At 41.8% G+C, this 71,348-nt stretch overlaps 5 protein-coding genes across 7 annotated transcripts in view; 4 read left to right on the forward strand and 1 right to left on the reverse strand.

The window, feature by feature from the left end:
- The window catches only part of LOC137047017 (zona pellucida sperm-binding protein 3-like), a 1,915-nt gene extending 1,413 nt beyond the window's left edge, over positions 1–502 (forward strand). The window contains exons 6-8 of the mRNA XM_067424548.1: positions 91–173; positions 246–337; positions 408–502. Of these exons, the coding sequence (XP_067280649.1) occupies positions 91–173; positions 246–337; positions 408–478 (246 nt within the window). The 3' untranslated portion in view covers positions 479–502. The remainder of the gene's footprint in view (positions 1–90; positions 174–245; positions 338–407) is intronic.
- Positions 503–13,044: 12,542 nt separating this feature from the next.
- Positions 13,045–13,896, forward strand: LOC137047018 (uncharacterized). Its single transcript, XM_067424549.1, has 2 exons — positions 13,045–13,600; positions 13,774–13,896. Exons 1-2 carry the CDS (start codon positions 13,052–13,054, stop codon positions 13,894–13,896), a joined length of 672 nt encoding a protein of 223 aa, XP_067280650.1. The 5' UTR covers positions 13,045–13,051.
- A 59-nt stretch (positions 13,897–13,955) lies between these two features.
- LOC137047019 (zona pellucida sperm-binding protein 3-like) lies at positions 13,956–15,047 on the forward strand. Its single transcript, XM_067424550.1, has 6 exons — positions 13,956–14,070; positions 14,148–14,325; positions 14,437–14,554; positions 14,638–14,720; positions 14,791–14,882; positions 14,953–15,047. The coding sequence occupies exons 1-6, from the start codon at positions 13,956–13,958 to the stop codon at positions 15,021–15,023; spliced, it is 657 nt and encodes a 218-aa protein (XP_067280651.1). The 3' UTR covers positions 15,024–15,047.
- An 11,407-nt stretch (positions 15,048–26,454) lies between these two features.
- On the reverse strand, positions 26,455–53,897 carry LOC137046759 (stonustoxin subunit beta-like). Of its 3 annotated transcripts, none has more exons than XM_067424152.1 (7): positions 53,769–53,897; positions 42,319–42,428; positions 42,151–42,223; positions 34,637–34,729; positions 32,773–34,467; positions 27,261–27,296; positions 26,455–27,044 (listed from the first exon to the last, which is right to left on the reverse strand). In XM_067424152.1, the coding sequence occupies exons 2-7, from the start codon at positions 42,406–42,408 to the stop codon at positions 26,521–26,523; spliced, it is 2,511 nt and encodes an 836-aa protein (XP_067280253.1). In that variant the 5' UTR covers positions 42,409–42,428; positions 53,769–53,897; the 3' UTR covers positions 26,455–26,520. The 3 variants fall into 3 exon arrangements, with proteins under 3 accessions (XP_067280253.1, XP_067280254.1, XP_067280255.1); XM_067424153.1 differs by having other exon boundaries at positions 42,319–42,408; positions 53,769–53,829; XM_067424154.1 differs by lacking the exons at positions 42,151–42,223; positions 42,319–42,428; positions 53,769–53,897 and adding an exon at positions 35,248–35,401.
- Positions 53,898–67,498: 13,601 nt separating this feature from the next.
- Positions 67,499–71,348, forward strand: part of LOC137046761 (von Willebrand factor A domain-containing protein 5A-like) — a 36,924-nt gene continuing 33,074 nt past the window's right edge. Inside the window, exons 1-2 of the mRNA XM_067424155.1 lie at positions 67,499–67,581; positions 67,810–67,861. Coding sequence (XP_067280256.1) covers positions 67,819–67,861 — 43 coding nt within the window. The 5' untranslated portion in view covers positions 67,499–67,581; positions 67,810–67,818. The remainder of the gene's footprint in view (positions 67,582–67,809; positions 67,862–71,348) is intronic.

A 71,348-nucleotide genomic window follows, 5' to 3' on the forward strand; every position in this document is an offset into this window, starting at 1 on the left:
GTACTACGCATATCATGAGTTTATTCGACTTCTCTTCCCATCTTCTTTTTTTTTTTTTTTTTTTTTTGACATGTCTGTCATCCCTTGCAGATCTACATAACATGTGTTGTGAAGGCAACTATTGCTTCTGCACCCAGTGACGCTCAGCACAAATCCTGTTCATTCGCCAATGGGTACGTTGCACTTTATCTTATTTTAAAGCTGCCTTTGCTCATGTTGAAGGTGGGGTCTTTGTCTTGGTTCAGGTGGTTTGCTGCTGATGGAAATGACCAAGTTTGTGGTTGCTGTGATTCGACATGTGGTCCTGATGGTGGAATTGCTGCTTCTCCCTATGAAGGTCAGTAACTTTTGCTCTTAAGGTTGCGTTTTACGTTTTAACTGCTCTAACCTGGCTCTCCTCTCTCTAGGTGTTCAGTGGGAAGGCAAGGCTACACTTGGTCCTGTGCTGGTTCAAGGGCAAAAGAAAGTTCCTCAATAAAGCTGACATCAATTCTTGCTTGTATCTGACTTGTTATATTTCTTTGTTCTCCCTATCATATTTCTGTGCTCTCAAAAGGCTTGTTCAACTTCATGCAGCAACGCACAGACTGATCAGTGGCTTACTTTAGCAGTGCATTCTGGGTAGAAATTGTCTGACGTGAGATCATGCCAATTCCAAAGTGCTGTAAGTGGCTCGAGCAGCTGACTGGTGCTTTCTGTGCAGCTTCTCCAGAGCGGCTGCTTGACACTGTTTCATGATTGGCTGGCTTTACGGCATGACAAGCACTCATTTGGTCCCTTTAGTTCCACTACTGTTCACAAATCTCTTCCTCTAAACTATTATCATTTAGTTGCAACATTATATTGTCCTTTATCAACTGACTACTCATTAGACTTCAGTGATAGTGTAGTTTTATGTTGAGCTTCATAGACCCTTTTCACATTTTTGTGTTTCATAGAGTGGTAGTCATCGTAGTTCAGTTAACTTTTATAGTGGTGACTGGAGGAGTACCTTAAATATTGTCACCATTTGCTCAAATGGCAAAATAGAAATGCAGTAACAGTTTCACAACTTTCAAAAAGAGGGGGAAAATAGTGAGCTTGATCACTGCTGTGAAAAGAGAGTGACTTTTACAATCAATCCCATAGGTGTTGTCTTCAAAACTCCCTCACAGCAGTATTACAAATATGCAGCATTAAGCAGTACATCAAGTATTACATAACTATTAGGGGTGGGAATCACAGGATAACTCGTATGATACCATCATGATATTTTACCAACGATCACAACACTAGTGATTCTTTGACACACGATATATTTCAAGAAAATCATGATATATCACTATCATTCTGTAAATAAAATGTGCCAAAGATGATTAGTTTTTCATTTAAGTTCATCTATTTTTTTTTAAAATATCAACAATGTACAATAAGTATTATACAGCTACCAAACAGCCATATGCTTGAAAATGCTTACTTCTAGAGAGAACAGATTTGTGACAATGATTTATAGTAAAAAAGGAAAAATCTCTATTACTACTACTACTATGAATGATCATACCAGCAACATCTCCAGTTTATATTACTAGTGGTAGTAATTTAATACTAGTAGTAATTAGGGATGTCACAAAATTCCAGTAGTTAGTACCAATACCATACTTAAAAAAAAAAAGTTATTTATAATTGCATTCAATGAGTTTATTCTTTATGATGATAATTATAATTAAATAATACAATGTAGTAAATGTGACAAACATAACTCACCTTTGTTGTTAAATGTATTTTTATACACTGTTGATTATAAAGGCAGCACTTTATTCTTAGCATGTTTCTTCAGAACTGTTCAGGGATCGCGGTCCCTTTTAATGTTCTGAATGCGTGTTGATCACGGTGTTGACGTGGGACTTGTCAGCACCATTTTGGTTTAGATTTTTCTTCTTCATAAAATAAATGACACATACATGTGTGGTCAACGCGAGAACTTGTCTCTTGTAATTTACTGCAATTTCCACAACATAAACATTTAAATTTAATACTGTATGCTGTTTAAAAGTAGACATTGTTTATAAAAAACAAGTAAAAGGAACAATCTAGGCATAGTTATTATTAGTAGTACATATTATTATTACATAGAGACATGGCTAAATCTACTGTACAACAATAGCCTAATATATTTCTAATTTCTTCATGTTAAACCACACTTTAAATTTGACAGGTTGCCGTGAAGACCTTCAAGTGTCTGTATTCATGATATGATAGTTTTCTCAAATGAAAGGGTAAAATCTAATTAAGTGACTATGATAGAGTGGGACACTCTGAAGGGGATAATACTGGTCTGGCAGTTTCCTTTGACAGGGCTCCGGTCAGAGAGAAGGGCACAGAGAAGTTATTTCAGCAAACTTTAATATTGTAGTTTGGGTACAATCATTGGTGTACAAATAGGTATATAGGTGGTGTGTGTGTGTGTGTGGTTTTCGATTAGGTTACGCACACGCGAGCCACCATCCCACAGAATGCAGAGTCGGCAATGATGATGTGATGTGATGCGCTCGGAAAGGATATGACATCATTACAGTTTCAAAATAAAATGTCAGGAAAAAAAGACTCCCTGACATAACGCCCCCAAATTGAGCGATGAATTTGAATCCCAAAGGAAAGTCTACTTAGTTGGTGTCATCTTCATCCTCCCAGGCTGGCAGCAGCACAAGGCGCACGACTGGCCGTAGGTAGGTCTGTCCCTTGATCTTAACTTCAGCTGCCCTGACTCGTCCATCTGAACCGGAACAGGTGTTCACCACTCTCCCGATGGGCCACTGAGCTCTGGGTAGCTGTGACCAAAACAATCGTCTCCAGTCGATGAGAAAGGTGGCTTGTATAATCGGAGTCTGGCAGGTGGTAAGTCTGCCATCCGAGGGGCCACTGGAGTAGCGAGCCATTTGTGACATTCAACACAGCCGTGCTGATGATGCTTGATGGACTCTCTTCCCCTTAGGATCCAATATCTTCTCCACATCTCGGCGAAAACCCGCTCAGGACTGAGGAGGATAGGATGCATCGCATCTGGGTCAAGATCTTCTGCTCTGCGAAGTCTCCCTCCCACTCTCACCAGGCCCACAGCTTCATCATACTCTGGAGCAAGCATGAGCAGGCAACTCAGTCTCCATATAGACTTGCCAGCAGCAAGAGCTTTCACTTCTTCAGGGCAGGACTCACTCTGGGCTTGTCTGAAGACATGTAGCTCTGCTGTATGGACATCAGCCGCTGTCATGGTGAGGCTGCTCTGGTCATCAGCCGCCCCGTAAGGCTCTCATGGGTAGCCTTGAGAAGACTGTCCCAGTTGTCTATATCAGACCTGAGTGTCGTGGTCGGAGAGCAGGTGGTGGCTCCACAGAACATTGTCTTCCGAAGCTCTTCCGAAGCTCTTCCGAAGCTCTTCCTCGTCAGCTTCTTGGGCTTCTATTAACTGAAGCACTGGCCAGGAGTCTGGATGCTGTAGGAGGAATGGTGGACCTTGGCTCCACCGGTTCAGCTGGCTGAGCTCGAGCAGGGGTTTGCCGTGAGTAAGGTCATCGGCTGGATTGTCAGTGGTGCGGACATACCGCCAGGTTGAGTTTTCAGTGAGCTCTTGAATTTCTGCGACTCTAGTTCCTACAAAGACCTTGTAGTGACACGAGTCGGAATTGAGCCACGTTAAAACTGTCATTGCGTCAGTCCAGAGAGTGACTTGCTTGGAAGGGAGTGACAGTTCTGTCATAATGACTTTCCGGCTAAAGCAGCACACAGTTCGAGGCGTGGCATGGATAGTTGTTTGCGAGGGCTCACTCGTGACCGAGCCATCACAAATGCAATGTGGACTTCACCTTGATTGTCTTGGGTGCAGAGGTAAGCGACAGCCCCGTAGGCTCTTTCAGAGGCATCATAGAAGATGTGTGCCTCTCGTCTGGGGGCCCCAGTGTCTGCTACTGATGGGACATAGCAATCGGGGGATTTCCACTTGAGGAAGATGGCTTAGTTCACTCTCCCATTGTGTCCAGATATCCAGCAGAGCCTCTGGTCTGATCAGTTCATCCCAGCCAACTGCCACTCTCCACAAGTCTTGAATTAGGATCTTCGCTCGTGTGGTGAATGGAATTAGGTATCCGAGGGGATCATATTGTGTTGCCATCACCTTGTAGACGTTCCACAGAGTTGGCTGTGAATATTCAACTGGTCTGTGGCAGTACCCAAGGCGATCGATTAGGCAGTTCCAGCGAAGGCCTCTTCGGGATCTTGTCAAGACTGAGAGAGCCACAACTCAGTGCTTGCTGCTTTCGCTTACAATGGAAGATGCTCAACAACGGTGGGGGTATTACTGGCCCACTGCCTGATGTCAAAGCCTCCAGCTGGTAGCAGCTGATTGCATACCTTGTTACTCCATCCACTTCTGCCTTGACTGTGCGCTGTTCCAGCAGTTCTAGGGCCTGCTGATCTTCTTTGGAGCGGATCACAGTCTTGGCCTTAGCATACAGGGTTACGTCAACTTCCCACTGTCGTTCAACGTGCCGTTGCAGCTCTGAGTTAGTAGACATGGTGAAGTAGCAGTGAGAGTGCTCACCAGTGAGGTTAAGGTTGGCGGGGCCTTGCAATGTCCAACCAAGAGCAGTACGCACAAGTACAGGACTCCCAGGAGGACCTGCTCGGACCGGTTGTTTGGGAAGCAGAAGATGTGGAAAGTCAGAGCCTATCAACAGAAGCGGTTGGACCTTGTCAACCTTCGGCAGGGGAAGATCTTGCTGGTGGGTGTATCTGCGCATAAGTGACTTGACAGGATAGCCATGCTCAGACAGGCTCAGCTCACTAGCGGTGAAGGCATGAAAGATGTGGTACCTTTGTTTGGGAGAATGAGCTGGGGAGATGTCGAACGAGACAGCGGCTCCTTGTAGACGGATCACCTCATGGCGGACAGTACGTAAAGGCAAGCTTTCAGGGTCTTTAGCTAAATGGAGATGCTGGACTGCTGAGGGAAGGATGGGGGTTCTCCCAATCCGTCGTCCAGAATAGCGAAACCTTCCAGAGTGTACTCGGCATTTTACAGGTGCACCTTAACTAGCTTCAACATGACTCTCTGCGGACGACTAGGACGATCAACGTATATGGTGTCGGGAGCAGCACTGACCATTAAAACTTTCTTAGCTTCTTGGGAACACACTTCGTGGAGCACGGTCAGGTGTTGCTGTTTGCAGACTTGACAAGGCATTTTGAAAGTACATGCCTCAGGTTTATGGTTCCTGCCACATCTCCAACAGCCTCTGTCTTTAATCCAGACGAAAATCTCTGATGGAGTGAGCGTTTTGAATTTGGGGCATAAGCTCAGGTAATGCTCACGGGCGTCGCAGTACGGGCAGTAAGGCTTCACACTGGGTTTACCTTTGGGTGACTTTGTGCTGCGAGCAGGATCTGGAGGGGCTACCTTCGCTTGACTCTCAGTGCTGTAAAACACGTTGGATGAAGGACCCAGGGATTTCTTTTTGCCCTTAACTGGCGTAGGCTGGTCTTGGAACATCAGAGCTGCTCGAGATGAAATGCGCTTTGCTTGTGACTTTAACTGAAGCCAAACAGAGAAGTCTTCAAGTGTGTAGGTCTTATCAGTGCTGGTCCTCGGATGCCTCGGTTTATGCTGTACTCCACAAACGCATCTCAATAGTTAGTAGATAGTTTGCTGAGCAGCCTGTCGACGTGGGAGCTGCATCGCAGTTCGTAGCCATTCTCACCCTCGAGGGAGCGGAGCATGCCAACTAGACCTTGTACTGAGAGGACAAAGTTGCCAAATGCCTCTAGATCTCCAGATCTTACGTGAGGTGAGTTTAATATGGCACCCAGCTCACTCTGCATGAGCTGACATGGTTGCCCATATTTATCTTTGAGAGCCTGTAGGGCTGAGGTGTACGGCTTTGGATGGTACATGTAAGCTTGGGCTAGCTTGTAGGCGCTTGGTAGTTTCAAGTGATCGAGGAGGACTTGATATTTAAACTGTTCTGTGAAGTGAGCATGTGTGTTGAGCAGATTATTCAAAGCCATCTAGAGCAGGGCAAAGTCTGACTCTTTACCTGAGGTGAAGTGAGGTAGAGTAGGTCTAGGAAGGCCATAAGATGTGGCAACTAGTAGCTCCATGAGGTCTGTACCCGGCGTTGCCCTGTAATCTAGAGGCGCTGTGCCCTGTCATGGAGAAGGTGGCATAGCAGGGTAAGGATAGGACAGCGTGCTAGCAGCTGATAGCACTGTCTGTAGAGGTGTAACAGGTGGAGGCACATATTGGACCTGGGCTTGGCTATAGACAATCTGTGGCTGGCAAAGTGGGGCCATATACTGTTCTACTGACAGTGGCAGAGCACATGAGGTAACGGCACTCACGGCTGATCTGGGAGCCGACTGCGAAGCTGGGTTGATGATTGCTGAAGGAGGAAGCATGGTCAGATACGTAGGCTGCGGCTGAGCGAGTACAGTTGTAGCAGTATAAGCACTCAGTTGTGGAGTGGGCTGGATTGATGTAAGACTAGTCAAGACAGGTGGACTTATGACTGTACTGGAGACTGGTGGCATAACATGAATAGATGGAGTTGAATGGAACAGTCCATGTCCATCTTGTGAGTGGAGTAGGAGAGGCTGAGCTTCTGATGAGGACCTTAGGTTGTACCCACATTCACTGAGGGGCTTGGAGGAACGGGAACTCTCAATTCCTTCTTCCTTCAGGAAAGACGTGATAAGAGCCGCTTGCGCCAATTCCATCTCTTTCTCTTTTTGTCGCCGTCGCAACATCTGATGCCTGGTGATAGCCTCTCTACTCTCTACTCTACTCTCTACTCTTGCCATCTCTGCTTTCTCCTCCAGTCGACGTCTCTGACATTCTTGTTCTCTGAGAAGTACAATGCAATACAATACAATATTTATTTATAAAGCACATTTAAAAACAACCAAGGCTGACCAAAGTGCTGTACATAGCAAAGAATAAAATGCAGAGCAGTACAGGACAAAAGAAACAACTGAAAAAATAAAACAAAAATAAAAATAAAAAGCAGTAATCATATTAGAGGCAATGAGCATCAAAAGCAAGAGAAAACAAAAAAGTCTTTAAAAAAGATTTAAAGATGGAAACTGAAGGAGCCAGTCTGATATAGAGAGGCAGACTGTTCCAAAGTTTTGGGCCTGCAGTCGCAAAAGCACGGTCACCTCGTTTTTTAAGCCTAGCTCTAGGTACGATGAGAAGACAGTGATCGCTGGATCTCAAAGTACGAGAAGGAGTGTATGGACAGAGCAGATCAGTCAGGTATTGAGGGGCCAAATTGTTTAGAGCTTTATACACAAAAAGTAACATTTTAAAATCAATTCTGAATTTAACAGGTAGCCGATGAAGTTTGAATAAAATAGGGGTGATTGACTCATACTTGCGTGTCCCAGTGAGGAGTCTAGCTGCTGCATTTTGCACTAATTGTAGGCGAGAGAGAGAAGACTGAGATAGACCAAGGTAAAGTGAATTACAGTAGTCTAGTCGTGATGTTACGAATGCGTGAGTCACTATTTGAAGATTGCTCTTAGTTAAAAACGGTTTCACTCTAGAGATTTGGTGGAGCTGAAAAAAGCATGACTTTACAACAGCACTGATCTGCTTCTCAAATTTTAAGTTGTGGACAAACAGAAAGCCCAGATTTCCTGCGCATTTGGTTTCATACGGTGCGAGAGAACCACGCTCAGCATCAAACACACAGTTATCCTTAGGCCCAAAGATAATTATTTCGGTTTTATTTTCATTTAGGTTTAGAAAGTTACTTGAAAGCCAAAGTTTAAGCTCACTTAAACAGGCAAACAAGGGTTGTAGACCATTTTTATCATTATGTTTTAAAGAAAAATAAATCTGAGTATCGTCAGCATACAAATGGAAGGATACATCATATTTATTAAAGACAGAAGCCAGCGGTAACAGATACAGAATAAACAATATGGGGCCGAGGATTGATCCCTGTGGGACTCCGCAGTTCAGAGGTACACTAATGGAGGATTGATGACCAATACGGACACTAAAACATCTTTTGTTTAGATAAGAGCGGAACCACTGCAAGACAACGCCTCGAAAACCCAAAGATGTCTCCAGACGTCGCAACAGGACCTCATGGTCAACTAAGTCAAATGCAGAACTCAAATCTAGTAAGACTAAGGCCATTGATTTCCCAGAGTCAGTTTCAGTGAAAATATCACTTGACACTCTTAAAAGAGCAGATTCATGGAGAGATTTTGCGGATAAGTATGATTGTAGTTGAATCAGTACAACTCTCTCCAGGATCTTTGAAATAAAAGGTAGATTAGAAATAGGACGATAGTTAGAAAGAGTGGAAGGATCGAGATGAGTTTTTTTAAGATATGGCGTCACCACAGCAACTTTCAGACTGTTAGGGAAGGAACCCGTTGACAGGCATTTGTTAATTAAAAGTAACAGACCCGGTCCAACTGTGTCCATAATTTGCCTAAGGAAAGAAGGTGGAATAACATCCTGTGGCCAGATAGTGGGTTTTAAGTGACCAAAAATGTCATTACATGTGTTCAGATCAATCAACTCAAACTCAGACCAGATGGATGAACATAATGGAACATCATGTGTATACACTGAGTTGGACAATTGAGATCGTAAAATTGTGATCTTATCAACAATTAACTTTGCAAAATTGTCGCAGAGAGCAGTAGAGGGCTCTAAGATGGGATGCACAGAGGGATTTAAAACAGAGTTGATAGTAGCAAAGAGAACTTGAGGTTTATGGCAATTATTAGAAATAAGTTCAGAGAAATGTTTGCATTTTGCAGACTTTGCAGCTTTCTGAAACACCTTATAGGCATTTTGCATGATTTCATACGAAACCTGCAGACGGTCCTTTTTCCATTGGCGCTCCCCCTGTCTACATGCCCGTCTAAGGGTACGTGTAGTGTCAGTGTGCCAGGGCACTGGTGCAGGCTTGTGATTTTTGTACCTCAAAGGTGCAATAGAATTCATGATATCTGCGCAGGTGGAATTAAAAAGATTAAGATGTGCATCAGCATCCAGGTTATGGAGGGAAGAGACAGATTCCAGGCAGTTACGTACATCGTGATAGGCTGTGGAAAAAACTTCACTAGAGCGTTGGGTAAGACAACGAGTTAAACGTGCCAGCGATGGATTTTTAAGTGTGCGTCCAGTGAGAGGAACAGTAAAAAGTACAGGCATGTGGTCAGAGAAAGATGCACTGTTTATTTCTATATTTGAAATAGAGAAACCATGGGTTAAAATCAAATCAAGAGTGTGGCCATGGATATGTGTTGGACCAGAAACCCACTGAATAAAGTCGAAAGACTCAGTCATATTTAGAAATTCAGCTGAAAATGGTTTGAAGCACAGCAAACATGAATGTTGAAATCACCCAGCAGTAAAATTTTGTCATATTTGATAACTAGATCCCCCATTAGAGCAGCAAGCTCACTTAGAAAGTCCTTATTTTGCTGAGGAGGACGATAAATTAGAGCTATGACAATGGGGTTAACTAAGACTAATTGTAACAACTCCACCTCAAAACTGTGGTAGGAGCCGGTAGGTACAGATCGACAGTGAAGAGTGTTTTTATAAACAGTAGCAAGACCTCCACCGCGGCCAGACAAACGCGGGTAGTTTAAGAAGTGACAGCCACGGGGCACCAGTTCCGAAAACGGAGATAACTCGCCGGGCTTTGTCCAAGTCTCAGTAACACACAAGAAATCCAGGTTTTGAGAGGCAAAAAAGTCATTTAAAATGAAAATTTTGTTTACCAGAGACCGGGCGTTAATGAGAGCGAACTTCAGCCACGATGAAACAGATGCTGGCTGTGTTTCTCGGCACAGCGAACGAAGGTTGTGATGATTAGCTCCACCACGGCCAGGGTGGCTATAAATCCAAGCAGTTGCAGAGAGGAATCCGGGTATAATAGGGAGCAGCCATCGGAGAGGGCCATCCAGGGAAGAGTGGCCAGCAGTAGAACTGCGCGCAAACTCAGATCCCCGCCGAAGCAAGGCGAGCCGCGGATGGCGAACCGGCAAGCGGGCCGATCTGAGTCGTAAAGCGATGCCTCAGCGTTTGCCGCGCCTTCTCCGGTGTCTCTGCCGTGGTAGATCGACCTGGAGCTGGCACAGGTATGCCAGGTATGCAGGGGGAGAGATGGACGGTGTTGATCAACAAACATCGCACCTAACGTTAGGCTAGGCAGCGACCGTGCTACGAATGTTTAAAAGTGATGAACGGTCATAGACCAATATAGCATTACAATATAAAACTAGATGAGACATATATAAAAACATAGCAGGTACAAGATATAGCAATAAGGCAGTCTGCAGACGGCATGCCAAAGACATCGGCGCCATCTTCCCCAACCTTACCAGAAGTTCCTTACTAGAAGATCCTCTTTCTCATAGAGGGCATCTCTGGCTTCTTTGTCTAGAAGAGTACACTGCTCGTCCACTAGTGTCTGCTCCATGATCTGCCACTGCACTTCTGCTAATTCCATCCGCTTGACCTGTTCCTCCAACATGGCACTTTGTAGCTTGGATAGCCCGTCTGCAATGGACCTCTAGGTTGATGAGGCAGCACTGGCTCGAGATCTTCTGTGACAACTTATTGACATTATGTAATGTTTTTTTTTAAAGTTGTGTACATTTTGGGACTTGTTATCGGAAAGAGAAAAAGGTTCTATCTACAAAGTTGAACTCTGACTTGGCTCTATAAGGTTCTATCTGCGTGAGCCAATCAGCACTTCGAATGCACAGAAGAGGACCAATCAGGATCAACTTTATATATTGTGTCGCCGGCTTTTTCCTTGGCAGGAAAGACCGCAGACTCACAATGGCTGCGTCGGAACACCTATAGACAGCTGACTTGTTGCCTCGATGCCTTATCAGACAATGGCTTGTAAGGCAGCGTTTTGTGCATGAAGGCACCTCACAAAACTGATTTCGGACAGACTTCTAAGGCAGTGTAATATTTCAATGATCTACAGCAAAATAGAGCGAGCTTTGGTGAGAACTAAACAAATATTTAATTACTACATTAGTAATTTTTCACTAGAAAGAACATCAGAAGTGGAAAATATTGGTAAAATCGTACATTTACACACAAACTGACCAGAAAACGCAACTTTCAGACGCCATCTTTTTTCCCAGCACAACTGTCACAGAATACAAAGCACAGGATTGTGGGATATCAAAGGCAGCGACGGATACATGTATGCTGCCTTCAAAACTCGATCAGATGAAAGTCTTTCAGGAGACAGGAAGTGAAGCTAACATTAGATTCGGACGTGGCTTAATGCCTTCCTGCCTTGAAATGTGTCCTCCGAAGGCAGCATTTTCCAGGTTTCGGACGCAGCCAATATCTGTGAAGATTATGGCATGCAACGCAAATTTTTTGAGAAACCTCAAGATCGACAAATTTTATTTTCATTTATTTTCAAGTCTTAAAATGTCTCAGTTTTTACAATATTAAGACTTAAAGGTCAAATAGTCAACAGTTTAAATGATAGGGTTTAGTTACAACAATAAATGTTAGCATGTTATTTCAGCTGTAATGATGTCTAGAGAGAAAGCCATTTTACCTAGCCCACTATAGGTGTAATAAAATCCTGCTCAGATGTATTACAGTTGTCTAAACAAAAGAAAGATTGACAATTTCTGCAATAATATCTGGACTATGCGCTGGACAAAATATTTTGACCTACCTTGCTTAATTTGAAATGTCCTAAATACATAGAAGTGCTAAAAATATTAAATAAATGTCATAGAAAGGATAAAACTATACTTTCTAACACGTTGAGACATTGTTACAACATTAATTTTATATTTAATGTTAATTAAATCATGTTTTGGCAGATAGAACCTAATAATTCTTAGCGAAAAATGTGTTTTTAGAATTAGAAGGTTCTATCTGCATTTGACCCATTCCAAAAATCCCAATTTACAATTTTGAGAGGATTTTGATATTGTATATTTAGAATACATTTAGGGTCCCTCTTATTATCATGTTTGAAATAAACTTGTTCCCCATATACATTTTCCTATATGTAATGCAAAAACTTTGTAGCTCAATATCTCAAAACTACTCAGAACGCAGATAGAACCTTATAATTCCAAGGGGACGAAGTGTATATTCGGCTACAGTCTGGAGCCCTGCGCTTAGATAAACACGGAAGCGACTGAACGCAGCTGTGGGTAGGCCTATGTAGCCTATACAAAACATATACTGATACTTGGTGCTAGAGTATCGATAACGTCTCGTGGCTGGAAATATCGTGATAAATCGGCATATCAATATTTTTTGTCCCACCCCTAATAACAATGATGTCTTTGAAACATCTGTGTATTTGACAAATATTGCATTTATTTCACTCTATCTTTGATAAACTAATCAAACAGCACAAGCATCCCTATAGGAAGCAGAAAGTGTCGGACTTCATTTTTCGGTTTTTAGCTCCTTGCCGGAATATTCATGTTGGGAGGCCATGATTATTTTCCTGTTTGGATAAGTTAAAATCTGTCATGGATGTTTGCAGCTAAACCAGATAACAGCAGTAATTTTAATGTGAGCTTATACAGGCACATATGCTTCATAATATGACATAAAAATCTATCTTTGTAGCCAAATGTGTTACTCTGGCCTTGTGGTGGCTTGGACTGCCAATGGGAATAAGATACTCATATTTTGACGTTGGTCAGATGTCCAGATATCGGATAAGTATCTGATTTAAAAACACATCTGGGAGTGGCTCAGAATGGATGCAATATATATATATATATATATATATATATATATTTGCGTTTATATGCATGCAACAAATTTTGATCTGGGTTAGATGTGAGTAAAAAAATCGGATTTTTTTGTGCCAGTGTAAACGCAGAGCTGTGGGTGCCAGAGATGGATAAACTCTACAGGTCCAGAGGAGAATCAAAGGTAATCAATTAAACTAAAAGGGGAGGAGCCACCTTCACTCAATGCTGTACAAAATGGCCAAGCCAAGCACTGGTGTGTGTTGTGGCATTTGTGTCAAAGTTTGCTATGATGGAGTTTCTGAAAGGTGTCTTAGTGGTGGTTGTGATTGTTGCATTTGATCTGCCTAATGCATGGGGAAGTTTGAGATACAGTCAAAGTCCAAGAAGCATGGGGCCAAAATCAGATCCAGCTTCCAGAAGTCCTGCCCTTTCTCCTCCAGGGCTCCGGAACACTTTGCAAGTGTCTTCTCAGTTTCAGAGTCCTTTGGGTTCTTCCTCCAGAGGCCTTGCACAGGAGCCTTTTGGCCTTCAGGAGAAGCAGCTGTTGCAGGGTCCTCTGAAGCCTTTGGATTGGAAGTATCCCATTGTTCCCGAGGTGCAGAGCGAGTTGGCGGTGAACTTCCAGTTGAGGCAACCCGTGACTCCCAGCAGCGTAGCGGTTCAATGTGGAGAGAACCGGGTTCTTGTAGAGGTTCAGCAGGACTTGTTTAGCAATGGTCATTTGATCCAGCCAACTGGCCTGTCTTTAGGCGGCTGTCCTGTTGTTGGTCAGGACTCTCAGTCTAAGGTGCTCATCTTTGAGTATGAGTTACAGGACTGCAACAGCGTGCAGATGGTAAGTACTCCTGAATCTGTTTATTCTAGTTGAGGATATCCAAAGGAGTGTCAGTTCACATGGCTGTTGTATTTGCAATGCCAGGGCAGCTGGTATAAACATTTCTTAAAGGGGTGGTTCACCCATCCATCTTAATGAGGAACAGTTGTTTTAACTACTTCAATCTATTCCAGATGAATGAGGATGAGCTTGTCTACACCTTCTCTCTTACCTACACCCCTGAGGCTCTTGCAGGTACTCCGATTACCCGGGTCGAGGGTGCAGTTGTTGGTGTTCAATGCCACTATCAAAGGTAAGTGGTCTCTGACTTTCACTTCCTCTCACGCAACGGGGAGCCCATTTAATGGGTCCTTTAATGAACCACAGGCTTCAGAATGTAAGCAGTGATGCCTTGAGGCCAACATGGGTCCCTTATGCCTCAACGGAGGTTGGTGAAGAAGTCTTGGTGTTCTCCCTGAAGCTTATGATGGGTTGGTACAGGTTTTTGATAAAAATACATCCTTATTTGTTGTTTTTTTTTTTAAAAATGTTCCCTCTTTCTCTGTAGATGATTGGTCCAGTCAGAGACCTTCATCCATCTATTTCCTGGGTGGCATTATTAACATTGAGGCATCTGTGAAGCAGTACAATCATGTGCCTCTGCGTGTGTTTGTGGACAGCTGTGTGGCCACTCAAGGGCCTGACGTGAACTCCCTTCCGAGATATTCCTTCATTGAGAATCATGGGTAAGGTCATGGCCCTTGATGCTATAGGACCGTTTTGGTTGCTTTTTAACTAGTCATGGCTAGGGTCTAGTTGCTCACTTTCTCTATAGTTGAGTTGCTCTTTGTCTTCAGGTGCTTTGTGGATGCCAAGGCTACAGCTTCCAGCTCCCGCTTCATGCCTCGGTCCCAGGTTGACAAGGTCCAGATCCAGCTGGAGGCGTTCGTGTTCCAGGAGAGCTCGAGTCCTTCTGTATGTACTACGCATATCATGAGTTAATTTGACTCCTCTTCCCATCTTCTTTGGTTTTCTGACATGTCTGTCATCCCTTGCAGATCTACATAACATGTGTTGTGAAGGCAACTATTGCTTCTGCACCCAGTGACGCTCAGCACAAATCCTGTTCATTCGCCAATGGGTACGTTGCACTTTATCTTATTTTAAAGCTGCCTTTGCTCATGTTGAATGTTGTCTTTGTTTTGGTTCAGGTGGTTTGCTGCTGATGGAAATGACCAAGTTTGTGGTTGCTGTGACTCAACATGTGGTCCTGATGGTGGAATTGCTGCTGCTCCCTATGGAGGTTAGTAACGTTTGCTCTTAAGGTTGCGTTTTACGTTTTAACTGCTCTAACCTGGCTCTCCTCTCTCTAGGTGTTCAGTGGGAAGGCAAGGCTACACTTGGTCCTGTGGTGGTTCAAGGGCAAAAGAAAGTTCCTCAATAAAGCTGACATCAATTCTTGCTTGTATCTGACTTGTTATATTTCTTTGTTCTCCCTATCATTTCTGTGCTCTCAAAAGGCTTGTTCAACTTCATGCAGCAACGCACAGACTGATCAGTGGCTTCCTTTAGCAGTGCATTCTGGGTAGAAATTGTCTGACGTGAGATCATGCCAATTCCAAAGTGCTGTAAGTGGCTCGAGCAGCTGATTGATGCTTTCTGTGCAGCTTCTCCAGAGCGGCTGCTTGACACCGTTTCATGATTGGCTGGCTTTACAGCATGACAAGCACTCATTTGGTCCCTTTAGTTCCACTACTGTTCACAAATCTCTTACTCTAAACTATTATTTAGTTGCAACATTATATTGTCCTTTATCAACTGAATACTCATTAGACTTCAGTGATAGTGTAGTTTTATGTTGAGCTTCATAGACCATTTTCACATTTTTGGGTTTCTCAGAGTGGAAGTCATCGTAGTTAACTTTTATAGTGGTGACTGGAGTACATTAAATATTGTCACCATTTGCTCAAATGGCAAAATAGAAATGCAGTAACAGTTTCACAACTTTCAAAAAGAGGGGGAAAATGGTGAGCTTGATAACTGCAGTGATAAGAGTGAATTTTACAATCAATCCCGTAGATGTTGTATTCAAAACTCCCTCACCGAAGTATTACAAATATGCTGCATTAAGCAGTACATCAAGTATTACATAACTATTAGGGGTGGGAATCACAGGATAACTCATGATACTATATTTTACCAACTATCACAACACCAGTGATTCTTTGACACACAATATATTTCAAGAAAATCATGATATATAACTATCATTCTGTAAATAAAATGTGCCAAAGATGATTAGTTTTTCATTTAAGTTCATCTATTTTTTTTAAATATCAACAATGTACAATAAGTATTATACAGCTACCAAACAGCCATATGCTTGAAAATGCTTATTTCTAGAGAGAACAGATTTGTGACTGATTTATAGTAAAAAAAGGAAAAATCTCTACTATTACTACTACTATGAATGATCATACCAGCAACATCTCCAGTTTATATTACTAGTGGTAGTAATTTAATACTAGTAGTAATTGGGGATGTCACAAAATTCCAGTAGTTGGTACCAATACCAGTAGTTACTCCATCCACTTCTGCCTTGACTGTGCGCTGTTCCAGCAGTTCTAGGGCCTGCTGATCTTCTTTGGAGCGGATCACAGTCTTGGCCTTAGCATACAGGGTTATGTCAACTTCCCACTGTCGTTCAACGTGCCGTTGCAGCTCTGAGTTAGTAGACATGGTAAAGTAGCAGTGAGAGTGCTCACCAGTGAGGTTAAGGTTGGCGGGCCCTTGCAATGTCCAACCAAGAGCAGTACGCACAAGTACAGGACTCCCAGGAGGACCTGCTCGGACCGGTTGTTTGGGAAGCAGAAGATGTGGAAAGTCAGAGCCTATCAACAGAAGCTGTTGGACCTTGTCAACCTTCGGCAGGGGAAGATCTTGCTGGTGGGTGTATCTGCGCATAAGTGACTTGACAGGATAGCCATGCTCAGACAGGCTCAGCTCACTAGCGGTGAAGGCATGAAAGATGTGGTACCTTTGTTTGGGAGAATGAGCTGGGGAGATGTCGAACGAGACAGCGGCTCCTTGTAGACGGATCACCTCATGGCGGACAGTACGTAAAGGCAAGCTTTCAGGGTCTTTAGCTAAATGGAGATGCTGGACTGCTGAGGGAAGGATGGGGGTTCTCCCGATCCGTCGTCCAGAATAGCGAAACCTTCCAGAGTGTACTCGACATTTTACAGGTGCACCTTAACTAGCTTCAACATGACTCTCTGCGGACGACTAGGACTATCAACGTATATGGTGTCGGGAGCAGCACTGACCATTAAAACTTTCTTAGCTTCTTGGGAACACACTTCGTGGAGCACGGTCAGGTGTTGCTGTTTGCAGACTTGACAAGGCATTTTGAGAGTACATGCCTCAGGTTTATGGTTCCTGCCACATCTCCAACACCCTCTTTCTTTAATCCAGGCTCCATCTCTGATGGAGTGAGCGTTTTGAATTTGGGGCATAAGCTCAGGTAATGCTCACGGGCGTCGCAGTACGGGCAGTAAGGCTTCACACTGGGTTTACCTTTGGGTGACTTTGTGCTGCGAGCAGGATCTGGAGGGGCTACCTTCGCTTGACTCTCAGTGCTGTAAAACACGTTGGATGAAGGACCCAGGGATTTCTTTTTGCCCTTAACTGGCGTAGGCTGGTCTTGGAACATCAGAGCTGCTCGAGATGAAATGCGCTTTGCTTGTGACTTTAACTGAAGCCAAACAGAGAAGTCTTCAAGTGTGTAGGTCTTATCAGTGCCGGTCCTCGGATGCCTCGGTTTAAGCTGTACTCCACAAACGCATCTCAATAGTTAGTAGATAGTTTGCTGAGCAGCCTGTCGACGTGGGAGCTGCATCGCAGTTCGTAGCCATTCTCACCCTCAAGGGAGCGGAGCATGCCAACTAGACCTTGTACTGAGAGGACAAAGTTGCCAAATGCCTCTAGATCTCCAGATCTTACATGAGGTGAGTTTAATATGGCACCCAGCTCACTCTGCACGAGCTGACATGGTTGCCCATATTTATCTTTGAGAGCCTGTAGGGCTGAGGTGTACGGCTTTGGATGGTACATGTAAGCTTGGGCTAGCTTGTAGGCGCTTGGTAGTTTCAAGTGATCGAGGAGGACTTGATATTTAAACTGTTCTGTGAAGTGAGCATGTGTGTTGAGCAGATTATTCAAAGCCATCTAGAGCAGGGCAAAGTCTGACTCTTTACCTGAGGTGAAGTGAGGTAGAGTAGGTCTAGGAAGGCCATAAGATGTGGCAACTAGTAGCTCCATGAGGTCTGTACCCGGCGTTGCCCTGTAATCTAGAGGCGCTGTGCCCTGTCATGGAGAAGGTGGCATAGCAGGGTAAGGATAGGACAGCGTGCTAGCAGCTGATAGCACTGTCTGTAGAGGTGTAACAGGTGGAGGCACATATTGGACCTGGGCTTGGCTATAGACCATCTGTGGCTGGCAAAGTGGGGCCATATACTGTTCTACTGACAGTTGCAGAGCACATAGCCTTTCTACTCTTGTATGCCATCTCTGTGTAGTGACTGGGCTACATATATTAATAAATTAAATGAGCTCAATAGGGAATTATGGGGATTAATATTTAATTATTTATTATAAATCATGAGTTAGGATCAAACAATAAATCTTCAAATCACCCAATAGGACATACCTAACCTAGGTATTTAAGCAATATAAATTTAGTTAACCACAAGGGATTGCAATTAATGAATATATATTAAATCATTACAGAATAACCTTTAAAGAATTAATTCAAAACTCATCTGATCCGTTCTTTTAACGAACGATCAGTACAATCTCTTATCAACTCTCAAAGCTTTTATTCTTTCTACCAAATCTCTGGGAAGGTTACTCTTCTGGCCACAAATAGTAAACTTTCCGAGCTATTGGGATATTAGTTAGAAGTATTCAAAGATACTCATGAGAGCTGTAGCTAGATCTGAACATTAAAGTGACTTATGTCTTGTGAGCATTAACAATGACAATTAAACATGGATACAATGGTTTTAATAATTGATACTACGAATACATACGACTAGATAAAGAATACATGTATATAGAATAACGACAGGTAACAAAATATAAAAGGAGAAAGAAGAGAAAGGAGGGGTTCAGAATGACATTTCACAAACATTACTTCAGAGAGCCAGCAAAGAACAATATCACCTTAAACAGGGTTACTAGTCTTAAACGCATCTAAATTTCGATGGAATTTATACTTGCATGGGCTGCTTTGTGTTGAGTATAAAAGAATCTGTGTGAGTCCTCTCAAGAGTGTTCTGTGAGCTGGAGCGCTCTCTCTCAGTTCTTCCAAGTAATCGGGTCTCCGATCAGCGGGAAGTTTGAAGGTAGTTTGAAAGTGAATGTTGCCAAAAGGAGAGGAAGGTTTCCTTCGAAGTTATAGAAGTTCCTTGACCGTTGAGATGGTGTTCAGTGCCTGTCCGCCTTTGTCCAAGGACTGAGTAACAGAGTGCGCTGACTTCAAAGTAAACAACCACTCTGACTTCACCTCTTAGCCGGGGCCGAAGCCTCACGGCAAGAGGTTAGCCGGCTTCAGAGAACAGGAGGAAAGGTCCGAGGACGAGTAGAGAAGAGCCAAAGAAATGTTTCCATTTGTCTTTTAAGACAATTAATCCACACCCCTTCTGGGTTAGTTTACCCAATCCAGAGGGTGAATTCTGAGCGGGAAAATTTATCTTTGTGTCTGTTTATGACCTACTTTGCATGTTTTATCAGGTGTCGTAAAGGGTGTTGATTTTATACAGTTTTACTCCCAAGTTTTCTAAACGTATTAATGATACATTTCATAATCCTATTCTGTGCATCGTTGATTAAGACAAAGAGAGAGGAATATTAAGATATCAAACACATTATGGCTGGGAGATATTAAAGCAGAGATACATTCTTACACAGGAATACAAGCAATTAAAATGAACTTACATTGTTTATACATCATGACTATGTTGGTATGACATAGGGAGCATACATACACACAATGATACCTCATATAAAGTCTGGAATAGTTTTAATTAAAGATTCATAAGGAAAGTGTGTGTGTGTGTGTGTGTGTGTGTGTGTGTGTGTGTGTGTGTGTGTGTGTGTGTGTGTGTGTGTGTGTGTGTGTATTGGGAAGAGTCTTGGCATCTCTCTGTCTGAGAGAATGTGAGGATAGTTGATGTTTCGCTCCTTTAATCCAGGAACATTTCCGGGACATCTCCCTACTGCACCCTGAAGCAAGTCTTAGGATCCTTCTCTCCCCAACACCTTGTCCTTTCTCCAGGGCCAGAGCCAGAAGCCCCCTTGCTCTGCAGTCTCTGCTAGCCCATTTAGTGTCTTTGATAACCTGGCACCTCTCACACCTATGGACTTAAGGAGCCGTTGCATGGAGGTTCCAGTGAAGTCTCGACAGCCGACTTCCACTGTGTATGTGGTAACGTGCCACCCTGCCTCTGTGTATGCAGCTGATAGGTCTGCATACTTCTCCTTTTTCCTCTCAAAAGCAGACTCTATGCTGTCATCCCAAGGCACAGTCAGTTAAACAATAATAACCGTTCTTGTAATGGTAGACCAGAGCACAATGTCTGGTCAGAGGGAGGTTACGTTGATCTGCTGTGGAAACTTCAGTTGGTGATCAAGATCAGCTTTCAATTTCCAGTTGCCTCAGAGTGACAGTAAGGACAACTTCTTTGAGGTGCTTCTTAATCCTCACCCCCTTGCCTCACAAATTGGATCAGCATGTAAGTTGCTGCTGGGCCTGTTGGCTTCCAATCTGTGTGCCTCGATGACTTCAGCTACTTTTCGCAGGACCTGGTCGTGACGCCAACCAGAACGTTCTTGGGTCAGTGCCGTTTTGCAGCTGGATAGGATGTACTGTAAGCTGGGGTTCTGATGTCCACAAAGCTGGCAGGTCTACTCTGAGCCATAACAAATGTACAGATTCTGGGGGCTTGGTAGGGTATTTTAAGTGGCGCTAATTAGGAAGCTAAGCCTGGCCTGAGGCATCCTCCACAAATCAGCATCACGTTTCAGCCTTGTCAATGAAAACCTCCCAGGGTGTCCATCTCCCTTGTTGGCATTGGCTCATGGCTTTGATTTTGTTCCTCCCTTACAACTTCGGATATACCAGGTTTTTTCTCTCTACCTTTGAGGCTTTGGACCCCATCTTTAGGTGGTGTTCCCCAACCAAAGCCTGCCCTGCCATATTGCACCAACCGACAACCTCCTGGTGTTGTAGGCAGGTAATGGCCTGGTGTACTGACTGACTGTGATGCTTTCCATTTCCTTCCAGTCTACTTTTGGGCCTTGGTGTATTGCACTGCCGGATCAAGTAAGTCGTTCTGCTCATATACCAGATGCACCTTCTCCAGCTTGTAGTCCAAGGTGGATTTCATTGGGAGCCTCAAGGAGTTTCTTCAAACAGGGCTACATTTTACAGACATCGGGAAAGGCCCAGCCACTTACAGATATATTTGTTAGCCTTTGAGTCCATCTTCTGGACTGCTGATATGCCGATGTCAACAGGTTGAGGGGCCACATCAAGAAATGGTACAAGGTAAACTGGTAACACCAGATCTTCATTTTGCCAGGTAACAAGTTTTGGTCAACCTTTCAAGGCATTCAGAGAGCTGTAGGGTGATGGAAGCGGCCATGTACTTGTCGGACAGATCTGCTGTGTAAAGCCTTCCGAAACCTCTAATAAATACAATAATTACATTTTATAAATAACTAATAATAAAATAGAATAAATATGTATAGGTAATTTGTAGACATTTGGTTACCTCGCTGGTCCACTTATTTGTACAGGTAAGCTGGTGTTAGACTGGATGTGGGGACCCCCTAGCCTGACAAGCCAGACCCACATCAAGATATTTGGTCTGGAAACTCACCATTGACAGCTCAATCCGAGGGGCGGGATAAACGGTTGTCTTTCGAACTCCCTCTGCACGCGGTAGGATAGCGCTACAACCAACCAGAGCAACGTAGGTGAAACAGAGCTTGTTGATATCCAGTCGGCAAAGCTCCGAACACATCTTCCCTTTTTAAGAATGACTTTGTTCTTTTCTCAGAGAAAAGCCTAACTCCAAGTCTTCCAGAGTTGCGGTCAAAGCTGATTCAAAAGACCGCCGTTCGCCAGTTTCTGTGTTTACTAGAAGCACGCAAGCGCAACTCTGGCGTCATTATGTTAAGCCCCCCCACCGACTCTTTACACGATGTGATTGGACCATCAAGAGTTTGCCGTTTACAGCTCAGAAGGGTATTGAGAGTTGCTAGACGACACTCACAGGCAGATTAGATTTGCTGCCACTAGGGTGCGTCTACATTTCTAGGCTAGGGACACCCAGCACCAATGGCTGTTTTGGAGCTTATGGCCTGCAAGTGTTCACAGATCTGCAAGCTTCCCGACTGTTTATGTCTTGCCAACAAATTAAAGTGCACAGAAATGTGCAAGCTGCAATCAGAGGGAGGAGGAGGATACTAATGTCATGAAACAGGTTGAATATGATGATGATGATAATGATGATGATGATGATGATGATGATGATGATGATGATGATGATGATGATGAATAAACAGAAACAGTTTGCAATGACCAAATATGTTCATAAACAAGGTAGGATTATTTAGTTTTTTCTTTGTATGACATGTTCTGTTCAAATAGTTACAAGATTTTTTTCATTCTTTGGCTCAACGGTTAATGTCATTGAAGGCTATTTTTTGTGACAAAGCTACCACTAACAAAAGGTTTTCATGTTGTAATATCATCTAGAGATATGGATTAAAACAAAAAATCTAACTAGAATTTGCCACCTTGGGTGGTACTAATAAGTGAAAATTGTGGCCTGGGCTCATACCCCTCACAGGATAGTGACGCATTCTGGGAATTGTAGTCTTTCATCTTTATTAAACAAATACATTTTCTGTCTTTTCTCAGTCTAGAAGGCACCAAATTCAAAAATAATTTCATCTTTCCAGTGCTGAAGTACCCCTTTAAAAACTTTTCATAGTTACTTAAATTCTGACCCATTTAAATACTGCTCCATGGTTAACTGGTATAAGTAATTTTGAAACACAATTTTTTTACAACCTTTTTTTAGTGTTTAAAGGTAGGGTAGGTAAGAATGATCTAAAACACTTTTGTCCAAATTTGTTTAAACTTTATATGTCAATACATAATTAAAATGTAAGTACTCTGACAAAGAGAGTATAACAATTGAGTGACTCTAGACTTTTTAATCTGCAATAAACACTGCTCATTATTTTCGTTCAGGACGAAACAAATGATTGGTTTGGGCGACTGTTACTCTCTCTCTTGCTACAATGGCAACCACCGCTACAGGTTCTGTCCACACATGCGCGCACCCCTAGAAAGAGCAAAAGCATTCAAAATGCACGGTGCCGGGTTTTGCAGTCAGCGAACGCAAACAATGCAACAAAAAAAGGAAGACAGTAGGCCTACATGTAAACGCAATGCACAAAAAGTCTTTGGATAAACAAAGAAATCAAACGTGAGTAAATATCAGCATGGCTTTCCAACGATGTTGAGAACTGAGGGACCTCAAGGGGTGAAAAACGCCTCATTGCTGCTGTATTTCTGCTGGACAGGTAATCTTTCATTTTGATTATACATTTTTTCGGTTTATGTTTTCATGAAGCATGTATCACTAGCACATGAAGCTGCCTAATATAGATAACATTACTCAGCATAAAGTTACAATATTATACACTTAGCCATTAGTAGAGATTATAAATACTCAATATGCTTAGCTCAGGTTGATCGCTGTCGTGTTGAATTTCAAAATTTTTACTTTAGATAACAAAATGCATGTGTAAAAGTCTACACCGCATCCAGGAACTTTTTTTTTTAGAGCTAAGTTAGCTTTAGCTACTGCTAATCAACAATGCTTTCATCATGGAAACTCTTACTTGCAGAACACAGTATATGTTATGAATCTTACACGAAATTCATCTTCATCACAGTATAACTGATGTTATTGGAAAAACACGATGCTACCCGTTTTCTTTGCCTTATAAATATAACTACCAAATTTTTCAAATAAAAAAAAGTGCATTTTTGGTTGCCAGACCAAGACAGTCCTGCACAGATTCCCCAAAAACCCCGCGTTAAGGCAACAGTGGATGTAATTTGCTTTTCCGGATCAGCAACTGAGTTGCGCGAATGTTTATATCTGTTCACTGCATTTCGGTGCCGACTGTTTCATAAACAAGGCCCAGCTCGACGCCGGATTTTCCCGATCGCCTAATGCTGAAGGATGGAGCAGTCCCAACGATAAAGGTCCCAACGTTAGAACCGCAGGCGGTGAGTGAGACAGCTTCAGATGTCTGTGTTTTTGCCTATGCTCATCAAGTAGCCCAAACATGATCACGTATAGTTAATTGATCAATGGAGCATGCGATGTGTAGTGCGTGTACATTTGTTTAGCTGGCCACTATATGTGTAACTTTATGTTTGTGTATTGTAAAAGCACTCCAAACAACAATACACAAAGAGTGGGGAAATATGTTGAACTAAATAAGCGCGCTTCTTCATTCAAATGCGCTGCTATTCCGTGTCTTTCTATGTAAACACTAACTTAGCCTGCCGTGCAAAACCAGTCCGCTTACTAACGTTACAATTTTCTACACAAACCATGCATAAACACACACACACACAAGTGCACAACTGCACTTCCCACATGTACACCTTCAAAGACAAAAATACGACGATATAATTCAAGTATAAATATGTAAATAACACAAGCCGCTAAGCATATTATATAGTTAGTGTATAACTTGTAGCACATAGAGACGTCCTGCTCTAGTCGTTTTTGCTGCTGCTCCTGTTCAACTGCAGCCTCTGGGTCTGATTCCGGATCATAGATGTACGGCTGTATCTGATTAAAAGCCATATTTTTATTTTGAATAAAGTTTTTTTCCCGCTGTTAGGGATGACACAGCTTTACGACGCACTCGACTCAACACAATAACAGCAGCGCGCACACGTCATTATTTAGCTCCGCCCACACGATACGCCCCCACCCGCTCGGCTTTTTCCGGAAAGACTCGGAACAGCGCATCTTTCTTATATAATTATAAAAAAAATAAAGACTTTTCGGAGATATGCAGGATGCAATGCTACTCTATAGGTACTCAAGATTGACATGACACTGACTGAAACTGAGTGTTTCACCCCCCCTTTAAAAACCTAAATTATGTTTTGATTATTTTACTGATATTTTATTCAGTCATATAAACAAAAAAAATCGTTATTGAAGATCAGAAATCTTAAAAATATGTATAAAATTGTAACCACTCATTAAACATTTCTGCAAAGTTTATGGCATAATGTTCCACTTAATGTAATAACACAAGTAGTTATTTTTCTGAAATGTATCTAACCAATGCAATATTATATTTCAGGTTGTGGTGGATGTAAGCTTTGTATTTGGGCTTCATGACAATTAATTTACTTAAGCCACAAATCTATGGTAACCTATGAATATCATTTCATAGGTATAAATTGGTAAAACTATGTGTGAAAGTGGTCTTACACTGTTAAGATATTATGTATATCATAATAATTTTAAAGCAGCACTGGGTAACTTTTGCCTCTACTACTGTCGTAAGATCTGTCATCCTACATCAGGGGATGCCATCGCGCGTGCATTTGTGGACATGACAGCCCTGATAGCCCTGAACTAGTGATGCGCGGGTCGTCTCATAACCCGCGGACCCCGTATGTCTTTTTAATGGTCGCGGGTGCGCGGCGGGTTGTAAAAATATATCCAGTGGTGCGGTGCGGGCCACATAACTTAACATAAAACATAAAAGCGTCCCGCGGGTCGGTGCAGCACTAACAGTTCCCCTGAACACTGCAGGAGGAGTTCACATGCAGGTGTTCTTCTGGCGGCGCGTGGGAAATGTCTTCATCAGGTACAGTCAGTGGCTTATGCTTCAGCATGTCATATGAATATCATTTCATGGGTTTTATTTTTTTCAAACGCCAAATGATCGCAATGCTCACGTTTACAACCCAGCGTCATTATAGTAGTCTATTGGTTAGCGTTTTCCAGAATCTATATGATCCTTCAGTTCAGTGTTTGAGTGGTCGGTAATCACCATAACAAGCAGGACAGCATCGGTCGGGCACGCCTCCTTCAGCTCACGCCGACGAGCAAACGCTGGTCACATGTTGATCCTCGTCCTGCCTTTAATCCCATCACTCTCTCGTATCCTCTTATTGCTTTCCTCCAACAAAACCTTTTCTTTCTTATTTGTCTGTGCTGCTTCGGACATGACTATATTATCCGACGAACAAAGTTGGGCTCGCACGTCCGAATGTAAGGAAGTGTGTGTGTTGGTGGAAGTGACGTATATGCCGTAAAGCAGTCGAATTTTGTAGTTCTTTTTGTTCTCGGGTTACTACCCGAAACCCGAAGTTTAAAAGTACGATTAAAAACGATCAGGCTATGGCAGACGTGTCATTCAACCTATTGTAAGTCGATTTATCATCACAAGAGTCTTAAAAAATATATTATGAAGGTTGAAAAGTTACCTAGTGCTGCTTTAAATAATCGGAAAATATGTAAAATATGTTAAAAAAAATATATCGGAAAATATGTAAAAAAAACAAAAACAATTTGTCTTATAATGTAAGTGTGTTCTCTTATGGATCATTAATCGAGTAGTTATATTTAACTGTTAGATTGTGACAAATTTGATTTGAACACTTTTTTTCCCCTCAAGTTCACAAGGCCATAATACATATTCAGTGACAGAAGTTCAGCTGTATTAATGTAATGAAGAGACTCTACAACATCTCACTGTTACTGTTTATCATGAGCTCAAAGCATTATGGGTAGAATCTCTCATCAGTCTATTCTGACTCATTGAAGCAGTTTCACTGATGAGTTAAAATAAAACCCAAACCCAGGATAGAGCGGCTGAGTGAATGTGGTGTGGACTGTGTGTATTAGTCTCATTGAGTCTCCAGAGACGCTGTAGAAGGACAGAGTTCCTGCACTGGGATCCACATACACTCCTACTCTACTGCTGATGGGCTTTACACGGAGTTTAATCGCTCTGCTACTGTGTAAAAATGTGCAACTGGAGGAATTGCAGTACAAACTCCAGGACTGATCATTATATCCAAACACACACTCATCCACCCATCCCTTCCTGCTGATGCTCTGATATGACACTGATATAAACACAAGTCCACTCCACTCCACCTCCCAGTAAGAGCGTCCACTCACACTATCTCTACACAACACCTGAACATAATGATCAAATCTGTCCGGATGATCCGGATACGGCTGCTCTGTGTCAGAGTAAGCAATCTCTCTGCTGTCCTCAGACAGACGGAGGTGTGTATGCGCTGTGTTCCGGTCCGGAGTCAGCCAAAGTGAATCTGATGGAGAGAAAACACGTCAGAATCAGGAATTATAAATCCTATGATCTTTTACTGTAGCTGAACTCTTCATAATCAGTAAATCAGCAGTGTCTCAGTTCAGTTTAATCATCATTTACATGATCGACTCTAAAACTCTTCTGCCATGCTTCCTCTTCTCCAGGAAGAACATGAACACACTCATGAGTTTTTCTGCTTGGGTTCTCAGTGACTTACATTGGAGGACGTCGCTCCTGGTCACGGGATCAGTGTCTGTGGAAATCAACAGACATGAAGAGAGAGTGTCACAGGGTGTTTTGGGTTATGGTTCATGTTTCATATTTTTTTAAGTTTTCATGTTCACTGGCTGTGTCTCATTTCAGAAGGCTGCGTCCTCCGGAGGTCGCATTTGAAGGCTGCATACGCCGTAAGGCCGTCTCATTTCAAAAGTGAGTAGGACTCTCCAAATGCAACCTTCGAATGCGTCCTTCTTTCACGGGATTTCGGAGTGTGCATGAGGAGTAGCCTTCACGGCTGGAGATAACCCATAATTCGTTGCGTCTCCGTTAACACAACCGTCATATTTATTTTATATATTATATAAAAAAAGGCACCACCGCCAGATACACATGCGAGCGTAGGTGTGGTGTTTAAATTAAGTAGTTCAAGCTTGTTTTTATTTTTAAGCTCTATTACCTCAAACAGATAGTTGTGGTTAACAGGATTACAACGCTTTAGTGCTTTTTAAACGTTTAGAACAGTACACTGCTTTCAAGACAAGAAACATTTCATAGTCATTTTAAAGTTATAAATCATTTTCATTCATATAAACTGCCGTGAGAACGCAACGAGGCTGAACTTGTTGGCATAGCAACGTGATATTTCCTGCCTGTGTGTCCTAAGAAGGACGTCTCGTTTAATTCTGATTGAGGACACTCCGTATACTGCATCCTACACAGGACGGGTCCTCCGGAGGACGCAGCCTTCGAAATTTAACCAAATGAGACACAGCTGTGTCTCATTTGGTTAAATTTCGAAGGCTGTGTCTGTGAAACGAGCGTGTCATTGTTCTGTTCTTCATTATGAACAGTATTGATATTAATATAAAACACACCATTCAATCAGTTTAGTCCCAAATTGATCCTCATTCTAAAGTGAAAGTATAATCAGCGAAATATGGCAGGTTATTTGCAGGGGAAATTTTACTTTACAAATGAGGGACATGGCCGATTCTTACGGGATTAAGATCTCAGACATCCTCTGCAATTATTACAAATCACCAGAGGTCCCGAGATAATACTAGTCCCGTGCGAATCGGGCTTTTGTCTGTTATTGTATTTGTAACCCGCTGTCGGGGAGTCTGCTTTTGTCAAGTCTGTTTATTTCTGTTCGTTCTATATTTTGATTCATGTTAAGTTTGAAATAAACTGGACTTGGGTTCTCAACCTTGCCGCTTCAGTGGGATTCATTACAGAGAGATTGTCAAGAGAATATGATCCCTGCATCCATTGCATACGCATGCAGAAATCCTCCATCACAGAAGATATTTAGAGAAATGTTCCTGCTGTTTCCAGAGCCCAAATCCTGACAGAAGCACTATTGACATGTCACTATATTTGATTTGGCTTCTGTAGACATCAACTGATCACAGATTGGATTTAAGAGGTAGTGATGTTAACAGTGACACCAAAGCTCCGAAGCGTGTGTCAAAAAAATGAAACTATTTTCTGTGAAGCTTTGTATCGATGCTTGATTCGTTCTATCAAAACCACGTGACCAATGACGTCCGAAGCTTCGTTTCACAAACACCCACGTGACTGATTCAGAAAGGTTTAAAAATGCGCGACACAGGGCGTGCCTGTGAGGTGTGTTGCGTTGCATTGAGCGGGTTTTTTGTATTGCGCGAGTTTGTTATGGACCCTGTTGCAAAGAGAGGGCGTTCTGAAATGTGGGAACACTTTCATTTGATTTAGCCCAATAAAGTTGATCATTTATTTGGCTTTTGTTCTACCGCCTATATTTATCTATTTATTTATTTAATCCGCTCCAGCCTATGACTTCATACATTAGAGACAAGTAAAGGCTTATCCTTCTATAATCATGTGAAAGTGTGTGTGTTTTTCCTTGTGTGCATGCATTTATTTAGCATACTTCCTTTATTCGTGAGTTTTATTTGTTTACAAACAGGAAAAATGTTCACATTCACAATACAAAATCATATCTTTATTGGTTTAAGTTACTAGGAGTATGCAATGGAACAGATTGTGTCATATAATGTCATATATAATATATTGATTAATTTATTAATCAATCCATTAATTCACTTTTTGCTTCTAGATAATGCGTCGGTTGCAAAACATTTTGCGCCACCAGTGCTTTCCCTCACGTTCACCAGCAGAGGTCCTCGTTGAGCTCTGACTTGAAAAGCTTTGAGTAATGAACCTTTTTCTGATACAACTGTGCTGAAAGCTTCACTGGTTCAGAAAGCTTCAGTTCGCCATCACTATTAACCCTCTGGGGTTCTTCATTTATGGGTCACACTCAGGACCTTCGGGTCTAAAAGGACCCGGAGGTCGGGAATAAAAAAAAAAAAAAATTGAGTAAAATCAATGAAATATATTTTTGTTCAATAATATTTTTTCTTTTCTTTTTTGGTGTTTTGAGATAATTTTATGATTTATAAATAATATTTATGCAATAATTATGACCCATTTTTTCCCATTGAATATAATAGAATTTTATTTTTTATTTTTTTCCTTTTTTTATTAAAGCTGTATTTCATTTTAGAGTCAAGCCTAGGCCTCATGAAAGCATTTTTTTTTATTTGATTGGTGCCATCTGGTGGACACAGTGAGCATTTTTATCACGCAATAGCACATTTTTACCACTAGAGTGCATTACAGAACCTGTGTGTGTGTGTGTGTGTGAGTTTTTGTTTGTCTGTTTTGCACTCTTGATGTTTTAGAGATTCACCCCTTCACTGTTGAGTCCTTTTTTTCTGCATCCTGGCTGATTTGTAGATTATATGCACAAAAAACTCTGTATTTTCATATTTTTGCCAATTTCCCATTCATTTCCTATGGGGGTCTTTTTTGACCCGAAGGCCCCGAGTGTGACTATTTTTTTTACGACCACTTAGACTTTTCCAATCCTGTCCCCAATTTTTTTTTCTGTCCATATACCAAGTACCAATACCCTCACCAAGTTTCGTACCATTCAGATGAAGCTACGATTTTTAACATTTCTTTCAAAAAAAATTTCGGGTCAGAAATGACCGAAGAACCCCAGAGGGTTAAGAGGGAATAGGTGTCACAGTCACTCCCGGCCCCGGACTCCATTTCCCAAGATCCTCCCTGTCTCACACCTGAACTCACTTCCTCATCTTCTCTCCCACTCTCCCCGGATTCCCAGCACCTGGTCCTCATCGTTAGTGCACCTTTATGTTTGGACTCACTCACTCTTGGTCGGTTCTTATGTATGTTCGTTCGTATCAAGTGTATTATACTTCCAGTTCTCCAGCGTGAATATTCTGTTCTGAGTCTTTGTAAATAAACGAACCCGTTCGTTTTGGATGTCTTGTAGTGCTGCAAAGTCCGATTCATTTACGCGAATCCGTTCTTCCCGGACAGTTCAGCTGAATGACCCGGTTCAAAAAGCCAATTCATAGGTTCCTGACGCCATCATGCAATGATGCCACTATGCATTTCTTTTATGCTTTTTAATACATTTCTCTGTGTAATGTTTTATCAAGGGAGCATTCAAATAAAGTAATAATCTGTATCAATGCATATTGAAACAATCGAAAAGTTATTTGCGTGAGTGCGTTTTTCAGATTATTGCTTTTCATTCACTTAATAGTGTTTGTGTTGTGTTCAGTTAATTAATTAAATTGTGCAAATACAGTAGCTACACATTACAGGCACTGATCAACAAACGCTGATATGTAACATGTCTAAAGTAGCTATAGAAAGAGTAAACCAGTCTTATAAAACGTATACATTTTGCTTAACAATAATCTGCATGCATAATAAATTACAGTAAAATGTATCGTTTTTACATGTTTTAATAAAATATTATTTAATAGGCTAACAGTAGTCATAATAATAAGCATATTTCCAGTAGTCCACGTGCCTCAGACTTACATCGTCAACTCAATCACCCTCGCCTCGGTAATCCTCAGCAAACTTCGACAGATGTTTGAACCGCCTCAATCGGTTCTTTTTCAGTCGGACGTGCTACTTCGGCTTTTGCGTCTTGCGTCATCAACACGGAACTAAAGTTCTATTCAGTACGATTAGTGACCCGGCTCAAAAGAACGATTCGTTCAAGAACCTAACATCACTAATGCCTTGGACTTCTCATTGCCTGACTACATCTATAACAATAGGACTCAGATTTCCCTTTGTTCATCATAATTGTATCGCTTCATACGACTTGGATTAAAACACTAAGGATTACTTTATAAGCAGTTATTATATGTAATTACAATTGTGGCTTTAAATTACTTTTTGTAATTAACTTTTTTCAGAGTGGCAAAGTAGAAGTGTATGCGAGCCAAAGTCACATTTATTATGTGTGTTTGCCAAGAAAACACACGATTCAGTTATTAATACTATTTCTACAAGTTTTTTAGTCTAAGTTTCCTGAGTATTTTGTTTGAGTTTAATAAAACCGTAACTGTTGTAATTAGTTATGCCGTTTCTTGTCTTTGCGTCAACCGCCTGTGAAACAAAACCCTTTACATTTGTACATTGTGAGAAATAACATGGAAACTGTTGGGGGAATTGAGACTGAACAGAACTGAGTTTTAACAGAAACAGTTTTTCAAAGAGACCCTGATTGATCAATACGTCTCATGCTCAGTCATTTGATTAGCCTATACTATAATTCTCCTGTTTATTATGAGAATCATTAATGCTTGGTTTTAAATTACTATATCACAAAAACATATTTTTTAAAATATTTTTACAACAATACATACAATTAGTTTTACACCTGTTAAGTCAATCCCTGTGTCAGGTTTAAGGTAAGGGATGAGGCGAGGACTCAGGGATGCAGAATAATGGGTTTTAATAAAATAATACAAAATAAAAGTGCCCTCCCCTCGTGACCTTTGGTCGTCGTCCTAGTTATTTTGTTGTCATTTTGGTCTTTTCTCTTACTTTACACTCTCGCTTTAATAAATGTTATTCCGACTATGTGATTATGAACAGGTAGTTAAAGGACCTTTTAGCCGTTACCTTCTAGAGTTTCATGACAAAACTTTGTATTAATCAATCGTTTTGTTTTAGGGATGAAAGATGACAGTGTTACAAAACAGATTTGTGTTTTAAGATGATAATTTGTTGTTTGTTTGTGTGTCTTCTGTTTTAATTACGAGCCATTTATTTGAGCTATATTTGTATCTGTCCTTATGGTTTACATACAGAGAAATGTACGTTTGTTACATTTGCCCATGATCTCCACAGTAGTACAGAAGACTACATTTGGCATCAAATACATAATATACCATATCCCTGTCTTTAAGGACTATTTGTAACAACATGAACAAAGAAAATTTGTTCATATATACAGTCAATTGGGAAACACTTTACATTTACTTTTCTTTATATTTTGTTACACATTTATTAACAGCCACACATGTTAAGAAATATGGTTTTCAATACAAACATTGACTGTGTGAATGAAGAAAATATTTTTTTATAAAAAGATAAAAAATAATGCAAAGTAATGTACATATGGCACTTACCTGAAGACGGTATGGAGCCGATAGTGTCGCTGGCTTCACTCACTCCCACTTTACCCACTATCCTGCAGCGGATCATGTACTGCCTCCCAAACTCCAATCCAGTCAGATTATAGTTTTCATCAGGTGTGTTTATGACATGCCACTGTTCCTCTTTCACCTGCCGGTACTCCACTCTGAACTGCACAGTTTCTCCAGTTGGGGACTTCTGCAGTTTCAGGGACACACTGTGCTCCAGGACCTTCTCCACTTCTGGTGGCGGAGGCTTCGACACAGGCTGGAACTGAGTGTCTGTCAGCTTCCCTTTTTCATACAGACGGATGGAGGAGCCTGGACTGGATGGATCAGAGATGGCAGATATAATGAATCTGTATCTCTTTTCATCTTTATTAGCCTTTGAAAAACTTTTAAAAAGAGATAAGTTCTCTCTCATCTTTGAGATGACATCAGGATCGTTGAACCACTTTCTGACAGATGCCACAGAAACCATGTTTTGTTCCCCATCTAGCTCTTTAAACTTGTCAGATTTCAGAAACTCCTTCAGGGTGGAAATATACGGGTCTTCATACTCCAGAGATGTGAAAGTCAAGCACACCACAACATCAATATTAAGATTAAATAAGATGGGGTTGAAATGGACTAAATCTTCAGTTTTGATTCCTTCCAGCATCCTGATGTGAGAACTTACAAGGTCAAGTTCAGACTTTGCACCCTCTAACCACTGGTTAACCGTGTCAGCTTTAAAAGGGGAGCTGTAGTGGATCTTCAGGATGTCTTGCAGAGACTTCTCCTCCATCTCTCCTCCTCGTATAGCAGGCAAGACCCTGGCCACTGCTTTCAGGAGCATTGTCTTGTAAACGCTAAGTGAGCTCTGAAATGACTGCAGCCTCTCTTTGATATCATTGAAAACATTCAGCTGTGTTTTTCTGGACATGTCATTGTATATCCTCTCTACTTCTCCCAGCTCCTCCATTATATCTTCAGTTTTGGAAACCAGAAGTGTGCTAATTTCTCTCTCCAGCCGAGCTGCTGTTGTGTCTATTAGAGAAAGTGGATAGAGCCAGACTTTGATTGGAACTTCATTCTCCTTCAGGATATTGGGGAGCTTCTTGAACACCTCTAGGGCCTCCATGTAAGTGGTGGGTTTCTGATCAAGGTGAACATCACTATAAAATGTGCAAGCAATGCTCTCCGCCATTTTCTTATCACCATCCGTCATATTTATAGCTCCTTCTCCCTCAATAGAAAATCCAGGGATCTTCTTGACCATGATATTCAGTTCTCCCTCAATCTTCTGCTTTTCTTCCTCCTCTGAAAATCTCCGATCAAATACCATGAAGGCCTGAGCTCCGTAGAGTACAGCCGTGACCACATGAGTTGCAGTTTTTTCCTCAAACACCTGAGGATAGGTGATCCGGCGCAGTTGATTCTTATTGAGCGGTTCGAATCTGGAGGTTTGACTGCGAAACATTGTTACTCTGGACTGTTGGTTTGAGGATTTGGTGTCATGCAGAAACTTGGCAGATTCGCCCACCTCCACCAGCCCTCCTAAGAAGCTGGCCTTCAGGGAAGCACTTAAATCCAGGAGACTGAACTTACTAGAGAGAGAGTCGGAGTTACTGAACTTCAAATCTGTCATGGGCTGTGGACGGGAGTCCAAAGCTTCCTTAAGTGACTTCTCATCCCACAGAGTAACACCTGAAATGAGAAATTACTTTAACAGTTACGTATGAGGATGAAATGTACTGTTGAAGAAACATGGCGGTTTTATCATGTTGTTACACAAGCACTAGTGGTGCAACATTTGGTGAAGAGGGGAAAATAAACTTTGATGAATTTATTGATTTATTTAAAGTTGTTAAAGCACCTGGAATGAAGGTATCCTTCCGGCAGTCATACAGCATACCAGGAAACAGAGGTCTTCCTAGAGCTGCCACTACAATAAGTTTTGATGTCAAATCTGCAGTAAATAACAAATAAAATATATTTATTATTAGAATATTTATTATATATATGAACAAAATTGCATATGGTGGTGATAAATAATGTTAATTCAATAAACAAATAACACTTTCTACACCATAATTTTGTTTTAAAAGTTGCCAGCCACAAGCAGCATTTTTCAGAATTTACACAAAAGTTTCTGGCGCCCAATTTTTTTTTTTTTTTTTTCCTATTTAGCACCTAAACTCTTGAACAGTCTTCCAAGCATTGTTCAGGAAGCGGACACACTCTGTCAGTTTAATTCAAGACTGAAAACACATCTCTTTACTATGGCATACACATAGAACATTATCAGTTTATAATATTCAATATAATATAATATTTATATAATATATTATAATATCATTTTTAGGGTGCATTAACTAGGTCCGCTAGAACCGGGAACACTTCCCATAACACCTGATGTAGTCATTACATCGTAAGAATAATGGCATCTATGCTAATGTTAGTCTCTCGGTTTATCCCGAAGCTTACTACAGTCATCTGGATCCAGGCAGTATCCATATCAGGGCAATCCCCCGCTTGCTTACGATCCAGCCGGATCCGGTGATGACGACGCAGGCCTTCTCGGGTCTCAGAGGATGAGGAGGCCATCCCACCCACTTGTATTCCCCAGGCTAGCGCCCCCACGGCCTTCCCTCAATCCATCTTCCTGGATGTCTGTGAGAGAGCAGCCGCTAGTCTCAACATTGAGTGGCCAGCTCCACAGAGCGACCAGGAGAGGGATATTTACGATGGCAAAGTGCTCTTTCCTGTTCTTCCTGCGTGTGCTAAGCATATGAGCCACTACTGGAGCGACCCCGCTTGACTTTAAACATGGTCTCGCATGTCTGGAATTTAAGAATATGGCGGTTCTTGGCATGGGCGAACCGTCTGCTATTGAGCACTCTATCTATCGCTAGGCACTTCAACCCAGTCCAGGGAGGGCTGCTCGCCCCCCCAAGCTGGTTCTTCCAAACAAGATGGACCATTTTAGCGGGCAGCAGTGGCTGAAACCAAACCAAACTGAAAGGTTGGTGGTTCAATCCCTGGTTCCACCTGACCAAGTGTTGAAGTGTCCCTGAGCAAGACACCTATATAACTCCAGCTGCTCCTGATGAGCTGGATGGCGCCTTACATGGCTGACATCGCCGTCTGTGTATGAATGGGTGAATGTGAGGCAAAATGTAAAGCACTTTGGATGGCCATAGGGTCTGTTAAAAGCGCTATATAAATGCAGTCCATTTACCATTTTTCTGCCTTGGTGCACCAGGCCTATTATAAATGCTTGGCCCTGGCTGTTAGAATCCTGAATGTCTCCTCCCTCCTCTCCGCTTACCAGGCAGAAATTCTGGACAACCTGGGCCAACAGCTGGACAAGGGGTCTCCCTCGCCTGTACTATGGAAGGAAATCATCAAGATTAACGATCGCATTCTCCGTAACACTCATCAGGCACTCCATGATGTTTTCCGTGGTAGGAGAGTGCGCACTCTGGCTCAACCTGTGGGTCTCCCGAATAGTGAGAAAAGATGCATCACAGGTGTCCCAGTAGAGCCCGGGCGGACTCTCTTTGGCCTCGCCATTGCAGTGATGCAACAATGATGCGATGACAAGAAGCAAGAGGACAAACAAGGCTTTCAAGTTGTGTCTTCCTAGGAAGAAGGCCTATCCCCCCTAACCCCCTGGCCCAGGGACATAACTTTGAAAAACCAAGGAAAGCAAGGAAAAGCCCCGCAACAAACCCCCACCAGAGCAACCCACCCTAAGCTAATCCCTGGGGGAAAACTATTCCTGCCGCTGCGGGAAAACCCCCAACATGGACTCTGGCTTCGGGTCCACGTTCTCGAGCGACAAGGTCTTTGGACTCTCTTTCTGCCCCAGAACCGTTGTCCAAAAGACGGAAAGTCTTTTCTGGAGGGTGCCCCCCTGCCCAGTCCATTTGTTTAGTGGACGATGTGTGTTCCCCCCTTTTCCAGGGGACTGTTGTGAGGAAAAGTGTAAAAGCAATGTCTCCAAACCGTACACTCTGTGTTCCCCTCCGTCAAATAATATCATCAAATGTGCAATTCAAGGGGTCCCCCCCCCACCAAACTGATAAACCAGGGTTTTATTTTTGTTATTTCCCGGTTCAAAGAAAGATGGTTGCCTCCGTCCATTTCTGGACCTCATGGTGTTGAACAAACATTTGAGGAAATAACATTTCAAAACGTTAACTCATGGTTAGCTCGTCCGTGCCATAAAACTGCTTCATGTCTGTCAATCTTAAACTATGCTTTTTTTCCACATAAGCATTTATCCACCACACAGGAAGTTTCTTCACAGGAAGAATTAGCGACGTCGAAGCGAGAGTGGAATTTCTGGAGGCAAATGACCGTGATCTGCAATCCAATCATCCCGCTTGGAAGGTAGAAATTGAGGTTCTTCCAGATAAGCTCACATACCCCTTTTTCCACCAAGGCAGTGCTGGTGCTGGTTCGGAGCCAGAGCCTAGTTTCAAATCGGTTCTTCGTCTTTCCACACCCAAAGCACCAACTCTGAACCAGAAAAAGTGGTTCTTAAGTAGCACCAAAACATTGCTGGGCAGAAGTAAGAAGTAAGAACCGCTTGCATCAGCGGGTGTGGGCGGGGCTACCGGGACCAACAACACAAACACCATTTTTGAAATAGCAGCTAATCAAGCTAACAGCTGCTCGATTGTAATCTTTGTTGATACAGTGCCTTGCGAAAGTATTCGGCCCCCTTGAACTTTGCGACCTTTTGCCACATTTCAGGCTTCAAACATAAGGATATGAAACTGTAATTTTTTGTGAAGAATCAACAACAAGTGGGACACAATCATGAAGTGGAACGAAATTTATTGGATATTTCAAACTTTTTTAACAAATCAAAAACTGAAAAATTGGGCGATCAAAATTATTTGGCCCCTTTACTTTCAGTGCAGCAAACTCTCTCCAGAAGTTCCGTGAGGATCTCTGAATGATCCAATGTTGACCTAAATGACTAATGATGATCAAGAGAATCCACCTGTGTTTAATCAAGTCTCCGTATAAATGCACCAACACTGTGATAGTCTCAGAGGTACGTTTAAAGTGCAGAGAGCATCATGAAGAACAAGGAATGATGTGCCAATGGAGGTTGGCTTCTGCAACTGGCGGCCATCTTGTCACAGGCAGCTCGCTCACTCATAACAGTGTGTTTTAATGGTGCATGTAGCACCATTAAAATTTCAAGCAACAATGACATATAAAGGCAAGTGTTACTCATATCCAGTTTATGTACTTCCAGGAAAGGAAGCAAATAACCTGCTGAGCCGAGTGGCAGCCACAGAAATGGGGCTTGTGAAGCGAGTGAATGAAGTAAAAGATGTGTTTCAACGGGGTTGAAAGCTGAAAACAGATCCAGTAAAGATAGTCTTAAAAGAAGGAGCCAAACCCTATGCAGTGAACGTATCACGCCGCGTATCTCTTCCCCTCCTGCCCAAGGTGAAAGTGGAACTGAGCCGCATGGAGAAAGAAGGCATCGTTGAAAAAGTAACTGAACCGACCGAGTGGTGCTCTGCCATGGTTCCCATCCTCTAGCCCATTGGAGATGTTCGGGTCTGCGTCGATTTGAGGAAGCTAAATAATGCAGTGAAGAGAGAAAAGTTTGTTCTTCCTACAACAGAGGAAGTCATCTCGAAACTCACAGGTGCCAAGATATTCAGCTCACTGGATGCAGCCAGTGGATTTTACCAAATCCCTGTTGAGGAAAAGAGTAGCAGACTGACAACTTTTATCACCCCTTTTGACAGATACGCTTTCATATGTCTATCATTTGGGATTAGCCTGACAAGCCTGACCCACATCAAGATGTTTGTTCTGTAAACTCCCCAATGACAGGGCTCAATTCGAGGGGCGGGATAAACGGCTGTCTTTCAAACTCCCTCTGCACGGCATGCACGCAGTTGGATAGCGTGCAACCAGCAACCTACAACCAACCAGAGCTATTTGAAAGATTTAACTTCCAGTCGGCAAAACTCATAACACATCTTCCCTTCTTAAGAATGACTTCAGTGCCGTTCTTTGTTTTTTTTTCTCAGAGAAAAGCTTAACTCCATGTCTTCCAGAGTCGCGGTCAAAGCTGATTCGAAAGACCGCCGTTCGCCAGCTTCTGTGTTTACTAGAAGCACGCAAGCGCAACTCGGCCGTCATTATGTTAAGCCCCGCCCACTGACTTGTGATTGGTCCAACTAGAGTTTGCCGTTTACAGCTCAGAACTGTATTGAGTGTTGCTAGACGACACTTGCAGGCAGATTAAATTTGAGATCACAAGCCCCCCAGAAATTTTTCAAAGAAAAATGACTGAGGTATTACAGGGACTTGAGGGGGTGGCAATTTATATGGATGATGTTCTGGTTTTTGGGAAAACAGAAAAAGAACATGATGAGTGACTGGGAAAAGTTCTCAAAGTCATCAAATCAGCTGGACTAAAATTAAACAAACAGAAATTCAGGTTCAGACAGAATCAAATTTGTTTCTTGGGTCTCATCATTGACGCCCATGGAGTGAGGCCGGACCCTGGAAAAGTCGACAGCATTGCTAACTTTCCAGTACCCCAAAATGTACATGAACTCAAGCGGTTCCTAGGAATGGTGAACTACTTATGGAAATACATCCCTAATTTAGCCACTGTCGGACAACCTATGTATGACCTCCTGAAAACCAAAGTGGTGTGGAACTGGGGTCTAAATCAGGAGACAGCCTTTCAGAAAGTGAAAAATGCCTTGATGTGCGCACCTGTTCTCACTTTCTTTGATGCCAGCACCCACAGCGGTTTCTGCAGATGCAAGCAGCTACGGGGTGGGAGGCATCCTGCTTCAAAAAGATGACGGTGAGTGGAGGCCTGTTGCATACTGTTCAAGGAGCCTAAGTGATGCTGAAACGAGGTATGCACAAACAGAGAAGGAGTGTTTGGCAGGGGTCTGGGCCTGTGAACGCTTTGAGAAATACCTGTATGGGCTGGACAGCTTCAGATTAATCATAGAACACAAACCCCTCGTCCCACTCATAAACAGTAAAGACCTTGATAATGTTCCTCTCAGGTGCCAGAGGCTCTTAATGAGATTAATGCAGTACAGTTGCATTGCAGAATATGCTCCTGGGAAGACACTGGCCATAGCTGACGCACTATCAAGGGGCCTAGACCACACAGTGGAGAGCACGGACAGCCATAATGAGATAACTGCATATATTGCTTCTGTTGTCAATAACCTCCCTGCAACTTAACAGAAAATGGAGCGGATCAGGATGAACACAGAATCAGACAGCCAGTTGCAGTCAGTCCTTTGGTCCATTAGAAATGGCTGGCCAGAGTATACAGCAAGCACACCTGAGGCCTTCCAAGAGTATTTCCAGGTGAGAGGGGTGCTCTCTGAATTTCATGGTACTTCCTGCTCCCTCTACCAGCCAAGTGATTAGAAAACTCAAAGCTATATTTGCCCGTTTTGAGATCGCACGTGAGGTGAGAAATGACAATGGCCCACAATTTTCTAGTAAAGAATTCAGAAAATGTAGTTGTGAATACGACTTTGTTCATGTTGCTTCAAACCCACACTTCCCACAGAGCAATGGCCATGCAGAAAGGGCCGTACAGGTGGCCAAGAATATTTTTTATCTTTGTTTTATAGTTATCGCGACGCGCGAAAGAGTGGAATGTTTCCACACAGCAATGATTTTTTTACATTTATTTTATTGTTGTTGTCTCTCCTATATATCTCTTTTCCCCGTTTTTCCTTCTTTTAGGCAATCTCCCAGCTAAGCACCACAAACCATCTTCAGGGGGCCTCTTGGTCAAGGAACCAGGCCCCTTCTCAAATGCCAGCCTGCCAAGCTTGGCTCTTTTGGAGGGTATTTAGCCAGGCGGCTGTCCTATGCTCTTTAGCATTTGGGGGGGGGGGGGGGGATCTCTGGGTTCGGTCCAAGTTCGAGCAAGTTGCTACGTTTATCATCGCGGGGGACTTTAACAAAGCCAACCTCAGGCAGGTCATGCCAAATATTTATCAACACATCTCCTGTCCTACTAGAGGGCCAAATACCCTGGATCACTGCTTCTCTCAGTTTAAAAATGCCTGTAAATCTCACTCACTACAGGTTTTTGGCAAATCGGACAATGCCGCTTTTCCTCACACCAGAATATAGACAAAGGCTTGTTTGTTTACCTCCGGTTCAGAGGGTTGTGTCACGTTGGTCTGCCCACTCAGAAACAATGCTTTAGGCATCTCTTGATGACGCAGACTGGGACAGGTTCCAGAAAGTTCATCTGAGGTCCATGAGTTCACGGATGTAGCTTTAAACTTTGTCAACTCTCTTACAGAGCAGGCTACAGAGACATTAACAATTCTGTCCATTTCTAATCAGAAACCATGGGTAGACCATACAATCTGCGCTCTGGTGAACAAGCACACTGCTGCATACTATGCCAGTATCTTGTCGGGGAACATGAGCAATTACAAAGCATCGCTCTATGCTCTCCAACGTGCAGTTACAGCCGCCAAACTCTGTTACAGAGAATGAGTCTCGCTGCCTGACAAGTTCAACCCTTTCTGTATGCAATTTTGGCAGCACAACTCTGCTGACCAGAGTGTCAGAAAGAACCAATCAGAGCAGCGAGGCCAGTCATGTTCTGAGATCCTGTTCTGATCAGCTCGCAGGTCTGTCCTTTAAAAAATCATCCCAGTGCCTAAGAACAATAAACCATCTTGCCTAAAAGACTATCCTCCAGTCGCTCTCACATTGATAGTCATGAGGTTCTTTGAGAGACTTACAGCTTAACACCTTATATACCGGATACTTAGAACCCTCTACAGTTTGCCTATCATCCCAACAGGTCCACTGTGTAAAGAGGGCGAGCAACTTCAAATACCTTCGTGTGAACCTCTCTGAAGACCTCTGGTAAGCGCTTCCGTAGCCTGATGGCCAAAACTGAGAGACTTAAGAGGAGCTTCTTACTGACAGTCACACTTGGACACTGCATTTTTATTTCTACCATTTTCCTATTGCTACTACGTAGTAACCTTGACATATTCTGTTCCATATCTATATATTTTTTTTAATGTATTTATCTTAGTTGTTATTTTTTATTAGTATTTTTTTTATTTGTAAATTCTGTTGTTACGTATTTGCACTGTTTATGGAGCTGACCTGTTTACATTTCACTGCTGTTTATATATTCTGTATATACTATGTATGTGACAAATAAAACTCTTGAATCTTGAAACATCAATGCCATGACGCAGCCTGTCTCGTTTCCATCAAACGGGGCGCATATACGTAACCTGAGACAATTTTTCTTTCTAATGATTTTGAAATCCTATGAGATTGTTGATAGCACAATCAAATTTTGTAATGCTTCAATCTTACCTGGGTATGTTGTGTTTCCATTGGTGTCTTCATTTAAAATCGGAAGCTTATCAGGTTTGGGTTGTAACGCTTCCTGTTTTTTGAAAGAATGGTTCATAAAATCATTTTCTAAAAGATTTTTTAAAATCCTTTATTTCATGAAGTAAATCTGGTAACACTTCCACTTACCTGTGCATTCGCCACAGCTAGGGTTGTCAACCATAAACATGTACAGTAGATCCAGCTCGGCTGCTTCAGGGACATCAAAAGTGCCTCCATCTAGGGATAGTCAATAGGACCTGTGTGAATATCAGTGAAGGTAAGTGAAGGAGATGTATACCACAACTTTGTCTTGTTTAGCTTCATTGTCATATTCTGCTTTGTTTTCACTGTCAGATTTCTCATTATTCGCTTATGGTTTCTGATTGTGCACACCTGTATTATTGATTATCATTTCATGCGTATATAGGCACCAGATTGTTTTTCCGAAAGAGAGGCAGTTGTATAGAATCCAATCTTTGACCTTGTCTACAAAGTGTTTAACTGCTTGAGACTTGGGTTCAAATCAGTGCAACTGATCTAAATATGCCTCATCATCAGTATGGTTCATACAGTATGGGTCAAAAACACTTTAGTATTTACTACAGTAGTTTTACTATGATATACTACAATTTACTGCAGTATCTTTACTATAGTATGGTTCAAAAACACTATAGTATTTACTACAGTAGTTTTACTATGATATACTACAATTTACTGTAGTATCTTTACTATAGTATGGTTCAAAAACACTATAGTATTTACTACAGTAGTTTTACTATAATATACTACATTTTACTGTAGTATCTCTACTATAGTGTGGTTCAGAAACACTAGAGTATTTACTTCAGTAATTTTACTATAATATGCTACAATTTACTGTAGTATCTTTACTATAGTATGGTTCAAAACACTTTAGTATTTACTGCAGTAATTTTACTATAATATACTACAATTTACTGTAGTATCTTTACTATAGTATGGTTCAAAAACACTTTAGTGTTTACTTCAGTAATTTTACTATAATATACTACAATTTACTGTAGTATCTTTACTATAGTATGGTGTAAAAAAAACTTTAGTATTTACTACAGTCATTTTATTATAATATGCTATAGTATTTTTTTCATTTGTGATAATAATCAATGTTCGTGTTCAAAGCAGATGAGATCGCCATCTTGCGATGTTGTGTGGAGGAGAAAACATGGCAGGTCCATGATGCTGCAAAGTTCAATTATGTACAACTTATTGCCATATGAAATTGGCTGTTACACCACGTGTACTTAAGCACTGAGTTTTCCTCAGTTTAAGGTTCTGCGTTGCTAATGTTAGTGTGTAGTATTACACCCTTTGGGCTTTGGTAGCTTTTTTCCACATAGCAGCAAAATCAACTTAATATTCTTTGTCATTTTTGTCAAACAGGAATGAGTAATACATCTTTCAAAACTGTTAAGTGTCTTCCTTTATTTGTGTACACTCACAATAATGACAAAAATTTTGCTTTTATAAAATAAAGAAAACAAACAGGGTGCGCTTTCGCCAGCTCAGTCTCTGAACTTTTTTCTAAAACGCATTAAAAAAATTAACTGAAGCTCTGTGAATACTTTCCACTAGGGCTGGGCAATATGGCCACAACTATGATCTCGATAAAAATGTTCATTTTTTCAGTATTGATAATTATCAAGATAAATGTCAAATCTTTATTTCGTTCAAATAAAAAAGTTATTTATTTATTATTTATGGTTTTAAACTTTATTGTACACAATTTTCTGGTAATTTTTCTTTAACAAAATAAACATCTTAATGTTTTGGTAACACTTTACAATATGGGTGCACTAATATGCATTAATTCATGCTTAACTAATGCACAGATAATCATGAGTTAATGCATTACTAATGGTGAACTAACACATTTATTAATGATTACTGCATCAGCAACTAATAAAAAGTAAAGTAGACAGGAAAGTAGACAGAAAATATACGGTGATGCAGCGTGAGGTTAAGATAAAGGTGGCAAGGGCCAAACAGAAAGCATATGAAGACATGTATGTGTGATGGGCGCCATCTCAACCTACACTAATAAGGCCCATACTAAGGACCCTCCCAATAACAGGCTTTTCAATTGAATGAAATGGGACAAGCAGAGACAATACCACAAATCAATTTATTTCTCAAAAATTGCTAAAAACACATTGAGCTCAACATCAGCAATAATAAAACACTTTATGCTAAAATGTCACTCAGTAGGCGTAAGCCAAAGCAACATTAATTGGTATTAACCAAACCTTTCACATATGGGGACGAGAATACCAGTCCTGTTGTTACAGCAACCCAATGGGCTTTGGTTGATCAAATCACCTTAGTCGACCACCCTTACACTGGACAAACATACCAATAAGCAGAAAAAAAAAGAACAACAATGATGATAAATGAATATACAGCAACTCAAATTAACTCACACATAAATATTAAAAATAAAAAATAAAATAACGGTGGTTACTTTCCTTGACGTTAGATCTTTCCACAAGACAAACTGCTCAAATTATGAAACAAAAAAAAAGGCAAACCAAACAAACAACAAACCACAAAAGAAAAAAAATCTAATTCCTTAAACCAACTCAACACCATACACAAAACCAAAATCCCCCCCACCAGAAATTCTCTGTTCTTTAACTAAGCAGTATTAAAGTGAAGTCAAAGAAGGAAATAAAAACCAACCAAATAACAAAAGTAAACAAACAAAAAAAAACTTCACAGAACACAAGTAACAGAGTGAACACAATAAGTCACACTTCAATACACACACACACAGGTACACACATCTAAACAATGTACAAACAATTACCCAAACATAGAAAAATTGCACCGGCGGACACCAGGTGGCGACAGAACCCAGGCGACGCTGTTTCAGCGTATTCACAGTAACGGTGTCCGGATAATAGCGGACCAAGGATGTTCAATGCGATCGCGCACACGGCGAAAGCCCTGCGTCCCAACACTGGAATCGCGACTTAAAGCCACAGCAAAGCAGCAGCTGGCAATTTCTGTAAAACAACAAATAAACATTTTCGTCTGCTCTCTTCTCCCTCCCCACGCTTCTCTCTCGACAGTTTATCACAAATAGAGTAAGGCAAAAGTAAAATAAATTACCTTTTGTGTACAGGACACTTACATACTCATTAACAATGCCTGGACGCACCCGCCTAATCTAAAATTACACAAACAACCACATTACAACCACCAATTTAGTGAATAAACCCCCCCAAAAAAAACCCACATTCCAATTCATAATTCCCTCCCATCTATGAACCTCGAAGTTAACACATACCTTTCAGAGGAGTGAAGGAGATACTAGACCTACACAAACAGGTCACATCAATACAATGAGATGAGGGAACCAATCTCACCTGTGCTTATATAGGTACGTAACGGTGCAGTCCACACACCGTTCTTAAAGGGGCCATCCAATTACTCACACCAACACCTTCCTAAAAGGGGTATCCCACTACATATGCAAGGTTAGATAGTAAGGAAGGTGAGAGGGATGTGTATAGGTTGGCGAGGTAGAGGGATAGAGATGGAAAGGATGTGCAGCAGAGTTTCCGCTAGAAAAAAATGGCGCCGGTCAAAGTGACCGGCAGAGGTTTCGTTTTCCAGACATTTTGATGATATGCCGGTCAAATATCGCCTCTTAATTAGTAAAGTTGAGGAACACTGAAAGCAGTTTATGTAACTTAAAAAAATGACAATCAGGCCATATATGCAACATGTTTGTTAGCCTAACTTTCAAATAGACGGGAAAAAAAACATGAACGTCTGATTGGCGTCAATTAACCAATTTTTTAAACTTTGGTTTCACCATAGGCGTAATTTGCGGGTGGGACATGTCCCCACCACTTTTTTAAAACATCTTGCTTCACGGATGAACCTAACTAATACAAACAAAACATCTCTGGTTAACTAGAAGAGTAGGCACTATCATTTCATTTGTTTGTTAAATAAGAGGCGATCTGGCGCTCGTTGCTGTTATCAGTGGTGCAGACTACTCTCTGCGGCTCATGCAGTCTTCACACAGACGAGCGCCACTGGGTTTCACATTTCATAGTTTAACAAACCAACCCCCCCTTCCCCACATAAACTATCCGAATATAGCATTGTTTTTACTCAAGAAAATTTTATTATAAACTCAATATGTCTCATTTAGTTGGTAACATTTAAATTGGCCACCGTGTGAAATGACTCCTTGTCAAATGAACTTGAACAAACAAATGACTAGGCCTATAACATTGTCTCGTGTCATTTTGGCTACTTTTTACGCTTTTTGCAGTGCTGAATTGTGCAGCTGCCGACTTAAAATCAAAAGTTCCCAGAGTCTCTCCCATTACAAAAGTTCCCAGAGTAAATGAAAGAGAACCAAGTGGAACAGTGAGGTTACAGGGAGAAGAGGTAAAGAAGGTGCAGGATTTTAAGTACTTAGAGTCAACAGTCCAGAGCAATGGGGAGTGTGGAAAAGAGGTGAAGAAGCGTGTGCAGGCAGGTTGGACTGGGTGGAGAAAAGTGCCAGGTCTGTTGTGTGATAAAAGAGTACCAGCAAGAATAAAAGGAAAGGTGTACAGGACAGTAGTGAGACCAGCGATGTTGTATCATTTGGAGACAGTTGCACTGAGGAAAAGACAGGAGGAAGAGCTAGAGGTAGCAGAGCTGAAGATGTTGAGGTTCTCTTTGGGAGTGAGGAGGATGGATAGGATCAGGAATGAGTACATCAGAGGAACAGCACATGTGAGATGTTTTGGAGACAAAGTTAGAGAGGCCAGGTTGAGATGGTTTGGACATGTTCAGAGGAGGGAGAGTGAATATATTGGTGAAAGGATGCCGAGGTCAGAGCTGCCAGGCAGGAGGTCAAGAGGAAGACCAAAGAGGAGGTTTATGGATGTAGTGAAGGAGGACATGAAGGTGGTCGGTCTGAGAGTAGAGGATACAGAGAATAGGAATAGATGGAGGCAGATGATTCGCTGTGGCGACCTCTGAAGGCAACAGCCGAAAGAAGAAGAAGATTAGCGACTAATGATGATTCATCATGATTAATAGATTAAGTAATCATTAAATTGTTATTAGTTAAATGTGTCATAATGTATTAATTCCTTAATAACATATTATATTAACTAATAATGTAAGTGTCATGGTTACGAATTCACTGTCTCATTCTGTCTGTGTTGTGTGGTGTTGTTGGAGGCGTGGTCACTGATTACACATCACCGATCACTCTCACGTGCTGCACCTCATTACTGGGCCCATATATTCCTGTGTCTCACTCAGTCTTGTGTCAGATTGTTGCAGTGTGTCCTGTGGGTTTCCTGTGTGTTCGTGTTCTTCGTGGGATTACTTTGCTCCGGTTCCGGTTCCGTCCGACCGCGTCTGCCCATGCCTCCCTGCTTTACGAGTGATCTGGTGCCTGCCGGTTTTCCCTCACAGACTACGCTGCCTCACTGCCCTTGTGATTACCAGAGACTGATCTTGAGCCTGTCTTGAGGCTTATTGTTCTATACAATGTGCTAAAGAGAGAAATAAACCATTGTATTTCGCTATTGGATCCTGTTGTTCTTTCTTTCCCAGCGCACACGACAGAACAATCTGACCCAAAATGGTTTCAGCGAAACTGGAGTTACAGGAGTATTTGACTGCCCACAGTCAGCGGATGGAGCGACAGGAGGAGCATGTCACCGCCAACGCCCGGCCTGTGCAGGCACTAATGAAGCAGGTTTTCACTCCAGCCATTTACGTTCGCCGCAGAGAGAGCCATGGTTGCGCTGGTGATCAACCTACTGTCTGGCCGTGCGGCGGTCTGGGGAACGGCGGTGTGGGAGAATGACCATCATTGCTGCTCTTTGTTCCGAGCACTCTCAGTGGAATTCAGACGGGTCTTCAACCGTGCCGCTACGGGTCGGGAAGCGGCCCGCCAGCTCTCAGAATTGGGTAAGTGAGGGTAAGTGGAACGAAGAGGCACAGTGGGACAGATTCCTGCATGGGCTGGCTGACCGTGTCCAACGAGAAATCTACGCCCTAGAACTTCCCCATCTCCTTGAGGATCTCATGGACTTAGCGCTACGGGTGGACTCCAGATTGGAGAGGCGAGACCGGCACACCCTTATCGGAGAGTCTCCTGAGCCTTTCCAACTGTCGGCGAGAGACACGGTCGGCCCACTCAGCAACACCGAGCCCTTGCAGGTGAGTCGAGCTCGGCTTTCCCGGCAGGAGAGAGAGTGCCGTAGAGCCGAGGGACGGTGCATGTACTGTGGTGCGGCGGGGCATTACCTCAGTAATTGCCCATTAAACGATCAAGCCCGGCAGTAGAGAGGAGGCTACTGTCGAGTGGAGCATCGCTGAGGAAATCCTCAGACCGGTCACACAGCTGCAAGGTGTTTTGGACTCTGGAGCGGAGGGTAATTTTATGGACAGTGCACTGACCACCCAACTCCAGATTCCCACGCACCCCCTCAACACTCCCATTGCAGTGCATGCCCTGAATGGACAGACACTTCCCACCATCGCCCACACTACCGACCCTGTCACACTCACCATCACGGGCAATCACACTGAGACAATCACCTTCTACATCACTGACACACCACTCATGCCCGTCGCCCTCGGTCACCCCTGTTTGGTCAAGCACAACCCCAGGGTTGACTGGGGACGCAGTTCGGTATCTGCTTGGAGTAATCAGTGCTATGCCTCTTGTCTTGTGTCTGCTCGTACGTCTGTGTCTAGTTCTGTGTTACAGGAGGAGGTGGTGAATTTGTCTAACGTGCCTAAGGAGTACCTCGACCTGAAGGAAGTGTTCAGTAAGTCCAGGGCTGCTTCTCTTTCTCCTCATCGTCCCTATGACTGTGCAATTGATCTCATGCCAGGTACGTCTCCGCCTAAGGGCAAGCTTTACTTACTTTCTATTCCATAAAGGGAGGCCATGGAGAAATATATTTCTGATTCGTTAGCCTCCAAGTTCATCCGCCCCTCTTCTTCTCCAGGGGGGGGCGGGATTCTTTTTTGTGGGTAAGAAGGATGGGTCCCTGTGACCTTGCATTGATTACCGAGGGCTGAACAACATCACGGTAAAAAATACTTATCCTTTGCCGTTGACGTCTTCAGCCTTTTAGAGGTTGCAGGGAGCATCCATATTCACAAAACGAGTGTAACGATGTATCGCTGCCAAGAACCCTTCCTCTTGGAGCCAACTGATTTCTTGGGTTGAGAACGTTCACAACTCGTTACCAGTGTCGGCCACGGGCCTCTCTCCGTTTAAGTGTAGTTTAGGGTACCAGCCACCTATTTTTCTCAGTCTAGAATCCGAAGTCCAGTCCCCTCCGCACACGCCTTAGTCCAGAGGTGTCGTCACACATGGAATAGAGCCCTTGAGACTCTACTCCACGTAGGTAGATGCAAGCCGATCGCCACCGGTCTAAGCCTCCCGTTTATGTCGTGGGTCAAAAAGTGTGGCTTTCTACCAAAAACATTCCGTTGCATTCCGTAAGTAATAAACTCGCTCCCAAATTCATTGGCCAATTTCCTGTCACTACGGTCATTAGCCCGGTGACAGTCTGCCTCAAACTAACTCCAGCCTATGGGAGGATTCATCCCGCCTTTCATGTCTCCAAATTAAAACCTGTTTTTCAGTCCCGCATTAATCTGCCAGCATATGAACATAATGAACGCATATTTCTCATATTTATCATTCAAATGATACTCCTGTCCTGACTCTTTAGCATGACGCAATCGGTCACATGACACACAAGAGCCAATGGCATTTTACAATCAAAGCTGACGTAATGACGCAATTGGTCACAAGACACACGACAGCCAATGCTGTCAAAGCTGGCATCACGTTTCTTCCAGGCGGCAAATTTTGAAATGTGTAAATCATTAATCATCGGCCGGTTGATGGACTCGACACTGCTGATCGCTTCTGGGGATTTACTTCACACAAACCAATCATTTGGCCTCAGGACACTTGGAATATTTGTACTTTTTGAATAAATTGTTCCTGCAGTCATATCTGCCTTTTATATATATATATATATATATATATATATATATATATATATATATATATATATATATATATATATATATATATATATATATATATATATATATATATATATAAAACACAAAGGGGTAGGTTTAGGGAAGGGATTGGTTATGTGACGAATAGGAGTTAAATGCTTACAGTAATTAGATCAATAACGCATTTGTAATGGGTAAGAAATATCTACAAATGATGTGTAAGACATTTAAAAGTGATGAATAGTCTACACTTTAGATTAGGGGACGCAGAAAGCGATGTAAATGCCTTGTATACATGTACAGATCATTTGTAAAGGGTGATAAAGATTTGTAAATGATTTATTCATGCGTTTACTACATCATCTCTAACAGGTGATGAACACTTTGTAGTGTGTACTTTAATGTAAATGCTGACTGGTGAGGGTATAGACAGTCTTTAACATTCACCTGATGCTTCAGGCCCCGTCCACACGAAGCCAGCGCTTTCCCAATCCGATCTTTTTTTTCCTTGTTTCAAGAAATATCTGCGTCCACACAAGATTACCGAAACTGACTAAAAACGATGTAGTTTGCATGCCATGCCAGTGTGTGGCGCTATAATTCTGCCACAGAAATACATTAAAAAGAGAGAAGAAGAGTTGTGGCTAACAGGGGTATAGCAGTGGTCGGAGGTGAGGCAAAATCTCACACTAAAATAACAATAAATACATTTGCTACTAAACAGATGTGTTTTACACCTACACCTACCCCAACCCAAAACATACCCTTACAGTAATGTAGATACGTTAATTAAATGACGCGATATTGATGTGAGCATGCCCAGTGCCCGCAGTTGTGTCCCTTAACTCTTTCACCATGCTGGGTGTAGTGTGATGACATCACCGTTTCAGAAAATATACGGATTCGCTGTACACACAAAAACGGAAGATGATCGTTTTCAAATTTACCCACTTTGGGACCCGGTTTCAGAAAATATCGGATTCATGCTTCTAAAACGCTGGATCCTTGTGGACGAAACACTGATACGGTACAAAATTTATACATATACAGCTAAACGCGTCTCCGCATGGACGGGGCTTCAGTGGAGGGTAAAACCAGTTCACATTGGCCCTCATTTATCAATCTTGCGTAGAAACGGGTGTATATGTTGGCGTAAGATTATGCTTACACTCCTCTCACCGCCTGATTTATGAAACTGTGCGCACCTCTGCAATTCAGGTGTACGCAATACTTGCCCTTGATAAATCCCGCGGCTGAAAACGATCGTCATTAGAATAACACGCCCCTATATATTCAAGTCTCTGCCTTCCGCACGCCCTCATTTTACGCCATGGACACACGGAAGACGGCAAAGAAGCGAAACTTCTCCGACGTGGAGATCGGGCGCGCTCAATCATCTCTTTAGTCCACTTAGTCAGGGCACTGATTAGGACATAAGTCAACGGGCTGACTCCCTGATCAGTGCTCTGACTACTGAACTATTGAGATGATTGAGATGCGCCCATCGAGACCATCACCAGGGAAGTGGAAAAAACCCGAAATTGTTTTATTTGGGAGTTTAAAGAGTGGGATTAAAGGCGCTCACAAAAACAAAATATGGACCCAAATTACGAGTAGCTACTGTTAGTGTGGGGGTTGAGAAGCGCACTCCAGCAGTTTAAATAGCTGTTTGGATGATAAATTACCATCACAATGCATTATTTTACAGCACGTTTTGAAACAATTAGCATTTAATTTCGTATCACGGCACATGTATTGGGGTGTACAATAGTGATGATGATGTGATGTGGAGTAAGATTCATTCACATTAATAATTACATGACAATTTGTAAGATTCTTCTTCTTATTATTATGATTATTATTCTTAATGACGCTTGTTATTTAGAAGAAAATGCCGTTTTTATTGATTTTATTATTATTTAAAAGAAGAAGGCCATTTTTATTATTTTGTCAGTCTGAATTATTTTAGTCCCAGTGCGTGCGCAGCTGCTGGGCCAGGCGCGGGCCTGAAACGTCAGATAAAGCGCACAGGCTCGCGACTGGAGGAATACATATGCCTACAGATCAAACACTTTGGTAAAGTCACACAAATTAAACATTGACGTTCATGTTACACAAAAATAAACACTAAATGTTGTTGTTGTGGTTTTTAACAGTGGGTCATAATATAGCATATCTTGTCAGTGCGTTTTGTGGTGTTAGGAATTGTTTTTCTGCGCATTTTCCCACTAACTCAAACGTGCGTACACCACCTCCTGAGCTGGCGTAGGATTTGAGCGTGCCGTACGCCAACGTCCATATTGATAAATCTCAAAGTCACCGTGGGTTTGGGTGTACGCAAGGTGTACGCTGGAAATTTGGTGTACGCACTTTTGATAAATGAGGGCCATTATCACTAGATCCCTCACAGAACACAAGTCTGCACTGTTGAGGGAAACGATTTAACTTACCGCACTGCAATCCCCTGACTTTAAGTCATTTTAAAATGTTTATTGATTTGACAACTAGTAATATATCATTCTTTTAAAAAAAATGCTTTTGCATAAATGCATTTTTGTGTTTTAACAGACCAGCTTACAACTTTAATGATATAATGAATAAATTATATATTCATTATTTACTAATGGTTTGATCATCATTTGTTCACGATTAACAATTGTTTATTGAGATAATGGTACACGGACATTTCAGTGATTAATAATATATTAACTAGTAACTTAACCATTTACTAAGGATCTGTTTGGTTATTTTATGATATGCTATTTTTTTGAAGATAACTTACAGATTTGCAAATCTTTAGCATATCATACTTAATCATTTATGAACGTATAGTCATGATTTGTAAATGATTAGTTAATCATTATCTAATAACTTATAAATAATGTATAACTGAATCTACAAAATATCCAAAAAAGTAACAATTTAGTAACATTTATGAAATGCATTGTCATGTTTTGTAAATCATTAGTTCATCATTAACTAATAAATTGTAAATTACTTATAACTGAATTTACTAAATATATGTAAAATAATTAACATATCACTCATTAATCATTAATGAACACGTAGTCAGGTTTCATAAATCATTAGTTAATTATTTACTGACTTGTAACAGAATTTACAAAACATTCATAACATGTTAGCATATCACTTGATAATCATTTATGAATGCTTTGTAAATGATTAGTTCATCATTAACTAACCACTTATAAATGACTTACAACTGAACGTTATTATAAAGTGTTACCCAAACGGTAAATAATATGTGACATACATCCCACATGTGAAGAGAAAAAAAAAAAAAAAAAACTAATCCTGTTAATCAGATATAATAGCTGAAATATAAAAATGATTAGTAAAACATAACCTTGCACATTCTAGTCTCTTTAGTTTCTACTTCATGGTTTCACAATTTGTTATATCTATCCTCTGAAGACTTTTCTCTTTAGTGAACATGAAAGGCTTAGATTGATTTGCTGTGAAGCTTTGTTCAACCTTTATTCCAACACAACCAAGCTGACACTGCCTAAATCACATCTTACCTGCAGTCTCTGTTCTTGAAATATGGTGAGTCTGAAGCGGATCAGATATCTGTTGTGATACTTATAGTCCCGCTACTGAGGGAATGACTCATGAAATGTCGGGAACTGTTGAGAAAGATAAGAGGGGGGAGGTGTCCAGTGGCCTGAGTCACTTCCCCTTCGATCCTGAAATGCTTTGTGTCAGTATTCAATCATTTTGTGTGACGAGGCAGAATTTATTAAAGATTTTAATTGGAACAAGTTGAATAAGCTTCATAAAAGGCAGTTGCTGTGAATAAAACCTTTATATAGATGGAAAACTTAGTAAAAAGATACTTTGTATTTTTGTGTATTTTCTAGTACAACTAAAAATATGCTGAAATGTTTGAAAAAGTGCACATTTGATGATCTGTTGTGATTTTTAATGCTAGGAGTTTTAAACATTTACCAGTTGCTTGTGAAATTACATTTAAAAAAATTGCACCTGCTTGTACTTTAGGTTTTTGTGTCAGAGATATTTTATGTCCTAAAAATGTATTGTATTTATGATTATCTGTTTGTATGGTTCATCCTGTATCTCCTCTGTGAACGAGGTTGTTTATATGTTAATGTTTTGTTCGTTTTCTGCTGAATGTTGATCTTTTTCTCTGTCACAACACATGTTTGCAGTGCTAAGTTCACAAGGGTTGATTAGGACAGTGGACCTCGAGGACCAGAGTTGAATAACCCAGTACACACAGTCATGGACTATTTGCACTGAGCTTCATGACATACCGTAACACTTGCTTGCAGAACATTGTTGTGATGCTGCATAAAGAAATTGAAGGACCAGAGACTTTCGTGTTTCAATGAGCCATGTGTATAAAGTTTAACCCTCAACAAATAGTGAGCAACAAATCAGCATTCAGTCAGCAAGCACATAACATACACAGACATTCAGACTTTCATAATAGAGTAGTAAGTAGTTAGGCTTGGAAGCTTGTATTAAAAAACAAAACCCTTCACATTGAAGAACTATATCTGAGCTTGATTCATTTTGAATCGTAGTTAAGGTCAAAACACTTACAGGCAGTCCAAACAAATAGTTCAAGTTCAAGTTCAAGTTCAATTTTATTTATATAGCACATTTCCCACAGCCCCCAGGCTGACCAAAGTGCTTTACAGAAGGTCAAGAATAGCATACATACATAGAAATAAAACCAGAAGAGAGTAAAAAATAAAAAGCACAACTTTTAAAAGTCAAACACATCAGGGTAATCAGTACACTAAAGAAAATAGAAAAGTTTTTTACAGTGACTTAAAAATAGACAGGGTAGGGGCCAGCCCGATCTCTAAAGGCAGGGTATTCCAGAGTCGTGGCCCTGCTACCGCAAATGCCCGCTCACCTCTACGCTTCAGTCTAGCGTGTGGAACGACCAGCAAAGCACGATCACAAGAACGGAGATAAACATAACAAGGTAGGGAACACGGCAAAAGAGTAATCCAGGAACAGGCAGGTAATCCAAAAACCGACAGACAAGAAACCAGGGAGAACGCTCAGAATGGACAGGACAGAGCAGGCTGGCCAGATGAACAGGGTGGTACAGACAGCCCAGATGAGGTTGCAGAACCCCACCGCAAAGCAGACGACCACCATGGCAGTGCCGATGGACCTGAAGACCCCTTCGGCAGAGCAGACAACCACCACAGTTGTTCTGCAAGCATGCAGGCACCCACAGCGGAGCAGACGACCACCAGGACAGTGCAGGTAGTTCAGATGACCTGGCTCGTATTTTCTCTGGACTCAGGACAGGTGACAGAGTCCTCTCTGGATTCAGGACAACAGACTGGAGCCTTCACTGGACTCAGGTCATGGGCTGAAGCCTTCACTGGACTCTGGTCATGGGCTGGGCTGGAGCCTTCACTGGACTCTGGTCATGGGCTGGAGCCTTCACTGGACTCTGGTCATGGGCTGGAGCCTTCACTGGACTCTGGTCATGGGCTGGGCTGAAGCCTTCACTGGACTCTGGTCATGGGCTGGAGCCTTCACTGGACTCTGGTCATGGGCTGGAGCCTCCACTGGACTCTGGTCATGGGCTGGAGCCTTCACTGGACTCTGGTCATGGGCTGGAGCCTTCACTGGACTCTGGTCATGGGCTGGAGCCTCCACTGGACTCTGGTCATGGGCTGGAGCCTTCACTGGACTCTGGTCATGGGCTGGAGCCTTCACTGGACTCTGGTCATGGGCTGGAGCCTTCACTGGACTCTGGTCATGGGCTGGAGCCTCCACTGGACTCTGGTCATGGGCTGGAGCCTTCACTGGACTCTGGTCATGGGCTGGAGCCTTCACTGGACTCTGGTCAGGGGCTGGAGCCTTCACTGGACTCTGGTCATGGGCTGAAGCCTTCACTGGACTCTGGTCATGGGCTGGGCTGGAGCCTTCACTGGACTATGGTCATGGGCTGGAGCCTTCACTGGACTCTGGTCAGAGGCTGGAGCCATCAGATGAAGCCCCAATTCGAGGGTTGTGTTGTTAATGGAGAAATCACGTGACCAATGACAAACAAGGCCTCAGTTTGTGTGGAATACATCATCGGTTCGGTCTGAGTGTCGCTTCAGGTTCGAAACTCTCGCCACCTTGTGATTGTTGTGGCGTTTCAGAGAAGTGTCAGGAGTAGTAGTGTGAGTGTCAGAGTTATAGAGTTTTGTCATTGTCATTATTGTAGGTCATATATGTTAGAGTTATATACTATTACATTATGATATTAAACTACAATATTACTAGGTTAGATGACAATGGACAAATGTCTGCTCAAGTTATTGGTTAAGGATTAATGGATTTGTCTGCTATATATTTGCTCAGTAGCTAGGTGTCACTAGTGAGCAATGATGAATGAAGCTTTGGGTAATGAACCTTTTGGGGAAGCAATGGGCTGCGAGGTCTCAGTGGTTCAGGAAACCTATTTTTGCCATCACTAGTGGCAGCCATCTTGGTAGAGGGCTCTGGTATGGTGGCAGCCATCTTTACAGAGTTCTGGTATAAAGGCAACCATCTTGACAGACGGTTTTGGTATGGCGGTGGCCATCTTGACAGAGCGTTATCTTGAATGGCAGCTGCCATATTGACAAAGAGTTCTGGAATGGTGCTGAGCATCCTGACAGATGGTTCAAGTATGGCGTTGGCCAACAATGACAGAGGGTTTTGGTATGGTGGCGGCCATCTTGACAGAGGACTCTGTTGTGGTGGCAGCCATCTTGGCAGACTATTTCGGTAAGGCAGTGGCCATCTTGACAGAGGAATATCTGGAATGGCAGCAGCCATCTTGACAGAGAGTTCTGGTATTTGGACTGCATTTATATAGCGCTTTCAACAGACCATATGGCCATCCAAAGCGCTTTACATGTTGCCTCACATTCACCGACGGCGGTGTCTGCCATGCAAGGCGCCATCCAGCTCGTCGGGAGCAGTTTGGGGTTAGGTGTCTTGCTCATGGACACTTCGACACTTGGTCAGGTGGAACCACCAACCTTCCGGTTTGTAGACAACCTACATGAACCACTGAACCACTGCCGCCCCTTTTTTGGAGATGACCATCTTGACAGATGGTTCAAGTATGTTGGCGGCCAATTTGACAGAGGGTTTTGGTATGGCGGCAGCCATCTTCGCAGACGGTTCAGGTATGGTAGCGGCTATCTTGACAGAGGTTTTGGTATGGGTCCAGCAACTCTCTGGTGGGACCCACAAGTGGTTTGTTATAGACTGACGTGGTCATACTCAGTTCTAGTCAGAATATGTGTCTGAAACTGCTCCATTGGGCTGTGATTATGGGGCGTGTTTCAAACGAACCAGGAAAGACCTCAATTGGATAGACCTACAACCAATCAGAGCAACGAAGCGATGCATTGTCAAATGTCAACAGACAGAGCTCAACTGCACTGTGTTGCCGAGTCTGCGTTTTTTCCCGCGGTTGTTTTCTATGTCCGTGGGTTAAAGCGACTATGATGTGATATATAGACCCATGAGTACGAATTTTAGCAGGCAATCTTGCCAAAATAACACACATTTTACACCCAAAAAACTATTTTTCCCCCGGAGAACCCCCGAGAAGCTATTATTTAGGAATAGTAGTTGGCGGATTTTGTTGTAAAAACTTGGCAACCCTGTCTGCACGCACGCTGGAATAAACGATCTTTGCCGGTGTTGTAAAAAAATAAAAGAATGTAATGATACACAGAGTACTTACCCAACATGATCATCATTTCTGAGAGAAAATGTGAAGGTGAATGCATATACAAACAAGCTCTCCGTTTAGGATTCGAACAAATATAATCTAAGCCCCTTTGATGATTTCATTGGTCCAAACAGTTTCTGTTCGGAGATAATTACTCCTCTACCCTTACGAAACAAAAATATATTGCAATATACTAGAATTTATATTGCAATACATTAGAAAATATATTTCAATGTATCAGAAACTTCCTCATATATTTGAAAATATATAGCAATATATGGATGGACAACCTATTGCTATATATTGATTCATATATTAAAATACATTGATATACAAACAAAACTGAATTATTTCATGTATGTTTATTGAAACAAAGTATTTTTTGTGAGTTAAGCAAGCTCCTGCATATGTTTACAGAGGTTGATTAAAGGGGTACTTCAGCGCTGGGAAGATGAATCTGTATTTAAACTGGGTCATCAATGCAGTAGAAATGTGAAATTATTTTTGAATTTGGTGTCTTCTAGACTGAGAAAAGACAGAAAATGTATTTTTGTCCCATGGGGATGAAAGACTACAATTCCCAGAATGCTTCGCTGCCCTGTGAGGCCATTCCCAACGCCAACAACTTCATTACTGTGACTGAGTTAGAGAAGACACTACAATTAAAAACTGAACATGTCTGTTCAATATAATGAGTGAGTCACCGCGCGAGTATCACAGCACTGAGCACTGACTGCAGGAGTGATGAGAGCTGAGGTAATCGCGACTACACTCGCGGCATACATTCACAACGCGAGTTCAGTCTGGAGCGCTTCAGTTCATGCCTTTGCAAGCTTAACTTTCATAGAAATGAATTTGAGAAGTTAAAAGACTTACATTGCTCACCATAGCTCCGTTTAAATGATCCTGTCTGCAAGCTGAGCTCTCCCTGAGCTGAGTGTTATCTCCCATCCCCCATGCGCGAGTTCAAAACATGCGGAAACGGCTCCCTCTGCTGGCTGTAGTCTTTAGCCTCTGGGCAAACATTCCTCCTATGATGCAAAAATCGTCAATTTGCATCATAGGAGGAATTTTTCCAGAAATAAAATGCATAAATCTCTCGTCTCAGGGAGATATGAGAGGGGAAAGCACAATAATTTGAATATTCTCCAGGGTTTCTACTGATACAAAGCCATATGCTAATCGCTGAAGTAACCCTTTAACAATAGCCCAAATCAGATGGTGCATGACATTCAATATATTTTCTATATTTAGAAAATATTTCTATTAGGGCCGGGACTTTAACGCGTTAATTAAGATTAATTAATTATGTGACTTTAACGCGTTAATTAATTACGCAAAAAAAAAAAAAAATTCACCACACTTATATTTGCACCGCGGAACGTTTTTCAATGTATGAGTTTCGACGGACCGATTATACTGGAACACCAACTAGCGCTCCGGAGTCACGACAACAACGAACCAGTGTGAACATGAACGAAGCTATGGAACGAAGAAGCTGATGAGACCGCTTTGCTTGGCCCCGTGGATGGGAAATTTTGTTTTAAAAAACGAAAGAATGGAAGCGTCGACAAGAGCATGGTTGTGTGCAAGCTATACAACAAGGAATTTGCGTATCACCGCAGCACATCGAGCCTCAAATATCACAAAAATGCTTTTGCTAAACTGGCAAACATGCACTTGTCTGCTGGACTGAAATAAATAAACAATTTCTATAATAATTTCTATATTATATTTTAATCTGTTATATTTTAAAATATATGACAGACAGTGTACATTAGATTATTTCATATTTACCATGTATACAATATATATGATAATTATATACTATGTAATATAAATCAATATATTTAAGACATATGTTCCCATATAAATCTGATTATATTATCCAGTACATTGAGGTATATTATCTCATATAATTTTACATATATATTTACATATATATACAATGACTCTTCCAATATATAATTTCATATATTGTGTGATATATTTCAATATACATAGCAATATATTGAATAGTATAATGATATGTATTTATTCAATATATGAAAACGGCAATAATTGCAGTATTGTCCCATATATTGCAATATATAACTTGCATATATAATATATTATTATATAATATATCATATGATATATTACCATGTAAATTTCACAATATATGGAGACACATGAAATATATTGTCAACTAATATATTGAGAAATATATTGTCAACTAATATATTGAGAAATATATTTTTGTTGCGTAAGGGTATGGAGCGAGGCCAGACCGAACTGCCTGACCTAAAAAAATTGTGGGCAGGGTTAAATTCGGCTGGCATCCAGGCTAGGTTTGTTACCTTGACGGAGTCAAATGAGGCTTACTGCTGGATCCATGAGAGGCGAAGTCTCTGGATCCAAATGCAGCTTTATTAAAGGGTAATCCACAATCGTAGTCAAGAGTACAGGCAAGGTCAAAACACAGGCAGGCAGTCCAAACAAATAAACACAACAAAGTAGGGAACATGGGCAAAATATTAATCCAGGAACAGCAGGTAATCCAAAAACCAACAGCCAAGAAACCAGGAAGACCACTGAGACTTGCAGTAGTTACACGAAACAAGACTTTGCAGAGAATGACAGAGTTAACATGAGCTGTGTCCCAAAGTGAAGGGTGCGCACTTCGAAGGCCAGGCCACATCTTCAAAGTGCACGAAGCGGCAAGAAGGGCGAACCGAGGGACAGGGTTGCCAGGTCTGAATAATAAAACCCCTCCAATTGTTATTCAAAAGTATCGGAATCACGGCCAGAATGGGCCAAAAAATCCCAAAATGCGGGGCGTGGGCAGTATAAATATTGCTTAATTAAAGACAACTTAACCTGTGGACTATAGGCTACAAACACCCCAAAGCAACAGTAGCCTAAATGCAGCCCCATTCCAGACTTGGCAACACTGAACCAAGCATCATTAATGGCCTAGCAGATTGTGACAACTGACAGCGGAGGAGATTTTAAAAAGAGAAATGGAGCATATATAATAATAATAATACTTAATAATAATAATACTAATATATATATAATTTTTTATTGGGTTTTGACATGCTTCAAAGCCTGTGACGATGGGAGACCGGACCATAGCATGTAAATCTAGCCGCTTAAATATTGTCAAATTGCAAATATTAGTTAACAGTTTATATGTTAAATGCAACTGTTACAATATATTTTAAACATTTAGCCTATATATACGTCCAAGTTTTTTTTAAGTTGGCCTACTTCTTTTTATTCAACTCATCATCTCAGATGCATTGTCTACTTTTTATGACATGCCAGCCGTCGACCGATTCAGCATTATTGCATTATTCCCCATCCCGGTCCAGCTCCAGCTTCTCCCGCTCAGCGCAATGAAAGTGTAGAAAAGTGTTTTCTTCTGGTTTGGCTGATAATTAAAATTTCTGTTGTTTCTGATGTTAAACTTAAGTTATATTATTGGTCTATAAATAGGCTATAGTTGTAAAAAGGGTAGGCTAATGTATAGACCAATTTATTTTCATTTACACATTTTAAATTACATGACAAGAAAATATATGTATAAACATATATAAATGTGTTTAATGAAGCTACAAATTATAACGTGCATTACAAAAATAAACAATGTAGGCTATAGAACAACACCTCTATAATTTAGCCTACGTTTGAAGTCAATGAAAAAGAACAATAGGCAGTAGTTTCTTTGTTTAATTTACAAATAACTTAAAAATAATAATAAACTAATACTATTGCCTAGCCATTTAAATTGTTCTGTGTCGGCCACGCATTCAGCCTTTGGAGGATCGATCTTTCGGTGACCTTCGTCAGTGAACATTCATTCATTCATTCATATAAAAAAACTTTATTTTAGCATCTAAGTCAGCAGTTTTTGTTTATTTGCATTTTTTCTTATAATTCTGAGTGACAGATGTCACATTTGATTTAGCCTATTTTTCTGTGATATTTGTTTTAGCTACGGTGTTGACAGGAGCCAAATAATGTGCAATCAAATAAATGATTGCACAGACAATTTCTATTCCCAGTGTCTCTCTTTCTGTAAGGGAAATTTAAAAGATAGATTCTGGAAACAAAATCTAAATTTAGCTGGATCAGTCGGGTCGGGAATAAAATAATTTAAAGCACAGAGTGAATTTTACGCGCGAGTGGAATGGTGCGGTTCGGATTAGCGGGAGCGGGACGAAAATACAGCCCGCCCAGATTTAATTTTGAAGGCTATTTAAAGAAAGTGTATGAAAAAAAGAAAGAAACAGCGAAAAAGGGTGATAATGGACTGATTCATCTTCTTTAGAGAATGGTTGCGAAATGGACTGCATTTATTTATATAGCGCTTTTATCCAAAGCGCTTTACATTTTTGCCTCACATTCACCCATTCATACACCGACGGCGGTGTCAGCCATGTAAGGCGCCATCCAGCTCGTCGGGAGCAGCTGGGGTTAGGTGTCTTGCTCATGGACACTTCGACACTTGGCCAGGTGGAACCGGGGATTGAACCACCAACCTTCTGGTTTGTAGACAACCTTTTGACAAAGTTTATCTTGGTTGCTCAGGGCAGGGAACTGGGAACTGTGCGAATGCACTAAACGTTTTATTTACTTCAAGCGCTTGCTTGTGTTCAATAGTATCCAGGCTACACTTGAGTTACCGATCGCTATACCGTCTTTAACTGGGAAATCTAATCGAATGCCGCAGGAATGCGGACCACCAGTGTGCTATGAATTCTGGGATAGGGAGGGCTGTGAAGTTGTGGGAAGGTTCCATCTGCTGTACCCTTCCTTTGCCTGAGAACCGAAGGGTGCATTTTGAAGTTGCTCATGAATTGTGGCAGCCATTGTCGCACCGCTGTGGCGCAATCGCACTTCAAATATGGCCTTCAAAGGTGCAGCTTTCACTTTGGGACAGCCTTCGTAGTGCCGCTGTGACGTAATCGCACTTCAAATGCGGACTTCGAAGTGTGCGCACTTCACTTTGGGACACAGCTATTGTCTATATATGATGGCTAATGAAGTTAATGAGACACGGCTGAAAACAATCATGGCTGATGTCTGAGTCTGGGCAAATGATTATGGGAAATGTAGCTTGAGATGGTCTTAGTGATAGTTTATTTTGTGGTATTTAGTGTAGTCGGAGAACAGTTCTTACTCTTATCCCAAAGAAAGGAGATATGAGTGATATTAAAAACTGGAGACCAGTGTCATTATTGTGCTCTGACTAAAAGGTTTTGTTCAAAGTATTGGCGATAAGGTTAGGGAAAGTTTTAAATGACATAATTAGTCCTGACCAATCCTACTGTGTGCCTGGAAGATCTATAATTGATAAAGAAAAAAAATATATTTTAGATGAACTTTCAAAGATTTGTGGTGTAGATTTTAGCTTGATATCCATTGATCAAGAAAAGGCATTTGACCGCATTGTGACTGCAAAAGTGAATCGAAGGGACAGGTGTGGTGGTGTGGGTCAGTTTAAGGGTAGAGTTAGGGACAGGTGTGGTGGTGTGGGTCAGTTTAAGGGTAGAGTTAAGGTCAGGTGTGGTGGTGTGGGTCAGTTTAAGGGTAGAGTTAGGGTCAGGTGTGGTGGTGTGGGTCAGTTTAAGGGTAGAGTTAGGGACAGGTGTGGTGGTGTGGGTCAGTTTAAGGGTAGAGTTAGGGACAGGTGTGGTGGTGTGGGTCAGTTTAAGGGTAGAGTTAAGGTCAGGTGTGGTGGTGTGGGTCAGTTTAAGGGTAGAGTTAGGGTCAGGTGTGGTGGTGTGGGTCAGTTTAAGGGTAGAGTTAGGGTCAGGTGTGGTGGTGTGGGTCAGTTTAAGGGTAGAGTTAAGGACAGGTTTGGTGCTGTGGGTCAGTTTAAGGGTAAAGTTAGGGACATGTGTGGTGGTGTGGGTCAGTTTAAGGGTAAAGTTAGGGTCAGGTGTGGTGGTGTGGGTCAGTTTAAGGGTAAGTTAGGGTCAGGTGTGGTGGTGTGGGTCAGTTTAAGGGTAAAGTTAGGGTCAGGTGTGGTGGTGTGGGTCAGTTTAAGGGTAAAGTTAGGGTCAGGTGTGGTGGTGTGGGTCAGTTTAAGGGTAGAGTTAGGGTCAGGTGTGGTGGTGTGGGTCAGTTTAAGGGTAGAGTTAGGGTCAGGTGTGGTGGTGTGGGTCAGTTTAAGGGTAGAGTTAGGGTCAGGTGTGGTGGTGTGGGTCAGTTTAAGGGTAGAGTTAGGGTCAGGTGTGGTGGTGTGGGTCAGTTTAAGGGTAGAGTTAGGGACAGGTGTGGTGGTGTGGGTCAGTTTAAGGGTAGAGTTAGGGACAGGTGTGGTGGTGTGGGTCAGTTTAAGGGTAGAGTTAGGGTCAGGTGTGGTGGTGTGGGTCAGTTTAAGGGTAGAGTTAGGGTCAGGTGTGGTGGTGTGGGTCAGTTTAAGGGTAGAGTTAAGGTCAGGTGTGGTGGTGTGGGTCAGTTTAAGGGTAGAGTTAGGGTCAGGTGTGGTGGTGTGGGTCAGTTTAAGGGTAGAGTTAGGGTCAGGTTTGGTGGTGTGGGTCAGTTTAAGGGTAGAGTTAAGGACAGGTTTGGTGGTGTGGGTCAGTTTAAGGGTAAAGTTAGGGACATGTGTGGTGGTGTGGGTCAGTTTAAGGGTAAAGTTAGGGTCAGGTGTGGTGGTGTGGGTCAGTTTAAGGGTAAGTTAGGGTCAGGTGTGGTGGTGTGGGTCCGTTTAAGGGTAAAGTTAGGGACAGGTGTGGTGGTGTGAGTCAGTTTAAGGGTAAAGTAAGGGTCAGGTGTGGTGGTGTGGGTCAGTTTAAGGGTAGAGTTAGGGTCAGGTGTGGTGGTGTGTGTCAGTTTAAGGGTAGAGTTAGGAACAGGTGTGGTGGTGTTGGTCAGTTTAAGGGTAGAGTTAGGGTCAGGTGTGGTGGTGTGGGTCAGTTTAAGGGTAGAGTTAGGGACAGGTGTGGTGGTGTGGGTCAGTTTAAGGGTAGAGTTAGGGACAGGTGTGGTGGTGTGGGTCAGTTTAAGGGTAGAGTTAGGGTCAGGTGTGGTGGTGTGGGTCAGTTTAAGGGTAGAGTTAGGGTCAGGTGTGGTGGTGTGGGTCAGTTTAAGGGTAGAGTTAAGGTCAGGTGTGGTGGTGTGGGTCAGTTTAAGGGTAGAGTTAGGGTCAGGTGTGGTGGTGTGGGTCAGTTTAAGGGTAGAGTTAGGGTCAGGTTTGGTGGTGTGGGTCAGTTTAAGGGTAGAGTTAAGGACAGGTTTGGTGGTGTGGGTCAGTTTAAGGGTAAAGTTAGGGACATGTGTGGTGGTGTGGGTCAGTTTAAGGGTAAAGTTAGGGTCAGGTGTGGTGGTGTGGGTCAGTTTAAGGGTAAGTTAGGGTCAGGTGTGGTGGTGTGGGTCCGTTTAAGGGTAAAGTTAGGGACAGGTGTGGTGGTGTGAGTCAGTTTAAGGGTAAAGTAAGGGTCAGGTGTGGTGGTGTGGGTCAGTTTAAGGGTAGAGTTAGGGTCAGGTGTGGTGGTGTGTGTCAGTTTAAGGGTAGAGTTAGGAACAGGTGTGGTGGTGTTGGTCAGTTTAAGGGTAGAGTTAGGGTCAGGTGTGGTGGTGTGGGTCAGTTTAAGGGTAAAGTTAGGGACAGGTGTGGTGGTGTGGGTCAGTTTAAGGGTAGAGTTAGGGACAGGTGTGGTGGTGTGGGTCAGTTTAAGGGTAGAGTTAGGGACAGTTGTGGTGGTGTGGGTCAGTTTAAGGGTAGAGTTAGGGTCAGGTGTGGTGGTGTGGGTCAGTTTAAGGGTAAAGTTAGGGACAGGTGTGGTGGTGTGGGTCAGTTTAAGGGTAGAGTTAGGGACAGGTGTGGTGGTGTGGGTCAGTTTAAGGGTAGAGTTAGGGTCAGGTGTGGTGGTGTGGGTCAGTTTAAGGGTAGAGTTAGGGACAGGTGTGAAGGTGTGGGTCAGTTTAAGGGTAGATGTAGGGTCAGGTGTGGTGGTGTGGGTCAGTTTAAGGGTAGAGTTAGGGTCAGGTGTGGTGGTGTGGGTCAGTTTAAGGGTAAAGTTAGGGTCAGGTGTGGTGGTGTGGGTCAGTTTAAGGGTAGAGTTAGGAACAGGTGTGGTGGTGTTGGTCAGTTTAAGGGTAGAGTTAGGAAAAGGTGTGGTGATATGGGACAGGTTAAGGGTAGAGTTAGGATCAGGTGTGCTGGTGTGGGTCAGTTTAAGGGTAATGTTAGGTGTAAGGGAAGTGCCAACTGTGTAATTACAAATCTAACTACAGAAATTAATTACAGACGTAATTACATGCAGGTATTTTTTTTAAATGTAAGTGCAATGTAACATCATGTATGTACACAATTAGTGCATTGTATCAAATGATTAATTAAAATGTTAGTACATAGTAGTTAAGGCCACCTAATATAAAGTGGGTCCGGGAGTTTATTTGGAAGATGAGTTATTTCAATCAAAACAATAGGAAAGGATGATTGAGAAAATAAAGGACCATTTGGATAAATGGAAGTGGATAAAGAAAATGTTGTCCTATAGGTGTTAAATCCTTATTGTTAATAACCTTGTTGCTTCATCTCTTTGGCATTGGCTGACTTTTTTTAACCGCCACTACTTTTTGGCTAAAATCCAATCGATGTTGATAGACTTATTCTGGGATAAAATGCACTGTGTGGTCCATAACTTCTTGTACTTACTGTGGCATACCACAGTGGTGGGAAACAAGAATCAGTTAAATTGATCCAACTAAAACTTAAAAAACTAAAAGTTTCAATCTTGAAGTTCGATTCTCCTTCTACCTTTAACGAAACAAATAGAACATTAACTAAATACCCCAAGCCCCATTGTGAGAAAGGGAGAGGCATACTTATGATCTGGGTTTAATAAACAGTTAGAATGAATCAGTCCATAGGCAACAAAACCTGTTTTTTGATATCTGGAATGCAAAGCAAAACTCAAACAAGAATAGACAAAACACCAATAATAAGCAAGTCTGTACTTTAGCCATCACCTAAACATCATCTTGCTGTAAACAGGACAAAGCAAAGAAAAAAGAAGAAAGAATTTGTACTTTTCATCTTCAATTGCGTAAAGATAACTGTACTTTCTGGTAGGAAGCTGTTCCTTCCTTTTTCATTTGTTTGACAATCACTCAAATTCCTCGACTTCACTAAAATAAAAGGTGAATGCCATGGTCAAAAATAATGAGTAATACAAAATTATATATTTTTGCAAATGCAAATTACAAACATAGGTGATAAGTATGCCTATATCTCACATAGGCCATGAATGGTGGCCTGTCCAAATAAATAAATGAATGAATAAATGAATGCATAAATAAACAAACAAATAAAAAAAATAATAATAAAATAAAATAAAAGCTTATATGGCAATAACAGAAACAACCCAACTGACAATCATGTTTGGATAAGGTGTAATACGATATTCAGAACAGCAGAAAAAAACACGAGTGGTCTGAGAATGCGGGACTGTAGATGCAGGCATACTGGTGAGAGGGCGGGTCCCAGTGGGAACATGACCTCAGTGATGCAGCTTTATAGTTTCGTTTTCTCATCGATGTTTCTGAAACATCATAACGCGCTCAGTCAGGAAGTTCTTTCTTATCTGATTTACGGAGTCGATCTCTGAGCATTTATAAAAGCAGTAAGAGTTGTTTTCTATTTACTTTCACTTTGTGTGAAGGATATCGTTTCTAAAACCTTTTTTTATTTTTGTTTTTTTTATTTTTTTATTCCAGTTAGCACCTTAGAAATGATAACGCCGTACTGTTATTGTTTCAAGCGTGTGTTTTACGCTACTGCTGTATTAATACACATCTTATTGATGATGATATGTAATAATGGAGGTTATGATCATGTGATGTGTTCTCAGAGGGTCAGGATGGTGAACCGCTGTGGGCTCGTGTCTGAGAGGAATCAGCCAGGTATGAACTCTCCTCTTCCTCCTCATAACTACTGCTTTATCTGTTTATATGGTGTATAAATCTGTTTCCATGGCCCAATGACCAAGTAAACCCTGTAATAAATATATCATGTAATATTTTGTAGAAATTAATCTGAAATGCGGAAACATTACACAGAACAAATTGTTTTGTCATTTTACTTAAGACTGTTAGAAAAATACAAAAGTGTAATAGTTATTGTGCTGTGTGCACATCTAAGCTGGTGTCAGGCTATATTAAAAGTTTGTTTTTTCATTTATACCACAACAGTAATGTCTTTATAGAATCTTTAAATATCTTTTTTCTTCAAATGGCAAATACAATTGTATTTTCATTTTAAATGGACAGCAATATATGTAATAATATATTTCAAAAATTTTATTTTGGGGTCTGAAAGTTAAATAAACATTGAATGATCTTTCACATATTTCTACACTAAAACTATCAGTACACCTTAGTTATACTAGATGAACTAGATCAGTTTCCATTCAAAGGAAAAATGATCAGAATAACTTTATGCTTGAAAGGATCTTGTTGCTCTTACACTGATAAAAATGCTCTTCTTACTTTGTATTTTTGTCTTGTTTCTAGTCTGAATATATAACAATTCTGTGCATTAAGAAAAAGGTTAGTTTTTGCTTAAAAATGATGCAAAATTATCTGCCAATGAGGTAAGAAAAATAATCTGGTTTCTGATTGAAATCTTGTATCTTGTTTATTTCACAAATAGAAATAAAATTTATTTCACAAATAAAAATAAAAATTCTCACCCCATTGGCGGATCATTTGCTTGTAGTCAAGTCAAGTCAGCTTTATGTATATAGCGCTTTTACAATTACGATTCTATCAAATTTTGTCACAATATTTTCCTGTTTAACACTGTGAAGCTGCTTTGAAACACTCATCATTGTAAAAGCACTATTGTGGTCAATAGTATCAAATGCAGCGTTAGGCTCATTGGAAATACGTTACTCTGCCTAAATTTTTGCAACACCCTAATTATGTACCTCCAGGTACATTTACCTGCACTTTTGTGGTAAAACGTCCACCGGAGGCGCTAAGTGGTAATATTTTTTCTCCATTCCAGATGCACAACATGACACCATGACTGATCTCACAGAATGAATATTTATAGCATCATTTTATATTTTGGAGTAACTAACTCCACTCCTACCCTAAACCTACCAACTCTCAACAATATAAAACACATAACAGTAACAGGCAAATAAATGTACAGTCACGTGTATTTATTGCAAAAACTGACCAAAAAACAGTAGAAAAGTATTAACTAGTGTTGGATTCCAAGCCTTCTGAAGTCAGACGATATCTTCATGTGAAGAACAGAGTTGATCTTAATGTTTTAGTCGTTGAAATGATGATCGCGCTCCTTTGCGAACAGAACACACACGCACTCGTTCATTCATATTTCTGATTCAAATAATACACAACAAGTTGAATGGTCACGAGAGCCAATGGCATTTTACAATCGAAGCTGACGTAAAGACGCAATTGAGGTGAAGCATTGATTGACTGATAGACAACTACTCTACCAACGAGTGTAAAGACCTCAACTCTTCCCTGTGCAACTCCTCCCGAGCAAGGACCCCGGCAAGGCCCTTGAGAATCATCTTCCTTTTCATTATTTGTGTTTGGTTCTTTTCTAATTCCGATCTGGCCTTTTCTCTGATCTGTATTCACCATGTGCTTTCAAATCTCAACAATTACTACTAGCACTCGTAAATCACGCTCTGTACGCACGAGACGCCGTAATCCTAATAATTTGCGCTATATCCTAACATCCTCTGCTACTTTTCCCTCTATTCCAATTGGTCTCTGGAATTGCCAGTCGGCTGTAAACAAAGCAGACTTTATTTCATCTATTGGGACTCATTCTCAGCTCAGCCTCATGGGCCTAACTGAGACCTGGATCAAACCAGAGGACACTGCCACTCCTGCAGCCCTCTCATGAGAGGAGCGATTAATTGACTGATAGACAACTACTCTGTAAGTGTTTGTAACTTTTCTCATTTGATTGTTTGTTCATTTGTTGTTGAATAAGTGTGTCTGTGTAGTGCAGTGGTGTGTATTATTAGTTTTGGTGTGTGTGGGAGTTAGCATTTGTTGAGTTAGCATTTGTTTGGTCATTGTCACGTTGGGAGTGAGTTTGTTGGGGGCGTTCCCAGCTGCTTTCAATAACGATACTCAGGTTAGTATAAATAGCGTGATAGTCCGCGGCAGCGGAAGCGGCAGTGTGAAGCCCTCCTCGTATGAAGACCAACGAGTGTAAAGACTTCAACTCTTCCCTGTGCAAGACCAACGAGTGTAAAGACTTCAACACTTTCCTGTGCAACTCCGCCCGAGCAAGAACCCCGGCAAGGCACTTGACTATCATCTTCCTTTTCATTATTTGTAATCGGTTCTTTTCTAATTCCTATCTGGCCTTTTCTCTGATCTGTATTCACCATGTGCTTTCAAATCTCAACAATTACTACTAGCACTCGTAAATCACGCTCTGTACGCACGAGACGCCGCAATCCTAATAATTTGCGCTATATCCTAACATCCTCTGCTACTTTACTCTCTATTCCAATTGGTCTCTGGAATTGCCAGTCGGCTGTAAACAAAGCAGACTTTATTTCATCTATTGGGACTCATTCTCAGCTTAGCCTCATGGCCCTAACTGAGACCTGGATCAAACCAGAGGACACTGCCACTCCTGCAGCCCTCTCAACCAATTTAACTTTTTCACACACTCCTCGGCCTATTGGGAGGGCTGGGGGTACTGGTTTGCTTATCTCAAATGATTGGAAATTTGATCCATTACCGTCTCTACCGGCCATTTCATTTGAATCGCACTAAATCACTATTACTCACCCTGTTAAAATCCATGTGGTAGTGGTCTATCGTCCTCCAGGTCACCTCGGTAACTTTGTGGAGGAGTTGGATGTGTTACTTTCTAGCTTCCCTGAGGATGGCACTCCACTGATTCTGCTTGGCGACTTCAACATCCATCTTGATAAACACCTAGCTGCAGACTTCAGCACTCTACTGACTTCATTTGACCTTAAGTTAGTATCTACTACGGCTACTCACAGATCAGGTAACCAATTAGACCTTGTCTACACACGCAACTGCTCCACGGACAACACTTTAGTTACTCCATTACACACCTCAGACCACTTTCTCATCACTCTTAACCTCATACTGACTCCTGATACAACACGTACTCCTACACAGATTACCTTTCGGCATAATCTACGCTCACTCTCTCCCTCTCGCCTATCCACTATGGTTTCATCTTCACTCCCTCCACCTGCTCAGTTCTCAGCACTGGACACTAACAGTGCTACTGACACTCTTTGCTCCACAGATATTTAAACATCCTCCTTAAACAGTTTTTGCCCCCTTTCATCCAGACCAGCCCGCCCCACCCCATCTGCCCCCTGGCTGTCTGATGTTCTCCGTGAAC

Source organism: Pseudorasbora parva, chromosome 18 (assembly GCF_024679245.1).
Source record: "Pseudorasbora parva isolate DD20220531a chromosome 18, ASM2467924v1, whole genome shotgun sequence".
In the NCBI taxonomy this organism is placed as follows: domain Eukaryota; kingdom Metazoa; phylum Chordata; class Actinopteri; order Cypriniformes; family Gobionidae; genus Pseudorasbora; species Pseudorasbora parva.

Bases quoted from the DNA above. Each gene is read 5' to 3' on its own strand.
- LOC137047018 (XM_067424549.1), top strand. From the start codon at position 13,052: ATGATGGAGTTTCTGAAAGGTGTCTTAGTGGTGGTTGTGATTGTTGCA. The intron at 13,601-13,773 runs GTAAGTACTCCT...AATCTATTCCAG, and splicing joins ACTGCAACAGCGTGCAGATG to ATGAATGAGGATGAGCTTGT.
- LOC137047019 (XM_067424550.1), top strand. From the start codon at position 13,956: ATGAACCACAGGCTTCAGAATGTAAGCAGTGATGCCTTGAGGCCAACA. The intron at 14,326-14,436 runs GTAAGGTCATGG...CTTTGTCTTCAG, and splicing joins TCCTTCATTGAGAATCATGG to GTGCTTTGTGGATGCCAAGG. The intron at 14,721-14,790 runs GTACGTTGCACT...GTTTTGGTTCAG, and splicing joins TCCTGTTCATTCGCCAATGG to GTGGTTTGCTGCTGATGGAA.
- LOC137046759 (XM_067424152.1), bottom strand. From the start codon at position 42,408: ATGGAGGCACTTTTGATGTCCCTGAAGCAGCCGAGCTGGATCTACTGT. The intron at 34,468-34,636 runs GTGCTTTAACAA...TTCTCATTTCAG, and splicing joins GAAGGATACCTTCATTCCAG to GTGTTACTCTGTGGGATGAG. The intron at 27,297-32,772 runs GTAAGTGCCATA...TGATTTCCACAG, and splicing joins CGGCTCCATACCGTCTTCAG to ACACTGATCCCGTGACCAGG.